Source organism: Falco rusticolus, chromosome 3, assembly GCF_015220075.1.
Source record: "Falco rusticolus isolate bFalRus1 chromosome 3, bFalRus1.pri, whole genome shotgun sequence".
Classification (NCBI taxonomy): domain Eukaryota; kingdom Metazoa; phylum Chordata; class Aves; order Falconiformes; family Falconidae; genus Falco; species Falco rusticolus.
In genome coordinates, this window is record NC_051189.1 from 114120666 (window position 1) to 114173357 (window position 52692).

At 61.2% G+C, this 52692-nt stretch overlaps 3 protein-coding genes across 6 annotated transcripts; all 3 read left to right on the top strand.

The window, feature by feature from the left end:
• Positions 1 to 990: 990 nt before the first annotated feature.
• Positions 991 to 9929, top strand: E2F2 (E2F transcription factor 2). 4 transcript variants are annotated; one of them, XM_037381692.1, is made up of 7 exons: positions 991 to 1597; positions 5769 to 5867; positions 6794 to 6881; positions 7243 to 7462; positions 7539 to 7733; positions 7913 to 8027; positions 8318 to 9929. In XM_037381692.1, the coding sequence occupies exons 1-7, from the start codon at positions 1319 to 1321 to the stop codon at positions 8804 to 8806; spliced, it is 1485 nt and encodes a 494-aa protein (XP_037237589.1). In that variant the 5' UTR covers positions 991 to 1318; the 3' UTR covers positions 8807 to 9929. The 4 variants fall into 4 exon arrangements, with proteins under 4 accessions (XP_037237589.1, XP_037237590.1, XP_037237591.1 ...); XM_037381693.1 differs by having other exon boundaries at positions 7575 to 7733; XM_037381694.1 differs by lacking the exon at positions 5769 to 5867.
• Positions 9930 to 12522: 2593 nt separating this feature from the next.
• ASAP3 (ArfGAP with SH3 domain, ankyrin repeat and PH domain 3) lies at positions 12523 to 31655 on the top strand. Its single transcript, XM_037381710.1, has 26 exons — positions 12523 to 12738; positions 16718 to 16790; positions 17201 to 17346; positions 19053 to 19127; positions 19440 to 19489; positions 19732 to 19858; positions 22075 to 22160; positions 22974 to 23049; positions 23181 to 23267; positions 23575 to 23684; positions 24596 to 24665; positions 25399 to 25486; positions 25889 to 25937; positions 26035 to 26222; positions 26345 to 26478; positions 26889 to 26983; positions 27292 to 27472; positions 27792 to 27877; positions 28014 to 28129; positions 28215 to 28282; positions 28424 to 28531; positions 28655 to 28898; positions 28994 to 29282; positions 29793 to 29937; positions 30140 to 30262; positions 30538 to 31655. Exons 1-26 carry the CDS (start codon positions 12616 to 12618, stop codon positions 30610 to 30612), a joined length of 3012 nt encoding a protein of 1003 aa, XP_037237607.1. The 5' UTR covers positions 12523 to 12615; the 3' UTR covers positions 30613 to 31655.
• A 952-nt stretch (positions 31656 to 32607) lies between these two features.
• TCEA3 (transcription elongation factor A3) lies at positions 32608 to 40054 on the top strand. Its single transcript, XM_037381534.1, is given in 17 exon segments — positions 32608 to 32862; positions 34448 to 34510; positions 34614 to 34719; positions 35078 to 35249; positions 35560 to 35628; positions 35859 to 35927; positions 36048 to 36131; positions 36416 to 36493; positions 36595 to 36749; positions 37193 to 37249; positions 38211 to 38365; positions 38956 to 38995; positions 38998 to 39018; positions 39021 to 39055; positions 39057 to 39101; positions 39203 to 39274; positions 39409 to 40054. Coding segments are annotated over 17 exon segments (1299 nt in total). The 5' UTR covers positions 32608 to 32793; the 3' UTR covers positions 39418 to 40054.
• Positions 40055 to 52692: the final 12638 nt, after the last annotated feature.

A 52692-nucleotide genomic window follows, 5' to 3' on the forward strand; every position in this document is an offset into this window, starting at 1 on the left:
CTGGCTCAGGCTGTGGTGGCCTTTTACTGGTTCCAGTAAGTCTCAGAGTTGCCCTTACTCAGGGATTTGCCATTGTCTCGGTGCTTTCTGCCACCACTGCACCCTGAAGTATCCCCCTGGCAAAACTGGGGGCCCTTCACCCCCTCTTTCTCCTCCCTCTTTGCCAGAAGGAGCTGGTGTACCCCAGGGACACGTGGTGGGTGGCCGATGGCTGGGACTGGTGGGTGATGGATCAGGTGAACTGCTGTGAGTGAACCAGGGAGTCCTGCCGAGGTCTGGCCCCCCCAGGCAGCGCAGACCCCTGCCTGCTCCCTGCCTGTGGGGGGTGGGATGCTGCCAGGCAGCCTCTGGCTGGAGCACCTGAACACATTTTTCTCCCAAATAGATGCAACCCCCCTCCAACCCTGGGTGGCTGCAGCTGGGGATGGAGATGGGGGTGTGATGGGGATGGGGGCCATGGTGGTCAGGGGAGAGGGGTGTGGGGAGTGATGGGGATGGGGGGCCAGTGAGGGTTGATGGGGATGGGGGATAATGGGGAGGGAGGGGCAATGGAGATGGGGGCCAATGGGGCTAGGGGGTGATGGGGATGGGGAGGTCACAGCCCTGAGCCTGGAACCCACCAGACTCGGTGGGGAGGAGGTGCCTTTAATAAATAAATAAATAAATAATAATTAAAAAATCAACCCTAGTCATCAACCCCAATGGTCCCCATCCCTGCCCCAGGCACCCCCTCCGGAGGTGGTGCCAAAGAGGCCACGCCCCCCTGCTTTGCATACAGCCGCCGCCGCCGCGCGGCCGCTTTAAGGCCCCTCCCGGCGCGGCCCCGCCGGTTGCCTCGAGGGGGCGGGGCTGCGGCAGCCAATCAGTGCGCTGCGTTTTCCGCGGGAAATCCGAATTTCGCGGCAAGGCGTTTGGCGCTTAAAAAAAAAAAAAAAACTGGAAAAAAAAAAAAAAAAAAAAAAAAAAGCGCGATCGGGGCCGGGCGCGGGGCGGGAGCGGAGCCGGGCGCGGGGCATCGGGCCGAGGCAGGGCTGCGCTCCGGGCTGCCCCGGCCCCCTCCGCCCCACCGCGGCTGTCTTTTGGGGCTAAAGAAGCTTTTTCCGCCCGGTTTTGGTGCTGCCGCCGCCTGCTTCTCTGCAGGTATTTCGGGGGGGGGGGGGTGTGTTTGGAGACCGGCCGGTGCCAGCGCCCGGCGGACCCCCCCCCCCGCGCCCCCCCTAAAATGCCACCGCTGAGATTGTGACCCCTTCCTTGAGGCAAAATCGTGGGGTGCTTCTGCCCCCTTCCCCGGCCCGGGCTTCTTGGAAAGGACTTTGCAATGCTGCAGCTCCCCCGGGGAGTGTCCCCCGCCCCGGGGAGGGGGGGCGCCGCCCTCCTGCTCCCCCCCTCCCACCCGAAGAAGGTCATGTCGGTGATGGGCTCCTCTGAGCAGGGGGCTTCCAGCCTGGGCAGCCCTCTGTTATCTGCCGGTTGCTTCACCCAGCTCTACAAGCCGGCGGCTGTCAGCGTCCCCGCTCCCCAGGGGGGGTGTCTCTATGCCACCCCCCAGGGCCCGCAGCTCAGGACCCTCCGCTCAGCCTCAGCGGGACGGCTGCCGGTAAGGTGTCTGCGCCCCATCCCCTCCTTGGGCATCGCTTCGGTGGGATGGGAGGCTGGGGACTTTGTGCAGGGTGGCGAGCAAGGGATGGCTGACCCCAGGAGGTACAGCACCCTCCCAAATTTTGCAGCTTATACTGGGGTCAGCACCCCCCCCCCCCTCAAATGACTCATTGGGGTGGGAGAGGGTAAGGTTTGAAATCAAAAGTCGCAATGAAATGGCTCATGCATTTCTCAACTTCCTTCGCCCCTGCGTGCCCAAAGCTGGCTCCTGGCTTCCGCGTTTCAGCCTTTTTTCTCAGCCTTTTTTCTCAGCCTTTTTTCTCAGCCTTTTTTGCCTCTCTTCAGCTTGCAAACAGTTTGCATCGTGCCTCGAAGCCCGGCCACCGAGCTGAGGCCCTTTGCAAACCTCTGTCCACCCTAGGGAAGCAAGGGCTGGGTGCAGGCAGCACTCCTGCCGCCGGGGGGGGGGCGGGGGGCACCATCCCTGCTGGCTCACCCCGCTTCGGGACTGTGACCCCTGGGGTGACCCATCACCCGTGGAGGTCGGGGGACGTGGGGCAGGGGTGGTTCAGCACCACTGCCCGAGCTTGGTTCCTGCCTGTGGTTACAGCAGAGCTTGCAATATTTTCTTTTTTTTTTTGGGGGGGGGGAGGGGGGAGTGTGAATTTGAAGCAATTCCCATCCTCCATGGGACACCCCAAGGCTTTGTAGCAGGGACCCTGATGCTGGCAGTTGTGCAGGTTGGCACAGGGAGGGAGCTGCTGGCCCTCCTGTGTCCCTGTCACCGAGCCTGGGGTGCCTGCTGTCCCTAAACAGGGAAACCGTGGCCCAGATGGGGTGCTGGCCCCATGCCCACTGTTGGGGTGCGTGGGCAGCACTGCCCAGCCTGTCCCTCCTGCTGGAGGGCCCCCATCAAGACCCTGGCCGGCCAGCCCTGCTGGCAGCTGGCATTTAATTCCTGCCTGCCCCAGCCCGGGCGCGCGTCCAGCCCTCACTGTGAGCCTCTGTTCTCCCCGGGTCCTGGGAGGGATCCCAGACCCTGCTAACTTCGATTTAGCTTTTTCAAGGCTTGATTTATTTATTTATTCCCCCCCCTTCCCCCTTTCCCTGGTCCCTGATGCTCGGTGCCAGCTGGGGACATTGCTGTGCCTGGGGGAGAGCGGGTGTCTTTGCGCTGTTGCTGCGGGGCTGGCTGGGGCTGTTGCGAGTCTCATCCCGGGGGGCTCTGGGGCCACCTGTCTCCTCCCCAACCTCTTTGTCTCTGAGCCACCTGTGATGCTGCATCCTGTGCTGCTAGGGGCTGCTGTTGAAGGAGACACCCGTGCCCCTGCCTCCTCCCCTAAAAACACCCCACAAACTCACAGTCCCGTTCCCACGCATCGCTGCAGAGCTGGCTTTGGGCTAACAGCCTCTTTGGCATCACCACCATCATCATCATCATCGCCCACGCCAGGAGATGCTCAGGGTGCTTGGGCCTGCAGCTGTCCTCTGAAAGGGGTCTGCAGGAGCATGGGGACATGAAGTGCTCCTGCATCTCCCTTGGTGGCTTGCAAGTGGCATTCCCCTCTGTCCCCATCCCATTTCCTGATGCCATGATCCCGTTCCCTGTGCTGGATATCCCATTTCCAACCCCAGTGTGACACGCTCAGCCCTGGCAGCTGGGGCTTACCCCAGCATACACCCCATTTACTGGCACAACCTTTGTGTGCAGATCCGAGGCAATCAGATAATGAGCATTTCCTCCCAATTCCTAAGCTGGGTGATTGCAGCCGCTCCCACCTGCTTGCTGGATTTGTGCCATATAAATTATCTGGGGTCACCTGGTCCGGGTGGAGGGACCCCATCACCCCCATGTCCATCCATGAGAAAGTGGGATGGGTTGTCTCTCACGGTCCAAAACCATCTCAGATTATCTGTAGTCTCTGATTTGAGGGTCCTGGGGTAAGTAAATGCGCTTTCCCCCATGAAAAATGCTATTTCGGAGCGGTTTTAGCCTGTGTCAATCCCATCCTCAGTATTTGCCCTGCTTCTAGCCATGTGGGCCCTCTATAGGGACCATGGGATCTCTATAGGGGCTCAGGGCTGCAAAGGAGCCCCGGGCAGAGCGATATCTCCACCGTGGGGTCCTGGCTCTCCCTGCCTGCTTCACACAGGGACAAGGGCGTTCAGAGTCCACCGTGATTTCGATGCGAGCTGGCAGGGCTAAGCCACCTGTGCAAAGAGCACCCAGGGTGGCAGCCGCTGTGGGTGCTGGGCTGGGACCCTTCCACACCGGAAAACCGCTCAGCAGCACCCTGGATTCTTCTGGGGTGACCCAGGGTGGTCCTGTCCCTCCTTGATCCCATCATGGGTTTTTCTGCATGGGCAGGAGGGGGCAATTTTGGGGTGCCAGGAGCTGGGGGGATGAGTGGGAAGGTGTCCTGTTGCCCTCAGAGGGGCTTTTTCTGGCTCTGGCTTTTACAGCCTCCGGCTCTTCTCTGTGGGAAACGTCTCTGGCCAGGCCTTTCCCCTCTGCTGTGCTGGGATGGGGCTGTTGGAGGGGATGGAGACTCAGGCTGCATCTCGGAGTGGGGAGTGGTACCCAGGGTGGGGGGTGCTGCCTTCCTCCCCAGCACAGGGTGGTCTCCCCATCCCAGGGCCAGGGCTGGCATCAGCCTCCCTGCCCTGCCCACGGTATGGCTGAAAGCCCCCCTGACCGCCCAAATCTGGGGGTTCTGCATCACCCTGTGCCCCAGTAGCCCTCAGCCATACCAAAGGCAGTGGGAGCTGCACCTGGGGGGCCTGATCCAGCAGCCCCTTGGCATGAGCAGCATCCCCGGGCACGATCCTGGGGTGCTCTGTGCCACCCTCCCAGCTCTGGGTGCCCATCCCCGGGCGCTGCGTTCCCACGCCCCAGGGTGTCGGTGGGGCTGGCAGAGGGGGACCGGGTTGGGGGGGCCAGAAGGGCCGGGCAGGGCCCGGGCAAGCCCGGAGAAGGCAGCGGGTGCTGTTGAAAGGAAGCGTTGGCAGGAGGAGCCCACCGCGGCCCCCCAGGGGAGAGGGCTGCTCTGATGCTTGGGCTGGGCGCAGGGTGTAGCCCCTGGCGCCAGGGCTGGGCCGAGGGCTGCTTGGCAGGCAGAGCTGGCAGGGGTCCCGGCCTGCCCCCCCCGCTGCCTTACCCCCCCAGCAGGCTCCTGCCCTTGCCCGGGGGAGGGTCGAGCCTCTTTTCCCACCCCCTGTATCATATTGGGGTGTAGCTGGTGTGTCCCCCCATCCTGGGAAGCAGTGGCTGGGGGCTGGCAAGCGGCATGGGGGGGTCCTGCCATGCCCTGGGGGAGTCTTGGAGTTTGGTTCCTGCCCCCCCCCCCCCCCCATCTGCTCTGGTTCATCCCAACCCCTCCAGCCCTGGCAGGGTGCTGGGAGCCCCTTGTTGTGCCCCGCTCAGCTGTCGTGTGCCTAATCCTGCCCGGCTCGGGGGTGGGGGGGTGGGGGGGGGCGGCAGCTGGGACACTCTTGTCCATTGTCCCTCGCTGGTGCGTCCCAGCATTGCGGGGTCCTGCCCCTGCCTGAGCCCACCAAACTCCCCCCTCCCTGAGCTGCCCATGGGGGAGCAGGGGGTCCCCCATTCTCCCCTCCTGCACATGGGAAGGGGAGACCACCTTAGAGCCTTGGGGGGGATCGGAGGTGGCTGGGGACAGCGGGACCTGCTGTGGGTTGCTTCTGTGCCTCAGTTTCCCCATTGCTTGGGCAGATGGGGTGCAGCTGACACCCCCATCCCCATCAGCGATGGGAACACATGGGCGGCTGTGGCCATCGGTATCCGGAGAAGCAAGGGTTTGGGTGCCAGCAGAAGGGGGGCCAGGATGATGCCCCCCCTCCTTGTCCCAAATCGAGCTGGCAGATGCATGGGGTCTGATCCAGGGCAGGTGTTTCCCATGCGCTCAGCGTTAACCGTTGGGGTGCCGGCAGCTCGGGGGCAGATCCGGGGGCACGGGGATGGAGGAGCATTCGCTGGGGAAAACCTGCTCGGGGAAGGGAGGGAGGGAACAGATTCCCACAGGAGCTCAGGACCAACCTGGTTCCCTGGGGGGGTGGAAAACAGCCCCCGGCTCCTCTCCCACCGGCCCCCTCGGGTGGGAACACCGCCAAGGTGCCCAACCCTTCCCCGCAAAGTGGGGTGTGCTCCCCAGGGAGCTGCTGTTGGAGCCACGCTGAGCCGGCACGGGGACCTGGGCGCCATGCGGGACGTGCTGGGGGGGACCCTGTGGGACAGCCCGACCTGGGAGCAGGTACTGGGGGGCTATGGAGTGGGGCTGGGGGCATTGCTTTCTGCTGCTGAGCCAAAGTGTCCCCCCCGCAAGTCCCCCTGCTCATAACTGGGGATGTGGGGGGATCCTGGGGGATTTGCACGCATTGGGGGGGGAGGTTTGGTGACATCCCCCAGCTCTGCTCTGCACCGGCTCTGCTGCACCCCAGGCCCCCCACCTTCCCTGGGTCTTTCTCTCCCCGAGTGATGCTTGGGGGAGTCGCTTGGGGGTGATTTCAAGGAGCTGTTCCCCCCCCGCCCCCCCCCTGCCCCGGCTGAGAGGACAGCATGTGCAGGGAGGTGTCCCCGCACCCGGCACCCACCCCTCCTCAACCCCCCACCCCACCTCACCCATTTCCCTCCAGCTGGGTGCACGTGTCTGGGGCACCCACTGGTCCCCGGGGAGGGCTGAGCCCGGCTGGTCCCAGGTGCACCGGTGACAGCTGGGTGCCCTTGGCTGCCTCCAGCCGTGGCTGGGGGGGTGTGGGGGGGGTGAAACCCTGCACCCCAACGAGCCAGCTGGCAGGGTGGGAGGGTGAGGATCCGGCCACGTTCCCAGGGCTCAGCCCCGTGGAGCTGTGCCAGGAGCTGGGGGTGAGGGGAAATCCCGGTGGGTTCCCCACGGCTGGGGTGGGCTGGGGTGCTGTGGCGGAAGCGGGCAGGAAGCCATGGGGGGTGCAGGGACCCCCCATCTCCTCCCCACCCAGCTCTCCCGGTGGCCCCTCGCCCTGCCGGGTGCTGTGGGAGCCCTTCCCAGAAGGGGTTTTGCAACCGGATGAACCTCTTGCAAGATCCCCCCACCCTGGGCTGTGGCACCCAGGACTTGGCTGATGCCCCGGGGTGGGGAGTCTGGGGGACTCAGGGGGGTGTCTGGCTCAGCCCTCACATGGGGTTTTCTCTCCAACCCAGGCCAAGAGAAAGCTGGACCTGGAGGGCCCCGAACTTTGCACGCCCAAGGGGAAGGGCAGGACCCTGGTGCAGGTCCCCAGCCCCAGGAGTAAGTGGTGCTGGGCGAGGTGGGGCAGGGGGGAGCTGGGGGGGGCGGGGGGGGGCACAAGCTCCGTTTCTCTCCCCTCTTAGAGCTGCTGCAATGTCCCCTCTAGCACCACCCAAAGCGACTCGAAGTGGCACCGTGGGAGCAGCACCTGCTCCTCGGCCCCTCCTTGCTATTTGAGCTGATTCAACTCTGCGCTGGCAGACCCGCCCCCCCATCCCGAGGGGGTTATTTCTGGGTTATTTTTCCACCAGGTTAGGGATTGTACAGTGTTTAATGTCCCCAGCGTGTCCAGCCCCATGTCACCTCCACCTCATGACCCAGGCTAAGGAGAGGATGGGGGGGTTCTCTCGTTTTCCCGCAGCCCCCAAGTCTCCTGGGGAGAAGACTCGCTACGACACCTCGCTGGGGCTGCTCACCAAAAAATTCATCCGTTTGCTGAGCGAGTCGTCCGACGGCGTCGTGGATCTCAACCGGGCGGCCGAGGTGCTGGAAGTCCAGAAACGTCGCATCTACGACATCACCAATGTGCTGGAAGGCATCCAGCTCATCCGCAAGAAGTCCAAGAACAACATCCAGTGGATGTGAGTGATGCTAGGGCGCTGGAGGGGCACAAGGGGTCATGGCAGGGTGGGGGACAGGTGGCTCAAGGGCATGTAGGATGTGCTGTCCCTCAGGTGCCATCTCTGCTGGCAGGGGGACAGGGATCTTTGAGGACACGGTTGTGACGGCGAAGCAGCAGGCACTGCGGGGGGAGCTGGCCGAGCTGGCCAGGATGGAGAGGACACTGGACCAGCTCCTGCAGGACTGTGCCCTGCAGCTCCGGCAGCTGGCTGACAGCGAAGCCAACCAGAGATATCCTTGCTGAGGGGGACAAGGGGGGAGGACAGGGTCTTGGGGACCCCTCTGAGCCCCTTCTCCTCCAGCTGGCACCCCCCAGGCTGGGGGGGATGTTCAGAGGCTGCTGTTGGGACTGGGGGGTTGAGCCATCCCCCCTGCAGCCCCCCTTTTTCCTATACCTTATCCCCGTCCACGCTGGCGTACGTCACCTACCAGGACCTCCACACCATCAGCAACTTCAAGGAGCAGACGGTGATCGCCATGAAGGCTCCCCCCGAGACACAGCTGGAGGTGCCAGACTTCAGCGAGGTGTGTGTGGGGCCGGGGGCCGTTTCCCCGGCTTGTGGCAGGGTCAGGGCTGGGGTGTGGGTGCTGCTGCTGCATCTGCACCGTCCCTGATGGGGTCATCTGGGGTGTCCCAGGGGTGCAGCCTAGCATGGCCCTGGATGGTTTTGGGGTATCTCCATGGGGCTGTTTGACCCTGACCTGGTCCTTTAGGGGTTGGAATGCCCTGCCTGGACCCCAATGGGTTGGGGGCGGTAGGATGGGATGTGGGGCCTTTCTGGGTGCTCCACTGAGTCTTGCTCTGCTCCCCCTAGGACAACCTCCAGCTCCACCTGAAGAGCACCAATGGCCCCATTGAGGTCTACCTCTGCCCGGAGGAGATCGCGGAGGAGAGCCCCACCAGGGACCATGGCACCCCCTCCGCTGCCACCTCTCCACGGGACCATGCCGTACCCCCTTCCCTGCCAAACAGCCCTGGGCCAGCCCCACAGCCGCCCCACGTCTTCCCCCAGAGCTGGGGGGCCACGGAAACCTCCTCCTCCTCACCCCCACCTCTGCCTTTCGCTGTCTCGGGGGGGTCCAGCTCGCTGCTGGAGGTGGAGGCTGGGCTTCTGGGCTCGCCCCCACACCTCCTGCAGCAGACGGAGGACCAGCTGCCCTGCACCCCCTCCCACCTGGACTTGGGACCCTTCATCACCTTCTCACCCCCCCTAGAACAGGATGACTATCTCTGGGGGCTGGAGGGTGAAGGCGTCAGTGACCTCTTCGAGGCATATGACCTGGGGGACCTGCTGAAGCACTGAGCCCTCCCCTCCCTATTCCTTTTTCCCTTCCAGCCACTTGTGTCCCGAGTGTGTGGGGCCTCTGTGGGGTGGCTGGAGAGTGTGGGGTTGGTCAGGGAGTGCTGTGTTTTCTGAGGGTGGTGGTGGGGGGCTCATGTCAGCTACCCTGGGTGGCTTCTTCTCCATCTCCTGGGTTCGTTGTCACCTGGGGGCTCTGTCACCTCGCTAGGCTCCGGGAGCACCCTGGGAAGGTGTAGGAAGGATGCAGCCAGCTCCTGTCCCAGCGCTGGCCATAACACCGCGGGGTGCCAGCACCAATGCTCCCCCGCTGCCCCGGGGCTGCTGGTGAACTGGGGGTGCCTTTGAGTGCATGGGTTGGGTTAGGAGCACCCCTGGGTGGGAAAGGAACCCCTGCCCAGGATGGGCCATGTTGGGGGACTGTCATGTTTTGGGACCATTCCAGTTGCTCCCCAGTTAGACTGGTTTTTCAGGGTCATGACAGATTTTTTTTTGAGCAGCATTTCCCCCTTGTGTGGCTGGGAATATCCTTAAAAAAATAATCAGGCAACAAAGCTGAAGTCACCTTTGGATGGTAGAGGATGAAGCTCATGTGTGGGCACTGCACCCACAGCCTCCAAAATCAGCAGCTCCGGCAAATCCCTGGCCAGGACACAGAGCCATATTTCTTGGGGGGCTGTGGCCCCTCTCCCCCAGTCCGCACCAGCTCCCTCTAGCCTCTTGGAGCTATTGGTGCTGGGGGTATCAAAGCTGGAGTGTACTGGGACAAAGGATGCTATTAACTGGTGGCTGGAGCATCACCTGCAGAGGGGCTTGGGTAGCGGTGCCGCATGAGCCCCCAGACATGGGGCTGGATACGGCTTTTAATTGTGCCATTGCAAAATATATGTAATTATTGCACTGTATTTATACAGGACCCCCCTTTCGGTATGGTGCTGGTGAGGGGTGGGTTGGTATTTTGGTTGTTAAGTGAGTGTATTTAAGTTGTCCGTCCTTGGGTTGGTTCTGCTGCGGTTTGGCTTGGAGGCAGCGTGGGTAAGAGTGTGTTTTGGCATGGAAAAACTTGTGGCACTTGATGTTTTCTGCCTGGGAGGGGGTGAAATAAAATAAAACTTTGGAGTTATAAGGGGCTGTTTTCCTCTAAGCAGCAAAATGCTGGGGCGGTTTGGGAGGAGGGAGGTGTTGGGCTGGTTTTGCTCCTGTTTTCAGAGTAAAAAAAGCCTGTTTTGGGGCCTTTTAACTGGCCATCCTGCTCTGGAGGAGCTGGTGGAGAAGGCTTGAGATGAAACTGTGGCTGGAGTGAGGGAAATGGGTCCAACCTGTTACGGATTGGTCCTTTTCAGCCCAAATCCAGCCGGCATGAGCCTTTGCTGAAGCTTGAGCCCTGCGAACCAGGAACATGGAAAAGGCCCCAGGGCTGGGAGCCAGATCCCCACTGGTACCAGGGCAGGGACAGGCTTGTGCACCCAAATCTGAGGCAGGTTTGGAGGCTGCAGAGCGAGACCCTGGTGGGGCCGTGACCATGGAGGGTCCTTCCCCCAGGGTGCTGCCACAGTTCACCTGCTTCTGCCAAGTTGTGCCATGACCTGGTGATGCCAACAGTGCTGGTGGCACGGTGATGGCTGGGGTACCTGGTGATGGCTGGTGGTACCCAGTGATGTCTGGTTATCTGGTGATGGTTGGGGATACCTGGTGATGGTCAGTGGTACATGGTGATGTCCGGGATATCTGGTGGTACCCAGTGATGTCTGGTTATCTGGTGATGGTTGGGGGTACCTGGTGATGGTCAGTGGTACACGGTGATGTCCGGGATACCTGGTGGTACCCAGTGATGTCTGGTTATCTGGTGATGGTTGGGGGTACCTGGTGATGGCCAGTGGTACCCGGTGATGTCTGGGATACCTGGTGATAGCTGGTGGTATCCAGTGATGTCTGGGATACCTGGTGATGGCCAGTGGTACCTGGGGTTGTGGCACACATTGTCATTGCATCACTTGTCTGGGGGGGTGGAGGAGGGGAGGAGGAGGAGGAGGAGGGGGAGAGCCCCGGGCCAGGTAAGCCGGGCGAGTGGCAGAGTGCTGTAGCCGCGCTTCTGTCCCATCCCCCGTGGGGCTGCGTGTCCTGGAGCAGCTGGGGGTGTCCCCGGGCCGTGCCCCCCCCCCGCAGTCCCCAGGCTGGCCAGGAGGTGGCAGGGCCACCCCAGCAAAGGGGCTGTCCCCCGCCCCGCGCCTGGAGGGACCCCGCGGTACACCGGGGAGAAGCGGGGTGTCTGGGGGTCCCGGCCCTGCCCGGGGGGGCTGCAGGGTTGGGGGAGGGGGTTTCAAGCCTAGCCCCCGCTGCTGTAAGCCTCTGCCCTGGGCTGCCCCTATGGCTGCTCTGCTGAGGCTGGTGCCCCCCTGATGTGTCCCCCAAAGGAGGTTCTGGGGGTGCCTGTCTGCTGGGGGGCTCTTACCCATCGGGACCCTCCACATTCCTTCTGCTCCCGTCCTGCCTGAGCTGCAGCCTCTTAACCCTGTGTCTGCCAGCGCTCTGCTGAGAGAGATGTCTCGGGACCTGGGTGGGTCCTGGGCCCCCTCAAATTGGGGTGGGCAGGCTGCACCCCCAGGCCAAACCATGGGCACCTCTGCTTGCTGGTGCACGAAGGATTGAACCTTTCAAGCGCAACCATTCACCCTATGGCCTGCAACGGCTCTTCCCGTGTCCCTGTCCGCCCCGTGCCCCCCAGCAACACTGGATTAGTGCAGGGCCGGGGCTGGCCCTGGTTAGGCACAAACCTGAGTTTTACTGAGCTCCACTCCAGGCTCAGGACAGGGGACGGGGGTCTGTCCCCCCCCAAACTACCCTGCGTGGGGGGTGCTGGGTGTGAGGGGCAACAGCGAGGGGCATGGGGGGGGTCTGCAAAGCAACTTTGCCCCCGTGTCATCCCCTCTCGTGGCAACCCAGCCCCACAGAGCACAGCTGAGGCTTTGTGTCCCCTTCTTTCCCATTTGCCATCAGCCTCAGCCCCATGGTGGGACGCACTCAGCATGTGCCCGGCCCCCCTACCTGCCTGGGGGTGTCTGGGCTTCCTCACCCTCCGGGATAAGCAAATAATCAGGGAACGGGACACCAAAATCCAGCTCCTCGGGCGTGTGAGGGCTGGGACGAGGCAAGGGGATGGGTGGCCGCTGAGGTGCCCTCAGGTGGGACACTGAGCCCCCTGTGAAGAGCCGAGGGCTCCAGGAATCGCTGCCAGCCCGGAGATGGATTGTCCCCTCTGCGTCCGAGGAAGGGCAGGGTGGGGGTGGCCCCCAGTTAAACCAGTCCTCTGGGGGGCCTGGGTGTAATCCCAAGCTCTCCCAGCGCTGCTGGTGTCCCCAAGCTGGGCGTCGGGTGAGCCCTGGCTGTGGCTGCCCCTGCTCCCCTCGGCTCCCACCGTGCCGGGACGGCATGGCAGTGCCACCCACCGCTGGGTGCTCGCCCCCCGGCCCGGGGGGTGCTGGGGTGCCGGGGTGAGGCCGGGGGTGCGGAGCCAGCCAGACCCCGCGGGTTTCCCCTTCTCCGGGGACCCGGCTCCCCGCAAGCTCCCGGAGTGGGGGACACCGGCGGGGCGAAGTGGGGGTCGGGGGGTCGGGGCGGGCACCGGGGCGCTTCGCCTTTAACGGGCGGCCGGGCGGGGCCGCCCACGTGACGGCGGCGGGGAGGGCGGGAGCGGGGGGGCGGGCTCGGCGGCGCGGCCGGTGCGGGGCATGGGGCGCTGAGCCGGGCTGCGGCACCCGGGGGGTCCCGGCGCGCTCCCGCTGCGCTCCCGGCGCGCCCCCGCCGCCCGCACCATGCCCGAGCAGCTCAGCGTGGCCGAGTTCCTGGCCGTGACCGGCGAGGACCTCAGCTCCCCGGCCGCCGCCTTCGCCTCCAAGATGCAGAAGTGCCGGGGGGCGGTGGGGGCTCTGGAGGAGGTGAGCGGGGCCGGGGGGGGGTCGGGCTGCGCTCCCCGCCTGGGAACACCCCCCGCACCCCACGCTGCGGCAGCCCTGGCACCCATAGGTGCTGGTGCAGCACCCGCTGCCCGCCCCGGGGGGCCATCCTTTCCCTAGGCTCCTATTTATTGCCCCCCCCCCCCCCCCCCCCTTCGCCCCCAGAGCCCGGTGCTGGCGGTCACCCAAAGCGGCTGCTGTGGGACCCTCGGGCCAGGGTGGCTGGTTGCATGTTCCGAGAAGCCCCAGCAGGCGCTTTTTGGGGGACAAGGTTTGTCAATAATGGCCAAAATTCGCTTTTAAAACCTCCTTTAAAGTTTTTCCTCCAGCTCCAGGTGCCCCCCGGGGACAGGGCATTCCCCCCCGGGGCCAGGACATCACCCCAGCGCCAGGGCATCCCCCGGGGCCAAGCAGGGCACCAGCCCCACGGCTCCAGCACCTTTCTATGCTGGAGCCAGCCCTGATGTGGTGCAGTGTCCTTGGGGGTCCCCCCTGCCATTAAATCCAGGGAGCATTTTTAACCTCCCCCCAAACTCCCCAGCATCATTTGTGGGAAGGGCGGAGGTGGCAGGGTGCCTTCGTCCCCCTTCTCCCGCCCGGAATAAAGGCGGTTTCCAGCTGGTCCTGTGACTTTCACCAACTCCACTTAGGGAAGGAATGGCTTTGAAGGACTGCCAGGGCTGGCGGGGAGCGCGGGGCCCCAGGTGTCGGGGCTGCCGGGGTCCCCGGGGGCAGTGAGATGGGTGTCCCCAGGCTGGAAATCTGGGGACGCACCATGGAGCATCCCCGTCCCCGCCAGCACGTGCTGGCTGCTGCCATGGATCTTCCTCTCCTCTCAGCCGGGAAGGGGGGTAGCTCCAGCCAGGAGGAAGCAGCAGGAATTTCGTTTGGCTGCTCAGAGAGGCTGCGGTTAAGGGGGACGGGGATGGGGGGAGAGGCGTCCCCCAGGAATGGTGGGGGTCTCTGCAGGGTTTGCTTAGTAAAGCTCCAGCAAGTGGGGCTGAGAGCTGGGAGTCGTGACTACCATTGTGCGTGCCATGAGGGGCAGGGGGCTGAGCCCCCCTGTCCCACCGGAGGCTGCAGGGAACCCCTCGGGGGGCTGAGCTGCTGCCAGACCTTCGGCATCCCCATGCTCCAGTCTGAGGGGAAGGGGGAAATCCAAGCCCCAGCCCCCTGCCACCCTCCGAGCCCTGATGGGGTGACAAACAGCTCGGGGGGGGTGGGGCTGGGGAGGGGGCGAGACTGTGATCAAACCGAGCCTTGGTCTTCCCCGTCACCACCCCAGGTCCCGGCCGGTAGCTTGGTGAGCAGGAGGGAGTGAGGGTTTCCTGGTCTTGCTGCAGCAGCTGCTGGTGGGAGGGGGTGGCCGCGTCCCACCAGGTCCCCAAGACAGGGACGTCAGGTCCCCAAGACAGCGTCAAGGCACGGCTGTACACGCTCATCTAGGAGCCAGTCCCAAATCGGGGGGACGGGAGCAATGTGGGTGAGGGCCAGCAGCTGCTCCTCCATGGAGGCAGCATACTGGCATTGGTCGGAGCTGCTCCGTGCCTCAGTTTCTCTCCTGGCATTAAAGAGGGCTGTCCCCTCTCAGGGGGTTTGTGTGACTTTGGGGTCCTTGGGGCTGCTGCGAAGGCAGAGCCCAAGGTCTCCAGAGTGGGCTGGAAGGTCAGATCCAGCCCTTGGTGGTTGGGGCTGGGTGCGTGTCCCATGGGACTGGGCACTTCCAGGCTGGGCCAGGGTGAGATGGCAGAGGCTGCCGGCATGTTCGGTGGCAGAGCTGGCGGCTGGGCTCCCAGCTCACCCTGTCACCGTGTAAATACACCACATCCCTGCCACGTGCTGCCCTTTGCACCCAGGGCAGCACCGCATCCTGCTCCTGGCCTGGCAATGCTGGCACCCCGGCCCCTGGCACCCGTGGCGGCTCCTTCGCCGGGCAGCACGAGCCTGGGGCGGGGGGGGGGAGGCAGAAGAATGGCCCCTATTGAGCATCCTGCTGGGGCCGGGTGGGGGGTGGCGGTGGCTGCTCGGGGTCCCCAGGCTGCGTGCCTGGGTGGCTGCAGCGCAGGTGTGGATCTGTCCCTCCCTCCATCCCCACGAGGATCCCTTGTGCTCCTGTCCCTGCTGTGCCAATGTCCTTGGTTTCCCCTCCTCATCCCTGGAGCCTTCCCGGGAGCCCTCATCCCTGAGCTGGTGTGGGAGGCGTTGGTGCTGTGGGGGGCTCCAGGCGTTGCTGCTCCCTGCTCTGGAGGGCTGTCCCCGTGCAGCCAAGGCCGCTGTCCCCAGCAGTCAGCGCCATGCACTGGGGATGCCAGTGATGCCCGCAGCCACGGCAGCACCATGCAGTGATTTCCTCTGCATTTACCACCCCAGTGCCTGGCTCTGCCTGCTCTGTCCCTACTGGTCAACTCATGGACCCTTCCCGAGAGACCCCGTGTCCTTTCCCAGATCGTCCCTGGTCCCTGCTCTGCAGCAGCCCAGTGTTCAGCATCCTGCAGCTGTGAGCTGGCACCAGGGTGAGCTGCCCCATGCGAGACACTTGGAGCAGCTTTGTCCCCATTGCATGGTGGTGTGTTCAGTGCATCTCATGCTGCCTCAGTTTCCCCTTCCTGGGGCTACACCAGGTTTCCCAGCCTGGCTTCCAGCCTTGGCTTCCCCTCCCAAGGCAGGGGATGCCTCTATAGCTCCTGAGAGCCTGGCGTGCCTGGATTTGGTGCAGAGAGGGGACATGGGAGGGCTTTGGGGCACCCCAACATCTTCCCTATTGTAGATGTGTTGCAAGACCCCTCTGGGTGGGGGGTTTGGCTCCTGCCTCAGCCCCGGTCCCCTCCCAGCTGGCTCATCCTGGCTAAAGCTCATCCACAGCAGCCCTTCCAACGAGGAGGGCCTCGGAGAGCGGCGCCGAAGCCAGGCTGACCCCGCTGTCAGGAAATCGGCCTTGACATCAGCCTGAAAACCTTCGGCAAGAGCTCGAGCAAGAGAGAGAGCGTCTTTATTGTAATTCCTCCGCGGTTTCATCCCTCACCCTTCTTGCTGTTCACGCCCTCTAAATATTTCCAGCCTGTTATCATGCCTCTGGTACCTGCAGCCAAGCCGCCCTTAACCCTTTCATGATCGCTGGGGCCAGCGTGTGTTCGGCTATGATGCTCGGCAGGCTGGCGTTGGGTTGGGGTTGGGTTTGCCCTGATGCTCAGTGAGGGCAAATGGGGGCTGCCAGGGTGGGGGGGATGGAGCGAGGGTGGAGGGACCGAGGATGGGAAGTGCTCTAAGTGAGCGTAGGATGTGGCTGGCTGGAGCTGCAGGGAGGTCTGTGGTGCTGGGGGCCATGGCCAAGACCCTGCATGATCTGGGTGTGTGCGTGGAAAGCTGCATCCCCGGTTGCAGGATTTATGTGATTTAGGTCCCTGTCAGGCACTGGTGGAAGGTGGGTCCCATTTTTGGCTCTGCTGGGAACCCCTGCAGGGAGCCGGGCACCCTTGCAGGTCTCTCCCACCGCACTTGGCCCTGAGCTGTGGGGACGTGTGGTGGGTACAGGCTGGTGTATCTGTGCTATGTGATGCTTCAGCCCCTCCTTCCTTGAAACAGCCCCTGCAAGAGCCAGGGAGGCATTTTCCATAGTTGCTGGGAGCTGCCAGGATCCAAAGAGACGCTGAGCGTGCTGGCTGAGCCTCTCGCCCCCTGCTACCGTCTTGCTCGAACCCGCTTCTCTGGGGGCAGCCAGAGCCCTGCCTGGCAGCCAAAGCCACAGGGACCACAGGCCTGGCAGGGGACAGGCTGGATGCTGCAGCTCCGCATCCCCGGGATGCCTCCAGCTCCTCTCCCAGCCCTGGGAGCTTGGCCGCTGCCCTGCACATCTGCATGGCAGAGCAGCAGCCTTTCCGAGGGCCAGCTGGGCTGGGGGGAGCAGCAGCCGCGCTTGGCAGGGCTAATGAGCTCCGTTTGTTTTCTTTCTTCGCTTTCATAGAGCCTGGATGGGGACCAAGCCGTACTCCAGAGGATCAGGAAATATGTGAAAGCCATTCACATCTCCGGGCTCAGTGAGTTGTGCTTTGAGAGATGATGGGCATCCCTGGACCACCGGGCTGGTGGGGTCTGTGATGGTCCCATCCTCCACCAATGCTGGCCACATCTGTCCGTAGGGTGATGCAGCTGGACAGTGGGGTGGCCATGAGTGCTGGCCAGTCTCAGGGGACATGGGTACCCTCAGCCAGCCAGTCTGGCAACACGATTAAGTGCCGAAAACTCTTAAAAAGATGTAAAATGGGAAACTGAGAACCTTAGGGAGGTTGTTTAGGGCACACTGCTGCTGTCCTGCAGCAGGATCAACCCAGCTCGGCTACAGAGCTGTGGAGAGATGGGTGTTGGTGGGACCTCATGATGTGACCATCTCTGGGGACAGGGTGCTGCAGGGCCACCCCATGTCCCTCACCAGTGTCTCCCCGCGCAGCCCATGTGGAGAATGAGGAGCAGTACAGCGAAGCCCTGGAGAACTTTGGCAACAACCACCTCTCCCAGAACAACCACGAGCTCTCCACCGGCTTCCTCAACCTGGCCGTCTTCACCCGCGAGGTCACCGCGCTCTTCAAGAACCTGGTGAGCTGCCCTGCATCCTCCTGGCATGCTGCTTGAGATCGGGGGGGGGAGGCTCTAACCACTGGGGGGGCGATTGTGGGGTTCACAGCGTTTCCTGTGCAACCTCAGCCTGTTCTCTGCATCTGGTTATTGCCAGGCTGGGGAAAATCTCCAGGATCCTTCTGGATTTCGAAAAAACACCCAGCGCAGCCCCCCTCCTCCCACTTTTGTTGCTCATGGTGGAGGGCAGCTATCCCCAGCTCCCATCCTGGGCTCAGGGACATGTTCCCGGACCATCTGATACCCCTGCTGCTGGATTTACAGCTCACTCCCAGCTCTGCCGGGGACGCCAGCGCTGGGATTCAAGGGGTGGTTGGGGCTCCTATTTTCTTCTTTCCTTTTCTTTCTTGCTATTTTTTTCTCACATCAATTGCATCTCTGATCTTGCTTGCCAAGAAGTAAATCAAAGCCACGCCGAGCTGCGCAGCGGGGCCTTGGGGAGCAGGCAGGCAGGGGCGGCTGCGAGCCTAGCCGGCAGCGTCTTCCCGACCACGGGAATGGCTCCGGTGGAGAAGTCGGTTCCCGGGGGAAGCTGGGTCCATGCAAGCCCCACGGCAAAGCCCTGGGGGAGGTCCTGTGCCACTGGCCCCCTCTCCGGTCCCTTTTCTATCCCCACTGCCAAGGAGTGTTTTTGGCCCCTGGCTCTGCTTAAGGAGATTTATTTCTGCTGCCCTTCCCCCAGCGCGAATTTCAGATTTTGGCATCTTCCTCTCCCAGTTACCCCAGTCTGGGCCTCCCCGCTCCTCCCCTTCCCCAGCCTGGCCGGACCCCCAAGCTCTGGTGGGGCTCAGTGGAACTGTGCTGGAGGAGTCGGACCGGTTCCCAGTGCTGGCCCCCCACCTCCTGCCCCACGTGCTGCTGGCGTGGGAACAGCCACTGCTGCTGCCCTGTTCCCCCTGCTCTCCCCACAGTGGGGTTACATGCCAGGACCCTCGACCAGATCCAAAAAGCCAGGTTTCCCTTCTCAGAGTCCCCCCAGATCTGTTGGAAGGGGGGTGCCCTGTCCCGCCTTATTCAGGGCTGGTCCCGTGCCCTGGAGCTGGGATTCTCCTGGGTGCTGCTGGGGACCAAAACCCTTGGGAACCTTCAAAAGAAATCTGGGTGCAGCAGGGAGGTCCCATGTGGGTGCTGGAGCTGCTCTGGCAGCACTGAACTGGGGTGCTGCCCCACGGAGGGATGCCAGGACTGGAGTGGGCACCTGCATCCCTGCCGCAGACCCCTGCGTGGCACTGGTGAGGATGGTGGGGGCCACACTGGTGTCCCCAGACCCTGGGAAAGTGGGACATTTTGGGAAGCTCCTTTGACATCGGCGGAGGGGGGGCTTTTTGCATCACGGGTCTGTGGAGGGGCGGGTGGCATCGCCGGGTGCTGTGCCATGGGGGGACGGGGACAGGGTGTCGGTGGGGGGAACAGCGCTGGTTTTGGCAGCCGCGGTGCTGATGCGGTTTGTGGGAAGGGCCCCTCGTCAGACATCTTGCAGCCAGCTCTGACAAGCCCCAGCCTGCCCCATGCCTGGATCCAGCCCTGCTTCCAGCCTCTTTAACCCTTCACGGGGCAGCAGTGGAGCTTGGGGGAGGTCCCTGGCACCAGGAATCATCCAGGGCTCCGACCTGACGTGCCCTGAGGTGAGGACCCCCATAGGGTAACCCCATCTTTACCCTCTGCAGGTGCAGAACCTGAATAACATCGTCTCCTTCCCCCTGGACAGCCTGCTGAAGGGGCAGCTGAAGGACGGCCGCCTGGTGAGTCCCCTCCAGCACTGTCCCCAAGGCTGCAGGTCACCCCTTTGGGGACATACTGCAGCGAGACCCCCGTCGCAGGTTCAGCTGGTGCCTGTGGCCAGGAGAAGGAAGGAGCAAGTACCCAGGGCTGGAAGGCAGCAGGGAGGGTTGGGAGTGACGGCAGCAAGGGGTGAAGCCGTGGTGGGGACATCCCTTGTCCCCAGGGAGCAGGGCAGGGTGCAGTGACGCAGAGCAAAGCCCTCTGCTGCTTCAGTGCCACCGTGTCTTCTGCCTTCCCTAACGGCTGCCACCCCCTCTCTGCTTTTGCCACAGGACTCCAAGAAGCAGATTGAAAAGGCCTGGAAGGATTATGAGACCAAAGTGTAAGGAACCCTCGGCCTCCAGCAAAATCCGCCTAATCCCCCTCTGCACAAAGGTGTTTTGTCCCGGGGCTACAGCCGGGCACTGATGGATGCCAGTTGGCCACTGGGAGGGCTCTGCTCCAGCCTTTCCCAGCTAGAGGGGCTGGAGATGTTTCTCCTCATCCCATCCCCACTGTAGCCCCCCACATGGGGCACCCCTCGGGGCAGGGCTGTCCCCGACCTGCCGCCATCCTGTCCTGCAGGGGGAAGATGGAGAAGGAGAAGGAGCGAGCCCGCTTGGCTGGGGTCATCCAGGCCGAGCCGTCCACAGCAGAGGTGGCCGAGGACATGCAGAAGGAGCGGCGGCTCTTCCAGCTCCACATGTGCGAGGTAGGGGCTGTGCTGGGGTGGGATGGGGGCGGTTTGGCCCCAGGGGGACACAGGGAACCGCTCTGCTCAAAGCTGCAATGGGACGTCAGAGCCTGTCCGTGTCCCTGCCACCAAAGCAGCCCCATGTGTGTGCTAGGGAGGATGCTCAGCTGTCCCCATCGTGTCCCTGCATGGTCCCAGCTCGGGTTTCCCCACCCTGTCCGCAGCCTGGGTTGCTGCAGGATGCGGCTGTGAGTGGCACTCGTGGGTTCCCCTGCAGCAAGGCACCCAGGGGTTCCACCTGCATCGTCCCGGCCCTGCCCCTACCCCTCTGCAAAGCCAGAGGCTGGCATCTGGGGCAAAAAGGAAGCTTTTTGGGTAACAACCCTGAGCGTAGATTTGGGCTTTTGCCCCATTCTCAAAACTGCTTGAAACTCTTGGTTTTGTTAGGGGGGCTCACAAGTGGCCCCAGATCTCTGAGGGTCACAGGGGTCCGTGCTCAGGAGGTAAGACAGGAATAGGTGAAGGATGGAGACCCAACGTCAGATCCCCCCAGTGAGATAGGACCCAGGTGCCCTGGCTCCAGACACCCCAGCAGCCCCGTAAGTGTCTTGAGAGTGACACAGAGTCAGGGATGAGTCCCCCGTGGGTTGTCCCAGGGGTGTCCCACATCCCCGGGGGCCAAGCGGCAGCATTGGAGCCCGGTGCAGCCCCCTCCCCCCCGCCCCCCGGCAAAGGGCTGGGGATGTGGGGAGGAGGCTGCGCGCGCCGCAGTGGGGCCAGGGAGCTGGGACCCGGCCAGATGAGTCACTCCCTTGAATAGCACCACTGTGAAATAAATAACAGCACATGGAAATGGGGGAGCTGCAGCCCGGCCGGGGAGGGGCCGCTGCCGGCAACCCTGCACAGGGTGGCTGCGTGCGAGCGGGCACACGTGTGCGTGTGTGCTGGCGTGCACGAGAGCTGCTGGCATGCGCGAGAGCTGCTACTTTCCCAGGGAGCCTGCGTGGGGGTGGGGGGGCAGCTCTTCTAGGGGGCTGGCCAGGGCTGGGCGGGATGTGTTGCATGTAGATTTAGAGGTAGAGATATTTGGTGCTTCCTGGGGTGGGGGTGCGATCCCATTTCACCCCAGGGGTGATGCGTGGGGTGGTTGCATCTCCCCACCATGGGCCATCTCACACCCCCAGGGGCTGTGGGATGGATGGATAAAGCTGGACTTGGACCCAGGCGGTGCTGGGAGCATCCCTTTGCTCATGGGTCTCAGCCAGCGCTGGCCGGGACCCTTCCCTGTCACCGTCAGCCCTGGGTGTGGGTGGCAGGGCAGGGGAGTCCCACTGGAGCTGGGCACATGTGGCCTTTTCCAGCCAGGACTTTGTTCAGGGGGTGCAGTTGGTGCTGGGCACCCTGGGGCTCCAGGTTGAATCCTACGCTGGCTTTGCACCTCCAGCTTGCACGGAGCAGTTAACAACCCTCCTCAGCCTGGGTGACCCCTCGCTGGGGTGCCCAGAGTGCCGGGACACTGGGAAGCTCCATCCCACCGTGGTGCTTCCCCACCATGGAAAGCCTCTGGAGCTCAGGGCTGCCTTCTCCTTCGTCGCCTCCCGCTCAAAACCATCCCCCAGCAGCTGCGCCAGGCTGGAGAGGAGCTTGCGGGGGGAGAATCTCGTCCTCCCTGTATTTTGCTCAGGGCGAGCAAGGCTCTGGGTCTTTTCTGCCTGCAGCTGATGGATGGGTTTGATGCATAAAGCTGAAATTCCCCATCCCACGGGACACCTCCGTGAGGACTGCAGACCTCCGGGGCTGATGTGCCACAGGTGCTTGCTGCTTGAAATCTGATTTTTTGGGAGCAAAGGGGTCATGTCTTAAAAAACATTGGGGCTATTTTTTGGGTTTTTTTTTCTTTGCGAGCTGCCTTAGATTTTGGTTATTTATTAACTCCAGAAGTAATGAGCAGCGGGAGAAGCATGCTTGGCTGGAAACCCCGGGGGCCTGCCTCAGTCCTTGAACTTTTCAGGGCTTGGAAGACTTCCAGAGCCAGGTTTTCTGAGGGTGGTCCCCAGTGAGCTGCCTTCAAATCCAACACTGTGACTCGACTTCTTGAAACCCAGCCAGTTTTAACCCTCCTCCCCATGCCGGGAAGGGAGGCAGGGGCCAGGCAGGCTCTTGTTCTTTCCTCCAGGATATTTTCAGCCAGTCCTCATCTCTGTCACCTAACCAGGTGTCTTCTCCTCCTCCAGTACCTGCTGAAAGCCAGTGAGTCTCAGATGAAGCAGGGACCAGATTTCCTGCAGAGCCTCATCAAGTTTTTCCATGCTCAACACAAGTAGGTGCCACCCAGGTCAAGGTGGTTCATCCCCAGGGTCAGCCATCACCCCGGGAGGTCCCCTGGGGATCTGGGGGAACCTTCTCCCATCCCAGCTCCATGAAGCTGTTGGTGAAGATGCTGGGCAGAGCCAAGCTCTGTGGTTGTATCTGGGGAGTTGAAACGTGCTTTGTTGGCTTGAGGAGCTTTAAACGTGTCTATGGGGGCTGGGGGTTGGCTCGGGATATATCCGATGATTTGGTTTCTGGATAGATTTCCAGGGATGAGTTCAGCTGAGTGGCTCTGCCGTTAGCCGTGGGGCTTGTAACGAGGGTGTTTGGAGCAAGGATTCACATCCCCTCATCTTTCCTGCTGCTCCGTGAGGCTGGAGTAGCAGCGTGTGGGTGTCATGTCATCTTCTCCAGCCTCTGAGTGGGGAAACTGAGGCAGGGAGGGGACAGTCGTGTTGGCTAAGAGCGTGCCCTCGACTGGGGCTGTGACCCAGAGACCCCCAGAGCCTGGCCCCCAGCAGGGCTGGTCCCAGTGAGATGAGCTTGGATTAAACAAGAGGCCAATCCTGCATCCCAGACACCCCAAATGTTTGGGGGATCCAGGTCCCATGTGCCGGGCTTGGCCTTTGGTGGGATCTTTCCAGGTCCCAGTAGCAAGGGAACCACAAAGCAAGAGCATCTTCCCAGGGCGGGGGTGGGGGGAGTTGCTGTGGTCTCCTCCCACATTTTCTCTAAAAAAACTCTTTTTTTTTTTTTCCTTTCTTTTTTTTCCCCTCCTCCATTCTCCCCATCTGCATCTTAATCACATTAAATAAATGCCCAGTTTCTTCCAAGACGGCTGGAAGGCTGCCCAGAACCTCTACCCCTTCATTGAGAAGCTTGCTGTATCCCTCCACGCGGTAAGTACCCCCCCCCCCGCCTGCCATCCAACACCGCTTGGGACGTGTCCCCTGAGATGCCACCCCCCGTGCCAGCCCCTGAGAACGCCCGCATTCAGCACAGCAGTGAGGGCAGCTGCCTCCCTTTCCAGCTTCACCAAGCGCAAGAGGAGGAGGTGAAGCAGCTCACGCAGACCCGCGATTCCCTCCGCAGCATCCTGCAGCTGGAAAGCAAGGAGGTGAGACCCCAGGGTGGGCAGGGAAGGAAGGTTGGGAAGGTGCTGGGTGCTGAGGAGGGGTGAGTGGCCTGGGGTTACCTTGGGGATGGGGAGCAGCAGGGAAAGGGGGAGCTGGAGACCAAAGGAGACATCCATGGAGCAGAGTAGGAAACCTGGGAGATGCTCAGAGGCTGGGAGGGGACAGGGGTTTCTGACACCCTGATGGACACTTCACCCACATAAGGACGAGGTCACTTGGGGGCAGCAGCCACCTCTGAACCTCTCACTTTGCTTTTTAAATGCTATTTTCCCCCCCTGGTGAGCTCAGGAAAACCTGAGCAGGAAGAACTCTGGCAGCGGCTACAGCATCCACCAGCACCAAGGGAACAAGCAGTACGGGACGGAGAAGTCAGGATTTCTGTACAAGAAGAGCGATGGGTGAGGACGAGTGATGTTTACCCAGAGAGGTCTTGGCTCCATCCTGGTGTCGCTGTGGGCTGTAGGAGCACCACACTCGCAGAAGGCCCCGGAGCTGGAACACCCTGAGGTGGAACTGTTGGGATGAGGGTTTGGTCACTGTTAGGTCTTTGGGTGCAGTTGGTCCCATCTGGTCTTAAGCATCCGTCAGCCCTTGGAGAATGGGATTTTTCCCCAGGCTGGAGGCGACCTGAGAGCTTGCAGTCAAGGGTTGGTGGGTCTCCAACTGCAGCTGGGGAAGGAGGAGGTCTGGAGGTGCTGCAGGAGACCTTCTCCCATGATGGTTTGGTGTCATCGGCCCATTTCTTATATGAAGGTCCCCAGGTGGCTCTGGTGCCCAGCGTGCTTCTTCCATGACGCTCTCCTGGGCGGCTGGCTGGGCACAGTGACTGGTGCTGTGTGGGTGTAGTGTCCTTGGATGTGGGTCTCCAGGAGCAGCCCAGTGCCAGGTTCACTGTGAAGAGCTGGGAGCTGTGCAGCTGAGGAAGAAATTCCTTATTTCTTGGGCATGGAGGGAGAAAGGATCCTGGTGGGATCACCTAGGGTGAAAAATGAAATGCTCAGAGCCCCAAAGAGGATGTCTTCACCTTCTCAGTGGACCTCTGAGTGATGGGCACCAGATTTTGAGTGGGTGGCTATGTGCTTTGCTGAACTGGGGCTACCAGATCTGTGATGCTTTTGGCCGGCGCGGCCTGTGGCCAGCCCACTCAGTGGGACATTTTGTGCTCTGTGAGTTACAGGAAGCACAATGCCACGTCCAGAAAGCCACCAGGGCTCTGCCGAGGGCTGCTGTGGGTGGTTTGGGAGGTCAACGGATGTGAGTGATCAGGGCTGTGCAACGCATCCTCACTCCTCCTCTTCCTCCTTCTCAGAATCCGCAAAGTGTGGCAGAAGAGGAAGTGTGGTGTGAAGTACGGCTGTCTGACCATCTCCCACAGCACGGTGAGGAGCAGTGGGGGGCTGCAGCCCTGACCCTTCAATGCACCCTTTGAGCCTGGGTAGCTGTTGGATTTTAGGTTTAGCTTTGCCTAAACTGGTTGCAAATCCGCTTGGCTTAAAATTTAGTACGAGCTGGGACTGGATGTACTAAATGGGGTCCCTTATAGAATCACAGAAGGGTTTGGGTTGGAAGGGACCTTAAGGACCATCTAGTTCAGCCCCCTGCCCTGGGCAGGGACACCTCCTGCTAGACCAGGTTGCTCCCAGCCCCATCCAACCTTGGGCACTGCCAGGGATGGGGCACCCAAAGCTGCTCGGGGCAGCCTGCCAGTGTCTCACCTCTCTCACAGGGAAGAATTTCTTCCTAATATCACATCTAAATCCGCCCTCTTACAGTTGGGAGGGGATGGTGGGTTTGGCTGGGGCAGCGAGACGGGCATTGAGGCTCCAGACAAGACCGAAGGGGCTGGGGTGGGTTGTGTGGGGTGAGTGCTGCCCCCTGGCGGTGGAGGCTGCAAACTGCAGCAGGAACAGAGGACATGGCTCAGAGACGTCTCCCAGCTCTGTTCTCCTGCAGGGGGTCGGGGAGGGTCCGACTCGCCTGGTTATCCCAAGAGGGACCATCTGGAGATGGTGGTTGTCCCACCGGAGTGCCACCGGGGGCACGCACTGGATGATGCCCCACATCCCACCCCTTCCTGGTCCTTCAACCTGCCTCCATCCTCGCACCCTGCAGATAAACCGTCCCCCTGTCAAGCTGAACCTCCTCACCTGCCAAGTGCGGCCCCACTCGGAGGAGAAGAAATGCTTCGACCTGGTGACGCGTGAGTGCCTGGGGTGGGATGCCATGGCTGGGGTGGGTGTGTTTGACCCGGAGGCGTCGGAGCTGCAGGTGGGAATTCCCTTTTTGGAGGAGAGCATTCTGAGCGGTTCTCCCAGCGGCCACTGGCCCCTTGCCAGCCCTGCCGTGGCACTTGGGCACCCTTTGCCCTTTTAATCCAGCCCTGGCTGCTGTTATGGAGGAAGGACCAACCTCCCCAAGGAGATCTAGTAAGCTCAAGGCAAAAAGAGGTTGTGACAGGGCTCAGGTGATGGAGCAGTGGCATGCAATGATTTAATTTTAGATTAAAGCAGCCCTTTTGGAGTAGTTTCAGCTCCTTCCTGCTCTGCTGGGCATCCCCAAATCTCCTCCTCTCACCTTCTCCCCCCTCTCTCCATCCCTGCAGACAACAGGACGTATCACTTCCAAGCAGAGGATGAGCAGGAGTGCATTGTGTAAGTGCCACGGCCCATCTCCACTCCTTGTGGTGCCGGATCCTCCTCTGCCTTCCCCATCCTCCTCCTCCTCCTGACGGGGTTTTCTCCTGCCCAGGTGGGTCTCGGTGCTGCAGAACAGCAAGGATGAAGCCCTGAGCAACGCCTTCAAGGGGGAGCCCAACAGCGGTGGGGCAGCAGCAGGCAGCGGGGCAGACGGTGGTGTGCAGGAGCTCACCAAGCTGGTCATCAGCGAGGTGAAGAACATGCCAGGAAACAAGCAGTGTTGTGACTGCGGGGCCCCGGGTAGGTCAGAGCTTGGTGTGTCCTGTCCTCCCTGCTGGGTGTGGGTTGGGTACCCGGGGTGGGTTTGCAGCATCCTGGGGGGCTGGGTGGTGATGCTGAGCCCCCCGCCATTTCCCCTGCAGACCCCACATGGCTCTCCACCAACCTGGGCATCCTGACATGCATTGAGTGCTCTGGTATCCATCGGGAGCTGGGTGTGCATTACTCCCGCATCCAGTCCCTCACCCTGGATGTCCTCAGCACCTCTGAGCTGCTGGTAAGCTGCGCCCCGAGCCCGGAGATCTTGTGGCCACCAGGAATCACCCTCTGTGGCTCCCAAACCTTCTGGGATGCAGAGTTCATTTCTCCTTCATCCCATTGGTGTTCAGTTTGCTCCAGTGCTTGCAAACCTGCCCCAGTTTCCCCAGTGGCAGTTTGCAGCCTCTAGCACAGTGGCCTGGGCAAAGTGGTGGTGGTGGTGGTGGTGGGGCTCTGCAAAGCCACTTGCTCCCTTTTAAAGCAAATGTTCCCTGCCATGAAAGAGCATCATCCTGGGGGAGATGCTGCTCTGAGGTCTTGGGTGGATCCAGTGGATTCCTTCCCTCTGCCCCTGGGATTGGGGAGCTGGCTGGGGCAGGGCGCACGTGGCCAGGAGGGCTCATCTCCCCCGTCCCTCTCTCACTGCAGCTGGCTGTCAGCGTCGGGAACACGCGCTTTAACGAGATCATGGAGGCCATGCTGCCCGTGCAGGACTGCCCCAAGCCCTCGGCCAGCAGCGATATGTGAGTCAGCCACTGGCCAGGGGGCTTGGGGTGGGCTGGGGGAAGGAGGAGTGCACGGTGCGTGGTCTATCCTTGTCCCTGTGCTGCTGCCCATCAGCTCTGAGACAGCCCTGGGATGAGAGGGGTGGGGGCCCTGGTGTCATCACCTGGGTTTTGGTGGGGTTCTGCACCTCTTTTGGTGGTTTGCCCCTGGTCCCCATGCTTCAGGAGGAGACAGGAGCCCAGGGTGCCTCCGGCTGCGGTGGGGATGGAGTGGGGGGCTGGTCTCTGTGCCCACCTGAGCCAATGCCGTGCCACCCTTCCCCCAGGGCTGCCCGCAAGGAGTACATCGTGGCCAAGTACATGGAGCGACGCTACGTGCAGAAAAGTGGCCATGACGACCCCCACCGCCTCTGGGAAGCCATTCGTGCCCGTGACCTGCTGGCCCTGCTCCAGGCCTTTGCCGAGGGGCATGATCTGGCCAAGCCCCTGGCCAGCCCCGAGGGCCAGGTGAGCCCCACGCAACCACCGTGGCCATCCTGCTCCCCCCACCTGGCAGCAGGAATGGATTTTTCCCCTCTGGGTGCCCATGCTCAGGGTTTTCCCGGCCTTTGGGTGGAGCTGTGCCCTTGGGAAGATGAGCATCCTCGGGTCCAGCTCTGCTCTCCCCTCCATCCTGTGGGAGATGAGCATCCTCGGGTCCAGCTCTGCTCTCCCCTCCATCCTGTGGGAGATGAGCATCCTCGGGTCCAGCTCTGCTCTCCCCTCCATCCTGTGGGAGATGAGCATCCTCGGGTCCAGCTCTGCTCTCCTCTCCATCTCATGGCAGGACCAGGGTGAGCTGGCACTGCACATGGCCGTGCGCCACGCCGACAGATCATCCCTTCCTCTGGTGGACTTCATCATCCAAAACGGGTGCGTCCCCAGGCACTGGCAGTGTACCCTGCCTGCTCCCCTGCCCGCTCCTCTGCAGGAGGATTGTGCAGGAGCACAAGGGACTGATGCTTGTGTGCTCTTGAGCTTTGAATGTCTTGCCGGTGGCCCTGCGCAGGGGGATGCTGGACCGGGTGACACAGGACGGGAACACGGCATTGCACTACAGTGTGCTCTACAACCAGCCCAACTGCCTCAAGCTGCTCCTGAAGAGCAAAGCTGCCTTTGCCACGGGTATGGGGCTGGGGGCTGGGGCTCTGTGGTGGGAGCAGGATGGCAAGGCTGTAAACAGGATCTTGTCCTCTCATCCCTCGGGCAGTGAATGCAGCAGGCGAGACAGCTTTGGACGTGGCGAGGAGGCTCAAGCACACCGAGTGTGAAGAGCTGGTAGGTGGGACAGAGGGATGGAGATGCTCAGGCTGGGGAGAGGGGACTGAAGTGCTGGGGGAGGGCTGGCACAGAGGTGAGGGGCTGCCAGGACCTCCCTACTCTGTGCTGAGACCCTCCCTGATCTGCCCTGTCCGGCAGCTGGAGCAGGCGCAGGCAGGGAAGCTCTCCCTGCAGATCCACGTTGACTATGACTGGGAGCCCCCCCAGGAGTTCCCCTACGACAGCGAGGACGAGCTGGAAGAGAAGGTACCCGTGGGGTGGTGGCAGGGGGTCCCCACATCCCCAGTGAGGGGGCTGGGGTGTGCAGACCCTGGCAGGGGGGGGCCTGGTGGCAGCAGGGCAGCCCTGGAGCCAGGTGTCTGTCCCCAGGTGAGCCCCCTCCAGCGCTCCTTCAAGGGCACGTCGCCGCTGGCCGCCAGCCCCCCGCCCGCCTGCCCCCAGACCCGCTGGAGCTGCATGGGGATGGACATCACCAACAAGACCTACGAGAGCATCCTGGTACCCTCACGCCCCGCGCCCCGCCGAGCCCACAGCGAGGAGATCCCCCCACCGCTGCCCCTCAAAAACCCCACGCGGGGTGGCTCCCGCCCCAAACCCAGCCACAGCCCCACCGGTGAGTCCGGGGGGGTGTGTGTGTCACACGGTGGGGCTGTCCCTTCGCCTGGACACCAGGTTTATTGTCCCCGTTGTGTGTCACCCCTGCTAAAGAGCGCCCTGAGCTTCCTCGTCAGGCATCGGAGCCGCACTTCCCTGGGTCAGCGGAGGCTCCGGTGCTGCGCAGCCTCCCCTCTGCCGGCAGCGTGGGCACCCTGGATGGCCCCCCCGGCCCCCCAGCCCCCAGCCCCCGCAGTCCCACCGAGAGCCGGCGGGCAGCGTACTGGGAGACCCGCTCGGAGACGGACGGCAGCGGCACGCGGCGGGGGCCGGAGCTGAGCCCCCCACCCGGGCAGCCACCACCAGGCAGCACAGCCCCTGACATCCCCCCCGTCAAGTTTGGGTAAGGACGTGCCCCCCCCTCCCAGCTTGGGGGTGCACTGGGTGTTGGGGGGGGGTGTGTGTGTCATTGCATGGTGCTAGTGCATCGCCTTCAACCCCTGCCAGCCCCCTCCCCAGGCATGGGGAACCCCAAATTGTCCCTGGGCAGCATGGAGCAAGGGGGTCCCCACCCTGACCTGGAGTCCCCAGGGGACTTGATGCTGGCCCTGGGATGCAGGAAGGGATGAGGGCAGCCGTGGGGTGCTGGGTTGTCCCTGGAGAAGGTACCAGATTATCTGGGGGTGACACCAAGACCCTGTAAGTTACCACATACATTTTTTTCTCTCTTTTTGGAAGTTGTGGTGGGATGGGTTCATTTGAGGGTGCTGGGACCCTTCTCCATCAGCATCCAAGGGGCTGTGGGTGGTCCCTTGGGAGAGCCCTGAGCCCATTAAGACCTTGCAGGAAAGGGGATGGGGAGGGGAAGGCACCAGCAGAGAGGGGGTGACACTGTCCCCGTTGTTCCGGGCAGCTCGGAGAGCACCCGCTCGTACCGGCGCATCAGCGGCATGGTGGGCAAAGCAGGGTCAGCTGTGTCCCCCCAGAGCCCTGGTGGCCCCGAGGACCCCGCTCCGAGCAAGGTGCCCCCTGTGCCCATGCCCAGGAGATTTGCTCCAGTAAGTGCCATGACTCGGGGGGGATGTCTCAGAGGGACTGCAATGCCGGGGGGGTCACCCTCTGCATCCCTCTGCATCTCTCTGCATCCCAGCTCCCCATACCCTGGGGTGGCAGATGGAGGGGTCAGGGTGTCGCATCCCTGCACCCCCCTTAGGGGTGGCCTCAGGGGGGTCTGTCCGCCCCTTGCCCATTCCTTTGCAGGCCAAGGGGAGGCAGAAGCGGGTGAAGGCGGTGGCTGACTGCAAAGGGGACAAAGCGCGGGAGCTGACCTTCTCCAAGGGCGAGGTGATCGTGGTGACGCGGGAGGAGGATGAGCAGAGCTGGGTGAGTGTCAGCATCGCACGGACAGATGCTGGGGTCCCAGTCCTTGTCCCTCCACCCCCTAGTTCTCTTCTGGAGGAGGCTGAGTGTTCAGGGGGGGCATGAATGGGTGCCCCCTGCCCCATCTGTGCATGGAGGAGAGCTGGGAGGGCTCCTGCTAACGTGTCGCTGCAGCTTTGCCTCCAAATCCCCCTGGGAATTGGGGTGGTAGCCCCAAAGCTGCCCCCCTGCCTGAGATGGGACTCCCATCCCCCTGACCCCCCTCTCTGCACCTCCAGGTCGGCTTCATCGAGGGTGACGGCTCCCGCACCGGAGTCTTCCCAGCCAGCTTCGTCCACCTCTTGCAAGACTGACTGGGTGGCGGTGGCCCCGTTTGTCCCTGTCCCCCTGGCCGGGACCCGAGGCAGCTCCCCGCCGGCTGGTGAGGGCTCGGGCGCAGCCCCAGCTGGGGGGGCTGGCAGGGCTGGGCCACGAGGGACACGTGCCTGGGACCCTGGTGTGGGACCATGCAGCCCAGCTGGACACTGCCCTCCAAGGGGGCTCGGAGCCCCCCCACTTGAGAAGACCATCCGTGGACGGCAGCTGCAGGGAGCTGAAGGGCTGGCGCCTGCCCGGTGGGGAGGGCAGAGAACAGACGTGCTCGCTGCACTAGTGGGCTGAGTTTCTGTGCTGGCCCCTGGTGCCCCCTGCTCCCGCGGCTCTGCCGTCCCTCCCGTGGGCTCTCCTGCCCTTCCCATGGGCTCTGCCCATCCCTGGGGCTTTCTTCTCCCCTGTCTGCAAGGACTTGGGGCGGGGGGAGCTGCATTCGGGACCCCCTACCCTCCTCTGCTGGGGAGCTCTGGGCCCCCCTCCCCAGCCTGGGGGGGGAGCAGGGCTGGGGAGGGGCCGTGCACCCCCCGGCCGCCTTCCCTACCCGACTGTGAAGCTTTTGGGATGGGCAGGGAGTAGAAAAGGGCTTTTATTGACCTTTCTGGGGAAGGGGGGGGCGGGGTGGCTGGAGGGTCTCTGCACCCCACCTCCAGGCTCTGGGAGCTGCCTGGGCTGGTGGGGCTTGGGGGTACTGCAAAGCTTCCCCAAAACTGGTAGTGTTGCCTGTTTTTTGGGGGGGGGGGGGTGTCAGGTGCCACTGCAGAGCCTGCCCATGGCCCTCGCCTGGGGTGGGTGCTGGATCACCGCCCCAGCTCTGGGGGTCTCTTCAAGGGGATTTTGCAGCTTTTTCTGGGACCAATGTCCCCCTCATGCTGGTGTCCCTCGGGAGCCACCTGCCTCCATATCCCTCCAATTTACCTTCTCCCCCTTCTCGTTTGTGTGTCAAATGTTTCATCTCAGAAATTGGTCTCCCCCCCTCCCCAATATTTTCTGTCTCTGGTTTCTAATAAAGCCGTCGTTTTTGTAAGGGCTTGGGTGCCTGTGGGGGGGGCACAGTCCCTGCCTCAGGGCTGGCAATCCTGAACCTGGGTGATGCTGGTGACATCCCTGGAGGCTCCCGAGCACCAGGGTCTTTGTGACCTGCTGGTGTCCACCAGGGATGTGACCCTGGGCTTTGGGGGTGTCGCGTGTGGGGAGCACTGTTTTGGGGGGGCTCTGTGTGTGGGGTGGGGGTATGCACCAGGCTGGGTTGGGCAGCCTGGTTCTCTGCTGGAGGAGGCTGGGTATTCAGGGGGTGCACGGATGGGTGCCCCCTGCCCCATCTCTGTGTGGAGGGGGGCTGGGAGGGATCCAGCCCCGCACAGAGCGGGGTGCTCACCCTTCGGCCACCCCATTGGGAGGTGGGGCAGGGATGAGCGAGGGTCGCATGCTTGCCATCACCCCCCCCCAACCGAACTGGCTGTGCCTCTTGGGCCTGGGGGTAGCATCCCCACTGCGGTGCCCCGCCGCAGCTGCCCGGCCAGTGCCAGGGGGGCTCCCAGCACCCGCTGCAAGCTGGCACACCACGCACCGGGTGCTCCTGGGGGGGCTCAGCGGAGCACCCACCAGATTTAAATGGCTGCGGGAGGCATTGGGGTGTCACTTGTCATTGTGGCTTCTCCCCTCCCTGGGAACTCGCTGGCGCAGGACACCGGGTGTGGGTAGAGCAGCCCCCTGGCATCGTGCCCGCGCCCCTCGGCGCTCCCTGGCTGAGACACGTTGGTGGCAAAGCCACGGCCAGGGCTTTCCCTGCCAGCACCAGGCTCCATCCCCACGCTAGGCAGCCCCTTGGCCCCCCAGGTCCCCCTCCGGTGGGCCAGGCCCCCCGGTGCCCCCCGCCATGCGCCTCCCCCAGCTCCTGCAGCGTGGCCCTGCCCGCGCTGGGCTATATTTAGCCCTTCCCCGTGCTATTTCGCCTGCCTGGCAGGAGTTATAACTGGCCGGGACAGCCCCACCTCCTTTCTGCTTTCTCTCCCTTCCCTTCCCTTTCTTTTCCCCCTTTTTTTACTCCCCTCTCTGCTCCTTTCTGGCCACCCCTTCGCACCCCCCGCCCCACCTCGCCGCCGGACCCCCATGCCGGCAGTGCCAAACTCTGCCGGCCGCTGCCTTGGGCTCGCTCCGCCAGCATGGGGCCCGCTGAGGAGCTGGTCCGGATCGCCAAGAAACTGGATAAGATGGTGGCCAGGAAGAGCACGGTAAGGTGGCCGAGCCCCCGGGGCGGGTGTGCACGCGTGTGCGTACTGACACGTGTGTGCATGCATGTTTGGAGTTGCACCGTTCCTTGGGACAGGGGAGCGGGGGGAAAGCGGGGGGTTTCTCTTCACCTCCTGCTCCTGTTGCTCACAGTCCTGGAGGGGCTGAGCAGGTCCCGCGGGTGCTGAGCACCCACAGGTGCCACCAGCACCCCAGGGTGCTGCCTGTGCACCCCCAGCCCAGCCTCACGACGTCGGAGCCAGCACCCAGGGGATTTTATTTTGCCTCTGATTTGGGGGTCTTCTGCACCCCACTGCTCCCGGCCCTTGGGATCTGGGGGCAAGGGGGGGGGTCTGTCCCAGAGGTGGCAGCTCCAGGCACCCCTCAGTGGTGCAGGACCTTGGGCGACAGGTGCTTGGCCACCAGCCCGGCCACCAACACTCGATCGCGGCCGGTACTGGTGCTGCAGGCTCAGCCCCACGCAAAGGAAAACTCTTTGGGGGGTGGGCTGGGGGCTCAAGCGCCTCACAGCCCCAGCCCCAGCCCTGCCTGTTGCACGAACGTGTGCAAGTGTGCAAAGGGAGGGGAGGGGGTCGAACGATGGCTCCGGGGTTGCTTTGGCGATGGCGTGCTGGGGGGAGCCTGGATCTGGCCCTGCTTCACACCAGGTGAGGATCCATCCGGGGCTCCTGGTGCTCAGTTTGCGCCTGGGTGAGCAGAGTTGGGCCCAGCCCTTAAAGTTAATATTTGACTATTTCCGCCGGCCTTTGCCCCGACAAGGTGCAGGTTCCTGGGCGGAGGGGGCAGTGCTGCCGTCCCCCCCAGATCTGGTGGCTTTTGGGGTGCCAGCACCTGCAACTGCATCAGACCCCGTGGGAGCCACAGGGGCTCCGTTCCCACCAGGAATTACCCCCAGGTCAAGGGTCTGACCCTGCCCAACCCTCCTGCCCTACACCACCATGCCTGCATGCTGGGGACGGGGACAGAGTCAGGGTCCAGCCACAGCATGGGGACATTCCCTGCACCCATCATACTGGGGGGGCCTGATCCAGCCCCTCATGGTGGGGAGTCCAGCCCAGCACGGGGCTGTCCCCCCTGTGGGGGACACACCTGCGAGCTGACTGTGCTCCTGGGGCTCTAAAAATATCAGGGAGGAGGAGGAGGGCTCTGTGCCGGGGCTATGTTTAGCCCTGCAGCCGCTATGCACCCCGGGGGTGCGTGTCCCACAGACCCTTGCACCCCTGTGTGGGGACATTTGGGTGTCCCCCAGCTGTCCCTGGCTCCCAGCAGCCCAGGGTTTCCTTACAGAGGGTTTTCCTGTGCCTGACGGGAGGCTCCAGCTTCCCAGCTGGGAGAGGTGACCCCGTGCTGGGATGGTCCGGCAGGATTTGGGTTTGGGTTTTTTCTATGCGTGCATTGCTGGGGAGGGTCTGGTGTGCCCGGGGCTGCTTTGTGTCCCCGTGGGGTGCCCTCCCTGGCATCGCCTGGTGCCAGTGAGAGGAAAGGGGGGACGTGGGCTGCCTCAGCGCAGCCCCCCCCATTTCTCTCCAGCTCCTTACGGGCCCCTGTGGCTTCTCCCTGCTCTAGGAAGGGGCGCTGGATCTGCTCAAGTCCCTCACCGGCTACACCATGACCATCCAGCTGCTCCAGGTGAGGAGTCTGGGTGCAGAGACACCCCGTGGGGTGGCTCACCCTGTCCTCCCCATGCCAGCCGGCACATCCCTAAGGACACGTCCCTGGCGTATGTCCCCAGACCACACGGATCGGGGTGGCCGTCAACTCAGTGCGGAAACACTGCTCGGACGAAGAGGTGGTGGCTTCAGCCAAAATCCTCATCAAGAACTGGAAGCGGCTGCTGGGTGAGCGATGCCAGGGAGAGGCAAGAACCCTCCCCAGCCCCAACCCTCCCGGTGTCCCAAGCGCCTGATGCTCTCCAGGGGGGTCAAAGTGGGATCAGTCCCAGAGTGGGATCGGTTCTGAGCTGGGATGTGCAGGCTCCTGTGCATCACAGCTGCTGTAACCCAGTCCTTCCAGGCAACACGCAGACTTGATGGATTTTCCAAGGGCTCATTTTTGCTCCAGGGCAGAGTGATGTAAATCAGTGTGTGCCCCCCAGGGGCTGAGCAGCCCCCAGCCGTGCCCCCACCCTGGGATGCAGCTCCCCAGGTGCCCTGTGCTGCTTTGGGCTGTGCCTGTGACACCCAAATCCTTTACCAGAGTCCTCCACCGCCCCGAAGAGGGAGAAAGATGTGGATGGGAAGAAGGAGAAGGACACAGATGGGGAGAAGGAGAAGAAGGAGAAGGGGATGGTTTTTCCCAGCTGCGCCAACGAAGGGGCGAAGCACCCCAAGAGCCTGGCTGAGAAGCACAGGGAGAAGCACAAGGAGAGGTGGGAGCTCCTGCCTGCTCTTGGGGGACACCAGCTGCGTGGCCAAGGCACCAGTGGGGCCAATAAGAGACCACCCTCTGCTCGCTCCTTACGAGTTTGGTTTATCCACCCCTGCCTGTCCACGGCAGCTGGCAGCACTGCCAGAGCCAAAGGGCAGCTGCCTGCTGCTGTGGCAGCACCAGGGCAGCTTTTGGAGAAGGGAGGGAGAAATAGCTTTTTTTTCTTTTCTCTTCTCTAGAGCTGTTTATTTCCCAGGTGAGGGCTCTTTGGATGGTGCTGTCTGACCTTGCCCCACTCTCTCTGTCCCTAGGAAGCCCAGCAAGTCTGGCTCTTGTGCCACCATCCCCCGGAGCCACCCTACTGATTCCAACCCAGAAAGGTACCTGCTGAAGGATGCGCCGACCCTTTGTGCCAGGCTCTGCCGGGCACTACCAGCCTGGGGGAGGCTTTGCCGGCAGCCTGGGGGCTGGAGGGGCTTGGCGGGGACTTGGCCAGGGCTGGGGTGTGCAGATGGGCAGGCAGGATCCGGCTCACCAGATCACACTGGGGGATGCTGGGGCTGGGCTTGCTGAGAGCATCTCTCCCTTCCTTTGGACTTCTGCGGTGAAGAGAGTCCAGTGACGGCTGGAGTCCCACTGCATCCTCGAAGAAGTCACCTCTGGACAGCAAGAAAGAGAGGTGGGTGCCTGGGCTGGGTGAGGATGGGAGAGGCTGAGCCCCAGCCCCTCACCGGCTGGGTGTCTGGACCCACCGCCTGGTCCCTATCGCCATCCTCTGGCACGGAGCTTGTCCTGCTAGGAGAGACTCTGCTGACTCGAGGTCCTCCACCACCTCGGCCATCTCCTCCGCCTCCTCCCCGCAGAAGAGACTGCCAGGAGAGAGGTAAGGAGGAGGGGTCCATGGGCAGCTTGGGGATGCCTTGGGGATCCCCTTTGGGAGTGCTCTGACCATGGGACGCACATCTGGGGTGGGTGGAGATGGCTGGGAGCCCTGATCCTGCCACGGGCATCGGGACATTCCCCATGAGGAGCAAACCCTCCCCTGTGGAGATTCCTGTTGGCTTCCAAGCGCTGGCACTGATGCGCTGGTGCCTGAGGTCCTGCCACCAGCCCCTGCCTGCCCTGTCTGTGGTGTCACCCCCACTGTCCCTCCTGTGCCACCCCCAGGAAAGTCTCTGTGGGCACCAGCCCCTCACCAGCTCCCACCGGCTCCTGGAGAAACTCCAGCGACAGCAAGGAGGAAAGGTAGGAGGGACCCATCCCACCGCCACAGGACCCCCGGCAGGTCCCCTGGGGCTGTGCCAGGACCCCGGCGCCTGCCTGTCCCGTCCCCATGTGCCCTGCAGAGCCAACAGCAGCAAGGCCAAACCGGAGACACCGCGGACCCCCACCAGCCCCACCTTCTCGCCCAGCCCCTGCCTCCTGGCCCCCTGCTACCTCACAGGGGATTCAGTGCGGGACAAGTGCATCGAGATGCTGACGGCCGCTCTCCGCATGGATGGTGAGCAGCTCTGGGGAGCTGGAGCTTAGGAGGTGCTGGAGCTGGGGGGTGCTGGAGCCCAAAACTGGGCTGTTTCTCCTGTAGTAAACCTCTACTAGGAGCAGCTCTACAATAACAAGCAAGGTTCTGCATCCTGAGGGCATGCACAGCCCTGCAATGGCAAACTCACCCTAGACTTGCAAACAACTGCAGCTTGTAGCTCATAGCTCAGTGTTTAGCCCCAAATGAAAGAAAAGGTGGTAGTAGGGCCTCTGATAAGGGGTCGGGTGTGGGGATGGGGTCTTTGTAAGGTTCAAGATGGGTAAACCAGGGGGTTTAGAGATGGCGTGCCTGGGGCAAGTTGAGGGGGAGACGCGAGACTTTTTTTCAAGGTTTCTCAGTGCACAGTGAGACCCAGCTGGTGTCACACCTGAATGTCACCCCTCGGCCTCTCTGCCCTGTAGACGACTACAAGGAGTTTGGTGTCAACTGCGAGAAGATGGCATCGGAGATCGAAGACCATATCCTTTGCGGGGGCTGGAAGTCCCCAGGCTCCATCTGCTGGGACATAGACACGTGGGCTCAGACGTGGTGATGGGGACAAGGACAAAGGATGGTGGGGACAAGGACAGAGGATGACGGGCTCTGCTGTCCCCGTTGCCTGCAGAGGGAGCCCAGACCCCGGTTAGAGGCTGATGCTGATGCTGAGCAGAGCATCCCCTGGGCGCCTGCCGTAGTCCGGAGGTCTGTGCATCCCCCCAGACCCCTCTGCGCAGGGACCTGCTTTCATCCCTGGGGAAATAAACCCAACACTCAGTCAAGACCTCTTCTCTGAGCTGCTGTGGGTGCCCATGTCTCTTGCCAGCCCTGGTCCCTCACGGGGCCCAGGCTGTGCCATGCTGCCAGGGATGAAGCCACCTCGTTTCACTCCCAGCTCAAGGCTGAGGGTGTCCTGGCAGCCCCCCAAGTCCAGGATCAGCCTCAAGGCTGTTTCCCCTCCTGGGTACGCTTCGATTTTTGGTGTATCCCAAACTCTCTACTTGTGAGTGCCTGGGGGCTCACAGGACCCCAGAGCTGGCACCTCAGCCTCTCTGCCCACATCCATGCAGGCAGCTGGTGGCTTTTTGGAGGAGGAGAGTGGGCTGAGTCCTCTGCACCAGGAATTCAAATCCCAGCACAGCGTCTGGTGACAGTCCCTGTGCCCCGACAGCTTTGCCTGTGTGTCAAATGTTGCAAGGCAATGCCAAGTTGTTTTCCTGCCCACACCTCAAGCTGGGCTTCATCCTCCTAAACCCAAGGAGGGGGAGACCCCCCTCCCAGTGGTCCCCCCAGGAGCAAAGCCCTGTTGAGATCGGCCACCTCCACATGCCTGTGGACACTGGCCCTGGTGACAGCCAGCACCACCGAGCCCAGAGCAGCAGTGGGTGCCCATGGTGCTGGCATCCCCCCACTGTGCCCCCTTGATTCCTTGACAGACCCCACATATCTTCCAGGAGCTGAAGAGCACAGACATGAAGTATCGCAACCGGGTGCGGAGCAGGATTAGCAACCTGAAGGACCCCAAAAATCCCAGCCTGCGAAGGAACGTGCTGTGCGGGGCCATCCAGCCCAGCCTCATCGCCCGCATGACCGCCGAGGTGGGCAGCGGGATGGGGGACATGGGGCTGTGTCTCATGGACCACTCCATCTCCATGGGGATGAAGTCCACCCCTACCCCAACCTCTGCTCTTGGAGGCTGTGTTGGCACATGAGGGCTGGCTGGGTCTTGGCTTGCTGGTGCCCACACTGGGCTTGTCCCAGCATCTCCCTGTCCCACTTTGCTGCTGGCTGGGGCATGGAGAGAAAGCAGGGGGCACTGCCTGATCCTCCAGAGCCCTGCAGCCCCCCATGCCCATCGCAGACCAGGTGTGGGATGTCATGCTGGCAGGAGTCAGGCTTGAGGGTCCCCATTCCTCCTCCTCAGCTGGGGTCCCCAGATCAGGCTCCAGGGAGCCCAGCTCCCTCCATGGGGAGCCAGGTCCCTGAAGGCAGCAGTTTTGGTTTGAGGATGGGGTGGTTTTTCCATCTGGATGGACTTTAGCTCTCCAGCAAGCACAGAGAGCAGGATCCGTCCTGGTCCTGGAGAGGATAGGGAGGGTGCTGGCTTGGCACTCTGTGCCGGCTTGGCTGCGAGCCCCAGGGCAGCGCCGTGGCAGCTCTGACCCTGTGGTGCCGGTGCCGGTGGCAGGAGATGGCCAGCGATGAGCTGAAGGAGCTGAGGAACGCCATGACCAGGAGGCCATCCGTGAGCACAGATGGCCAAGACGGGTGGCACCGTCACCGACCTCTTTCCAGTGCGGCAAGTGCAAGAAGAAGAACTGCACCTACAACCAGGTCAGCCCTGCAAAGCCCTGGGGCTCCCCTCTGTCCCCAGGGGACCCGATGTGGGGGATGCTGGGTGGTCCCTGCTGACCCAGCTGCCTGCTCCGTGCTAGGTGCAGACACGCAGCGCTGATGAGCCCATGACAACATTCGTGCTGTGCAACGAATGCGGGAACCGCTGGAAGGTCTGTGCCCAGCCGGGTGGGGCTTTGGGTGTCCCAACCCCTCCCTGGCCCTGGGGGGTGGCAGAGCCCCCCAAAGCAGTGCTGGGGGGCTGGGTGAGGGCTCATCACCTGCCCTGGCTCTGCTTCTCCTGCAGTTCTGCTGACGGCGCCCGGCGATGGGCTGGAGGGAGCGTGGTGCTAGACGGGATGCTGTGATGGCCACATCGGCAGCCAGGGTGGGGAGGGAGGATGATGGTGGGCACCGGTCCCTACACCCTGGCTTCTTGTGCTGGGCTCACCTAAATGTCCCGGGGAGCCGGGCTCTGGCAACAGGCAGGTTTGCTTGAGAAAACCCTGGTGAATTCAGGAGATTCCCCCCTGTAAATACCTGCCCTTTGCTTGGGTGGGCTGTAGCCACTGGGGACACATCCCTGAAAAGTGAGACTGGTCTGACCTGGGCAGCTTGTCCTTCCCTGGGTGAAACCTGGGCTTGAATGATTTGGGGGCAGGAGAGACGTTGCCCTGTGGACATGGGGCTGGACCACTGTCCTGGGGGCTGGGGCTGGGAGAGTGCCAGGTTTTAACCCAAACACCTTCCTCACCAAAGCAAACGCAGTGGGAGGACACGGAGGGAGGCAGGGTGGTTGCAGGATGCCCAGATGCCGGTGCTCTGCTCTGTGACACATGGACCATCCATCCTGGCTTGAGCACATTGTGTTCCCAGTAAAGAAGGGATGGGGGGAAGAGGAGCGGGGAAAAGACCCTCCAGCTACAGCAATAAAGGTGTGAACTGTCTCTGCAGCACTGACTGCTTTCTGAAGGGGTTGGGGCTTGTGCCTTGGTCCACAGCCCCTAGGCTGGAGCCTCATGGTCCTCCAAGAGCCCCTGGCTGGCTCCAGCAGGTGTCTTGAATACATCAGCCCCCAGCCTGAGATGTAACAGTGCCTTGATGCTCATCCATCACCTGCTTGGTGATTAAAGACCTTTAATTAAGGGTGGAGCAGCTCCCTGCTGGGTCTGGATGTGGAAGGCTGGCCCATGGCAGGGCAGCACCTCCACTGACAGCTGGCAGGGTTTTCCAGGGAAAGGGCATGGAGGACTGGCCAGGAGATGCAGCTTTGGTGTGGGATGGAGCCTTGTGGCTCTGAGCCTGTCCCTCACTGCCACCAGCCTCTCCCAGCGGCTCTGTTTGGCAGCAGCGAGATGTGACGGGGACACAGGTAAGGTCACGGTGACCGTGGGTGGATGAGGGGTGAGGGCGCTGTTCTCGTGCCTGCGTGAGCCGATGGGCAGGAATGGAGGAGGACGGTGGAGCTGTTGGATTAACCAATCATTAATTTTTTAATCTTGGGATGAAGGGTGAATTTTTTTCCCCAGGAAGAGCTCAGGGTAGTTTGCACCCAGATTTGGGCGCTAGCCCCTCAGTCTCAGGGGGTCCCGGCAGCCCAGGGAAGGGTCGGACACCCCGGAGCCCCCGATAGTGTGCTTTGGGCTGCAGTGCTCATTAGCATGTCAAAGTCATTAAGGCTTCGAGGCAATTATTTACACTTGCAGTGTGTGTGCTGCAATTAAGGAATATAATGGATTGTGGGGGATGAATAAAACATCAGTGTGACCTTGTGCGGCAAGGGGAGCACAGGACGGGCAGCACCGTGCCAGCGGCGTGCAGGGCTGGCGCTCACGTGGTGTCCCCAGGGTGCCACAGGGCACCTCTGGGTAGGACAAGGCTGAAATGGGCAGGAGTTGGACCTCTATTTTTTGCAGTCCAGCCCAGTCAAGGTGTCTGAGCAATACCAGAGGGAGCCCAGTCCCAAACACTTTGTGATGGAGCTCCTGGCATCCCCGTGTGTCCGTTTGTCCCACAGGAGACATGTCCCCAGGGGAAATGTCACCCTGCACCCACCCCCTGGAAAATCCCAGAGGATGAAAGGGAGCAGGGAAGGCAAACCAGTGCTGCCAGAGGCGCCCCCCTCCCCAGGGAGGGCTTTCCCACCTGCCTGCGGCTGGAGGAGCTCCTGGCCCTGAAGGGTGCTCCAGCCTCTGGGTGGGATGCAGGATCTGGCCCCCTGCAGCACAGCAGGCAGGTGTTTCTGGGGCAGGGGACAGCGAGGGGCGCTCCAGCATCCAGCTGTTTCCAGAGGTTGTGACATGAGCTCTGGGTGGCTTTTGGGGACAGTTCCCAGGGCTGAGCCCCTCGCCCGCTCCACAGGGTGCAAACACGTGTCTGTGTTCCCAAATTTCCAGTCCCCAAACTGGGATGGCTGACAGCACTTGGGGTCTGGCTGAGCCCCCCGGGAGATGCCCATGTCCCCTTCCCAGCCATCAGCCCCACAGGTGCCGTGTCCCCAGGGCTTTCCCCGCTCTCCTCCCCTGGCGAGGGTCCTCCCCACATCCCCCAGCCTGGCGAGCAATACATGCAGGCACAAACCTGGCAGCTGCCTGTCCTGCCCGTGCGCAGCCCGGCAGCTCTCCCTTGAACTCTGGGGAAGTGGCACTTCAGTTCTGATTTTCCGTCAGTGCTTGGGAGGTGCAGCCGTGGCTCCAACCAGCAGATGCCAATGCTGGTTCTCTCCCCCTTTCCTCTGCTGCCCGCACAGCCTCTGCAGGCAGGGAGGCTACGTAAGAGCCCTCAAGAGCTTTGGGGCTCCGTCACAGCCCTGGGCTGAGCCAAGCTCTTGGGACAGGTGCCCTGGCTCCACTTGGGGCTCTCCATGATTTTGCAATGATGGAGAGGCCCGTCCCATCCCTGCTGGGGGTTGCTTTGCCTCCCTGAGGTTCCAGGTTTTGGATGCTCCAAAGCTTCATCAGAGGCTGGTGCATCTTGTGCCTGTCCTTGCCTTGCCCTGCATGAGACACTAAATCCTCGACGTGATAGAAGTGTTATTTTCAACCTGCAATATTTTAAACCACCCCACAGCATGCCCCTCCCCAGCCAGGTCCCCTGTGTCACTGGACAGCCACCACGCGTGCCATCAGACCGCATCCCTTCCCCATGGCCAGCCCTGTGCCGTGCCCGGGGCACGCTCTGTCTGGCAGATGCAGAAGCTGGCACAGAGACACCTGAGCATCCATGTTCTGCTTCGCAATCCTGGCTTGCTCAGGGTTCAGACCCCAGCCCCCTGGCTCACCCACGTCACGGGGCCTCGCTGCTGCCCTTCTCCCCCGCATTTTTTCCAGCCTTGACAAAAAAAATCAGCGCTTTGCTGTTCAGTGGTTTCCTTGGCAACTCTACTTCCCCATCCTCTTGTTTGATGCCTCGCCAGCCCCCCTGGCCCCAGTTGCCATCCCCCAAAGCACGGTGGTGGGTCCCTGGATACAGGGATGGAGTGGGAGGTGGTGGGTCCTGACCCCCCCTGGTCCTGGGGGTGCCTAAACCAGGGCTCACCAAGCACCTGGGCTTCTTGGAAAGGGGATGGAGCGGCTGGTGGTGGATTGTGTCTGAACCAAAGTGAATTAACACGGTTCTGGAGCTGGCCTTCACCCTTCCAGGTGGGTCCCTGGGCTCCCCCTGCACCCTAAGCCCAGCCCTGGGCAGTGGAATCCCCCTCGGCACCGAGGAGCGGTCAGGCCCCTGCAGATGCTCCCTGGGGTGATGCTGTGTCTGCTTGGTCCCCCAGGAGGCTGGCAGTGTTTGGGGGATACTTGTGGCCCATGGGAGCATCTCTGGATCTGCCAATTAAGCCAAATCCTGTGCATGCCTTGGGCTGTGGTATCGCAATCTAGTGCACATCAGGATGGCTGAAGGCACGTCCCTCGCCAGCAAAGCCCGGCACTGCCGGGTTTTCAGTCCAGGGCGAAGAACCGGGGGGACAACAGGGCACACCAACATCTTGCCGAGCCCTGGGTTGGAGCATCTGTTGCGGTGCTGAGCGTGGTGCGCTGGGCTCACCATGCACCATTGGGGCTTGCAGACGAGCCCGGGACCCAGGACGTGACAAAGCCCTCAGCTCTGCGATGCACCCAACAAGCTGTGTTCAAAGGGAGTCTGACTCTTGTTAGGGCTGCCCCACAATTAGCCATCAGGTCCTGACATCTCTGGAGCCACCCCGCTGGCTGGCTTGCATGCCTTGCAGCAGCTGGAAACCTAAGTGATATTTATCGGTACCTTTTCAGCTGTTTTGTTTTTCCTCTCCTTAAAGGTCAGGAGGCTCTGCCTGACGTTCCCACTGCAGAGCCATGGGGATTGCCCAAGTGACAGCCTTAGTCCTTACCCCAGCATCGTGGATGCCATCCATGCACCCAGCTTTTAGCCTCGTGGTATAATCCTGCTTCATTCTCCTTCACTTCAGGGCTGCTCCAGTTTGCCGTGGGGGAAGAAAATGTGCATTAAATGGATTAAACTGACCCTCCACTTGCTCCAGGCGCAGGGGGATGAGCTGAAGAGGTGCCCGAAGAAAGGATTTGCCTTCAAAATCCCGAGTAACATGCCAAAGTGTGCTGAAAGGGCAGAGGGGAAACCTGAGACAGCATCGGCAGCCTCTGTGATAAAAGCTGGGGGATGCACGAGGTGAAGAACAGACCCCAGATCCCTGCCCCGGCTGCCCAAGCCCGTTTTTGCAGGGAAAGTCCTTCTCCCAAGGGACTATCCCCCCCGTCCTGTAGCCAGAAGGACTCAGAGATGTTCATTCCACACCTCCAGCTCCTCACTTAGCTCTGATGCCCCAGCTCTTTGGCAGGGCTGGGCAGATTCCCCCCTGCCTGTCCCCGTGCAGAACTGCTTACTTTGCAAGCTGAGTGATCAATAGGTAATGATCCACCCGGCACAGGCGCTGGCTGCCTCCCCAGACCTCAAAAACCACATGCAATATTTATCTGCCTGACAGGCGCGGGCTCTCAGCATGACCCGTTTTGCAGTCGTCAGTAGACAGGATTCGGGTCTCATGAGAAAACCGCCGCAGCTCTGCCAGCACAGAGCCACATCGCTCCCGCCTTCGCACTGGTGCTGCTCCGGTGGGTGATGGCCCCGAGGTGATGCTCGACATGGCAGGGACCATGGCCGGTTTGGGGGGGGACAGGGGAAAGGGACAGCCCTGCTCAGGAATTGAGCTGATTTCTTTTTAAAAAGCAGGAAAACACAGCACTGGGGTTGTTTTGGGAGGGCAGGAATGATGCTGAGGGTGGCGAGCAGGGTGGGAGGACCCCAGAAAACTCTCTGTGCCTGGGTGAGCTGGGAAAGGCACCTGCCGTGCCCCCCAGTATAGGGATGCATCTGGGCATTGCTGAGCTCAGGGACACCAACTTGCCCAAATCTCAGTGGGGTTGGTCAGTACCCCAAAGCTGAGCAGACTTGGCTCCAGCCTGGGACTTGATGCTAGATCAAAGCAAAAGCTATAGACGCCCTAAATTTTTTAGGAGGACCGCGTCTGCTGCATCTACTTTGAGCCATGGCTCAGCCAGAGCCTTTCAAGCACTCAGTTGCTCTGCTGATGGGCGTTTGTTTCAGCATTTTGTTTTAATTAAACCCCAAAAGTCTGGTTTTCCCGAGCACAAGGTGCTGCCTGCTCTCCGGGGGCAGGGGAGGATAAGGTGTGTGGGGATCTGGGGCTGGATCCCATGGGTATCGCTTGTTAAAGGGTGTGGAGATGTGTTGGGTCCCGAAATACCTGGAGGAGCCAGGCAGGGGTATAGGGGGTAATCACAATCACAGCAGGACACCCCAGGCACTAAATAACACACAAACACGACTGAAATAGGCTGGGGGTGGGGGGTGGGGGGGTGCGGTGTGAAATTGCTGAGCCTCTCAGCGCTGGCTCCAGCTCCAGGCTGGGACACAAACCGAGCAATTTCCTTTCCTCTTCATTGTTCTGCCTTGATGTGAGTGAATCAGCTGCTTTGGAGTGGCTCTGAGCACAACACGGCTCTTCCCCAGCCAAACCAAAATACCAGGAGCAAAGCCATGGATTCGGGTTGACTGCGTGTTTGTTTGTTTTTTCCTGCAAAACAAGGGGACAAAAATCAGTTTGTCACCTGTGATGTTTGCAATCCATCAGAGAGAAACGGTTCATTGAGTTGTAGGGGTGCAATCCTGCAGCACCCTAAATCGTCCCCCAACCTCCCCCCAGGCCTTTTGATGATTAAATGCAACAAATGAGCATGAACTGGACCCAGACCTTTGCTTCTAAAATGAAACATGTTGCATGGAAAATTACTGAATATACTTTTCCTAAAGAAAAAACCCGTGCCCTTTTGTTTCCGAGCCAAAGAGCTTTGCTGAGTCCGCAGAGCACTTTGATCTCAGCCTTCCTAAAATCAGCACTTGGCAGACACCTTTTTTCTCCCCACCTTAGCTGAACAGGCAGAGGAAGAAGAACTGAGGAAAGATTCCCCCATTAAAAGCAAAAAAACCCCAAACCCTAAAACCCACCAACACCACAAAACCCAGTCAAACAGTCTTTCTCAACATTCAGCTGGAACCATGCATGCTCTTCGCTCTCAGGGCTGGGATGGAGCAGGTGCCGGGGAAAACACCCCAAGAAATGCCACAAAACCACCCTCCACACCCCCAGAAAATATGAATTCCCATCCCTATGCTTCCCACATCAGTAAGGCGACCTAAATATTACAGAGGGAAAAAAAAAAAAAACCCAACAAAAAAACCCCCCACACTGGCTTTTTCGCCTGACACTTATTTTGCTCCCTGCCAGGAGCTCTCGGGCACTCGGCAATTAGGAGCGACAGATTAATCTTGAGTGATATAATGAAGTGCTGTGCAGCTTGAGGGAAGGGCTGGTGAGCAGGGGTGGGTTGCTCTCCAGATTAGTGCAGTTTAGGCCAGGTTTGGGTGCGGGCAGAGCACTCAGGGTGAGAGGGTGGTGGGAAAGAGGAGGGGGCTGGGGAGCTCAGCTGGGTGTTCAGGGCTCATCCCCATCCCCTGGTTCTCTGCAACCCACTGCACAGACCAGGCAGGGTTTGCACTGTGGAAGAGAAACATTGTTTGCACCTTTTCTAACCCTGATTTGTTTGTCTGTGATGTCACCGAAGCATCTTTCCACCCACTTTGCACCATCCCACCATCTCCCCAGCCACACGCACCCCCAGCTCATTCCCTCGAGCAAAGAGCACCCCCGGATGGCAGATGTGCCCAAGCTCTGGGTCACCCCAGCCCATGCCTGCGCCTCCTTTCTCCAAGGTCCCTGCGAGTTCAAGAGCCGAGAGCAACTGGCACCGATGGCCACATTCTTCCAATGAGCCACCTTGTCTTTCCAAAGTGAAAATATAAATAGCTTGTCCTGTAACGAAGCGATTACCCAGGAGCCGTGCCACCACTGCCAGCCACTCTTAGCAAACCCATTACCCACAGCAGCCAATTTACTCCTGAGTCTGGCAGGGTCAGCAATGTCAGGGAAGCAAATGCTAATTAATTGCACTCTGCAAAGCAGCCTGGCTGAGCATGGCGTGCAATTAGTGAGTTAACTGCAACTGCCACCGTGCTGGGGTTGTGGCTGAAGGGGTGACCGAGCTGCTGTTGTCGGCCGTGCTGGGGAGGGACTGGCTTTGGCTCTGCAATAACTCAGGTCGAGAGCAATAACTTTGTGTCAGGAGCATGCGTGTCATGCTGCAAACGTGGGCATCGGCGAGGCCGTGGCACTCTGCGTGTGCACACGCATCCCTTCCGTCCCTGCATCACCCGCTCCGGTCCAGCACCCTTCTCCATCACAAGCTGTCCCCTCCATCAAAGGGACGTGCACCCTCTGCCCAGCCTTTTTGCAGGTAAACGTGATATTTCCTTGGGGCAGGAGAGCTGCTCTGAATATAAAGATTCCTGGTGATAGGCGATGCAGAGCCCCAGGAGGAATCATGTGCTAATGCCCTTACATTGCTGCCGCGGTGAGTCATCCAGGCCCTCCGAGGATCCCGGCTGCGCTTGGATACAGAGGAAGGTAGAAGCACAAGGCGAGAGGAAAAATTGCTCTGCTCATAAGATATCTTGGCTACAGCAAGAAAAAAATATGTCCCCTTGACATCCACCCACAGCTCCGGTCCCAAGGCCGGGGGGAGGAGGGGGTTTGGTGTTTGCTTTCGGGCAGGCGGGGAGAGAGGCTCATTTAGCAGAGAAATGGGAGTACTTAGCCTGGGAACATTTCAAGTCATTAACGGAGCACAATTATTAGTGTTTTTCTTCCCCCCCCAGTAGCTGGTATCTCTTTGCAGGCACGGGGAGGATGGGTCTCTCCATGAGGCTGGTTGGAAAAATCCATCCGGGAATCAGGCTGGAACAACACCTTGAAGGCGGTTATGTGCAGAGCTGCCTCCCTTCACCCACGGCAGCATCGCTGCTCCCGCTCGCTCAGCAGCATCCGTGTGGACACGTGCATGTTGCTGCCTCGATGGGGACGGGAGGGTCCTCAGCTCCTGGGGACTGTGGAGACCTCTGACAGAGGTTTGCTCCCTGCTGTGCTGTGGGAGACACACAGCCACATTTGCACGGGAAAGGCAGGTTAAAATCCCAAACAATAAAAGAAACCCCTTAAATCAAGAGTATTTTAGCTAAGCCAACTCCTCCATGAGCCAGGGCTGCTTCCCGAACTGCCTCTGCCTCCGCCAAACTGGGGAGCAAGAAGGGCTTTCCATACCAAACACATCCTTTTCCCCAGCGCTACAGCCAAAACCTTGGGAGGGGAGAAGAAAAAATATATCTGTTTCCAGCCTGTTTTCCTCTCCCCCATAAATAAACCCCTGCTATTGGCACTGTGCTTCCTTTAGCCCAGCGGTTTCGTTAAGCATCGGTCATTTAATATTGCTTTTAAATACTTGTATTTGGCTCTCAGCATCTTCACCTGGCTCTGAGCAGGGATGCTGGCATTTTGTGTTTAGAAAATATATGTCTATATTTAGATAGGCAGACAGATATATATGGAGGAAGAGCTGTTCCAATCATTAAACCACCGCTTTCAATTTTTCCTTATTACTATCTTTTATTTAACCACAGGCTGGCCTGGCCAACTGCTCCCCAGGGACAGGCCAGCTGAGACCAGCAGGTCTGCGGCCATAAAAGGGTTCTCCAGAAAAAAACAACCCCAACCAGATATAATCAGAGAAGAAATCTTCCCTGCAAATGTCTCCCCAAGGCTGTGGCATGTGGGAAGGAGACGGGGACGTGGCCGGGGGGCCGAGGCGGGTGGCTGGAGCTGCATCTGTCCCCGGCATCTTGCTGGGCTGTGGTGGCTTCAGGGAGGAGGAGTGGGAGGGAGGAAGGTCCCGCATATCAGCGAGATGCAGGGGGGATTTTAGTGCCTTCCAGAAGAAAGAAAAAGGGGGAAGAGGAATCACCTCTGATCCGCTGCCTCAGGTTTTGCAGGCTGGAGGAGGGGGAGCTGCCTTTGAAGTTGGGCGAAGCATGAGCAGGAGATGGCCGAGCGCAGCAGCCTTCGCTGGCACTGCTCCTCTTCCTCCAGCCCCTGCCTGCTCCCTGCCCTTGCCCAGCCCTGGAGCAGCACTGCGGCGCTGGCAGCCCCCCCTCGGGATGGCCAAGACCCCATTTAGGGGTGGCCAGCATCCCGCTGGGGCTGCAGCCGCTGTGATGCTCACATGCAGGCTCTCACAGCACCAGGGGTTTCCTCCAAGACCCATCACTGATGGGATTCAGCCTGGAGTTTAGGTCACCCCTGCTGGGTTGTGTCTGGGTATCTCCTCTCTGCTAGCAAAGACAGAAACCCGGGTACCAGCACTCCCCGAGGAGCCCCCAGCCCTCACTGGCATTCCCACTCCTTTCCCCAACACCGCTCACTTTTCCCTGGATAACAACACGACCGCAGCAGAACCATGCCATCCCCTCCCCCGCTCTCCGGAGGCTCCTGGGAATGCCAGCAGCATCCTGCCCCACAGCTCAGCATCGCTCCCGGCAGCGCTGAGGCAAGCAGGTGGCCGTCTTGGAAAAATACGACATTGGGCAGCCACCATCTGTGTCCCTTTGGATGGAGGAGGTGCTGCCCTCCCCAGGTGCTCTCCTGAGGCCACTGGGACAAGCCAGGACAGATGGCAGCAGGGATGTGATTTTATCAGCCTGAGAACCAAAGCAAAGCGAAATCCCTCTTGCTGGCAAAGGGCCGGAGGAGGAACCTACTGAGGCAGCCACGGCAGGGGTGGCACTGCCATGGCCACTGACACGCATCTTCTGCAGCTCCCTGGTGAGGGTGGGAAGCTTCATCACCTCGTTTGGAGCTTTGAGGGCAGGTTCCTGCCTCCTGCTCCTCACCAGGCATTTGCACGCATTCACAGCACCTGGGAAAGGAGGATGCACCAGTGCAACCATGAGAAATGGGGTGAGCCCTCGCCTTGCGGCTGTGTTTGATGCCCAGTGGGGCTGGAGGGACCAGCACCGTAGACAATGAGCTTTCTGTAAGTTCCACTGGTAGTCGCAGCTCCCAAGGAAGAGGCTGAGGACCCCTAAAGCCCCAGCCTGCAGCGATATGAAGACACAGGTGAGGTGGACACCTACATCCAGATGCTTTCAGCCCTCAGGGAGATGTCCATGGGTAGAGAGCGGTCCCTGTGCCTGCATTGCCTGAGGCACCGTGGGGATGAAATGCTTGAGGTAGGGGCAGCATTTCAAAAGAAAACAGCCAACTAAGAAGTGATGTTGTTGGCTCTTCTGCCACAGACCTTGGACAAGCTGGGGGTGAGCTGGGTGGAAAGTGGGTGGCTGGCTGGTGACCGAAGGGCTTTGCCTGGGCTCTGGCCAAGGCTGCGTCCAGCCCAGCTCTGGCTGATCCCAAGCCCTGAGCTCTTCAGAGCTCAATCAAAGCGTCAAGGAAAAATCCTGAGCTTTGCTGAGCTTTTTGAAGAGAGTCCTGCCCTGGCCATCACCACTCCTGACAGACAGGACTGAAACCATGCAGGCGAGGGATGCTGCAGCCTGATTCCCTGCAGCAAGTCTCTTCAGGACCTGCTGGGCATCATTCAAAACCTCCAAGGATCCTGCCACAAACCTGAGCATCACTTTGGGACCTGCTGCCCTGGGTGGCTGGGTACAGCGAACGGGCTCCCTGCTTGCCAGGAAAAAAGTCTTAATCACATGTATAAAATACCCTGCAAAGCACCAGTGCTCAATCATATGCCATTGCTTCCCTGACCTTCACCTCTTGGAGCCCTGCAGGGACTGACTGGCACGAAAGCAAAGTGCTGGGCAGAGCGGGATGCTCTTTCTGCAGCTCCTGGTGCTGATGCTTCCAGGTCCAAGCCACCCAAATCTCCATCCTTCATCCCAAACGCAAACCTTAGTCAAACTCTCCTGTGCTTTCCCACCAAGTTTCCACCAAGAGGAGGTTTCCTCTCCTCTCCCAATCTCAAACCAACTCCCAACTCATCCCACAGATGTTTGGAGGAATGGGAAGAGGCAGAGGGAGAACCAAGCCCTGTGCCCGGAGCAAGAAGCACCAAAGCAGTGCTGGCAGAGAGGAGCTGTGCTGCGCCCCGTGAAGCAGCACGGTTAGAGAGCAGCAGGATTGCAGCTGGGTTAGCGCTGACCTGGATTCACAACATCAAAGATAACACCCGTTCCCTCCCCAGAGGCCCCACAGCCCCCCGAGGAGGTGAATTAACGGGCTGAACGCCCCCGTATCCATCCCACCCCAGCACTGACTCTGTGGTGGATGTGCCAGTGATGGCTGGGCTGTGGGGATGGTGGGACATGGTGAGAGCCTTCCCCCTGCCCCAGGTGCTGTGTCAGGAAGGTAAAAAGCTGCAGAAAAAGTAAATAATTCATATGCTGGGAAGGAAAACTGCCTTCTCCACAACAAGGGTGGTTGGAGGTGGCCCAGGGTGTCCAACCCATGCCTGGCCTGGGTCTAACCCCTGTCCTGTGGCACAGCAACAGGCGCTGGCAGGTCCCCCATCAGACTCATTGGAGATGGACAAACTGACCTTACCCTCTTAGGAAACCCGGCTGTAAAACCCCTGTTCCTTGGTAGTGCAACAGGTGTCTGCACACAAGCACATGCACACAGGGTCCTTGCCCCTCCAGCATGTCACGACCAGCACCAGGACACACAGTCCCCATGTCACAGCAAGTTCCAGGACACACAGTTCCCACATCACAGCAAGCCCCAGGACACACAGTCCCCATGTCACAGTAAGTTCCAGGACATGCAGTCCCCGTGTCACACCAGGCACCAGGACATACAGTCCCCATGTCACAGCCAGCCCCAGGACACACAGTCCCTATGTCACTAGGCAGCGGGACATACAGTCCCCATGTCACAGTAAGTTCCAGGACATGCAGTCCCCGTGTCACACCAGGCACCAGGACATACAGTCCCCATGTCACAGCCAGCCCCAGGACACACAGTCCCTATGTCACTAGGCAGCAGGACATGCAGTCCCCATATCACAGCAGGAGGCACCAGGACACACAGTCCCCATTTCACAGACAGACCCAGGCACCAGGACATACAGTCCTCATGTCACAGCCAGCCCCAGGACACACAGTCCCCATGTCACAGCCTCACAGCATCTCCTCCCTGCCCAGGAAAGCCCAGCCCCAGCCCCTTCGGGGACCCCAGGGCATACATTCACATCAACTCCCCCCACCAGCAGCTCAAAGCTTTATTTTTCCATCACCGCTCTGGCTGGGAGCAGCATCCCACCCTGGGTCCCCCCTCCCCACGATGGTTCGTTCAGGAGATGACTCACAGGTTGTTAGCGCTCCCGCCACACATCAGATGGAAAGCGGCGATGCCACCTCGGAGAGCCAGCCGGAGGGGGGGCACAGCCTGGGCTCCCAGCTCCCCAAAATCTGGGGAGATGCTGCCAGTTCCCAATCAATGCTCTATTGTCAGCCAAAGGCGGCAGCACAGGGGGGTGGGGTGGGCGTGAAAATACCTAAATAAGCAACAATCAGGGAAAATAGAAAGCTCCTGTGGGGGTTGAGTCCCCATGGGTGGGGTATGGTGCAGCACCCTTCACTGCCAGCATGGCTCAGGGAGGCTGGCAGTGCCTGTGAGCCTCATCCCCATCCCTGCTATGGGGCGAAGGAAAAGGGTTCAATAACCCCTCCAATAAGATAAATAATTAGTTTGGAGGCATTTTTCAAGAAAAAGGGATGAACCAGCTGGTGCACCCAGCCTGTGGCTGCAAGAACCCTCGGTGCACCCAGCGCTGGGGGTAGCAGGGGGCTCGGGGCAGGCTGGCACTGTCACCAGCTGGAGCCCGGTGAGCAGACACTCTCCCTCGTGTCCTGGGGACACTAAGAACATCTCAGGGACACCGGTAGCATCACCCCCGGGACACCACTGACCTCCAGCAGAGGGATGGCTGCCCGCAATGTGCCGAGCGGAGAGTTCCCATCCAACCTCCCGCCCTGGCTCCAACCCCGGCCATCACCCAGGCCACCACCGCTATGTAATACCCAGCCCTCGGAGACAGCCTCCCCGCACACAATGCCGAGGAAGTAATGCTGCAAAACCCCCTCCCTCTCACCACGCAGCCCCGCATAATGGTGA

Excerpts from the sequence above, each read along its gene's own strand:
- E2F2 (XM_037381692.1), top strand. The coding sequence starts at position 1,319 with ATGCTGCAGCTCCCCCGGGGAGTGTCCCCCGCCCCGGGGAGGGGGGGC. Across the intron at positions 7,463-7,538 it reads AAGAACAACATCCAGTGGAT|GATGTGCTGTCCCTCAGGTG; the intron begins GTGAGTGATGCT and ends AAGGGCATGTAG. Across the intron at positions 8,028-8,317 it reads AGGTGCCAGACTTCAGCGAG|GACAACCTCCAGCTCCACCT; the intron begins GTGTGTGTGGGG and ends TGCTCCCCCTAG.
- ASAP3 (XM_037381710.1), top strand. The coding sequence starts at position 12,616 with ATGCCCGAGCAGCTCAGCGTGGCCGAGTTCCTGGCCGTGACCGGCGAG. Across the intron at positions 23,050-23,180 it reads TTGCTGTATCCCTCCACGCG|CTTCACCAAGCGCAAGAGGA; the intron begins GTAAGTACCCCC and ends CTCCCTTTCCAG. Across the intron at positions 28,283-28,423 it reads ACACCGAGTGTGAAGAGCTG|CTGGAGCAGGCGCAGGCAGG; the intron begins GTAGGTGGGACA and ends CCTGTCCGGCAG.